This window comes from Lygodium microphyllum, chromosome 15, assembly GCF_053477565.2.
Source record: "Lygodium microphyllum isolate KBCC chromosome 15, Lygodium_microphyllum_v1.1.10, whole genome shotgun sequence".
Taxonomy (NCBI): domain Eukaryota; kingdom Viridiplantae; phylum Streptophyta; class Polypodiopsida; order Schizaeales; family Lygodiaceae; genus Lygodium; species Lygodium microphyllum.
Window position 1 is genome coordinate 59198297 of NC_141149.1, and position 72089 is coordinate 59270385.

The window sequence follows — 72089 nt, forward strand, 5'->3', positions numbered from 1 at the left end:
GGGCTCCAGGATAGAGAGAGGGCTTCCCGTTGCCCGTTCCCGTTGCCCAGGTTCCCGTTGCTGCAGCCCGTTTGGCTCCACCTCCTCTGATGATCTCTCTAGCCGCCATGCTCATCAGAGCTCTATTTTCTGCCCACATGAGTGGGCTCCAGGTAGGTGCACCCTGTGGCAGTTGACACACAGGGAGTCGTTGATACACAGGAGCTTCCTTGTGTTGCCCGTTTCACCACATGCATAAATGTACACATCATGAAGGTTCATCTCTCTCTGTTTTTCTGGATTCATCATCCCTCTCTTCGCATGAAAATGTACACATCGTGAAGGTGGGAAGGCATCTTTAATGATCATGCATCCAGCCAGGTCTCTCTTGCAGAAACCAGTTCAGGGTTTAATCATGGCCAATTGCTTGCATGTAATTTAACCAATTTAGGGTTTAATCATGGCCAATTGCTTGCATGTAATTTGTAGGCTTCACAGGTGATTCACAAGCTTCAACGGAGGGTTTTATCAGGGCTCTGGCTCGGAGGCAGAGGTCTTTATCAGAGCAGAACTTCGCAGCCTTCACAGGTATGCTCTCTCTCTCTCTCTCTCTCTCTCTCTCTCTCTCTCTCTCTCTCTCTCTCTCTCTCTCTCTCTTGATTGACCTGGTAATGTTTTCACAGGTGATTCTATTGACCTTGACTGACCAATTTGCAGCTAACCCATGATTTTCCTTATGAGCAAGTGTTAATCAATCAGAAACATTAATTCAGCTGTGTTTTCATATCGTGTCTTGCCTGTTGTGCATGCAACATTTCAAGCCTGTGTTTCAAGCCTACAACATTTCAGCATGCCTGTGTTTCTACCTCCATGTGCTGGTGCCCCACTGTCTTTGGCTTCTCCCAATTTCTGATACATATGAGATTGCTATTCATCTCTGATAACAATTTCTGATAGCTATTCATCTCTGATAGCAATCATTGTAGGAATCATCAATCAAGCTTCAATTGAGAATAATGTTATGGAGAATTGTATGAACATAAATGAATATCATTTATGTACTCTCTAAAGTAGAGCACTTGGTGACTACCTGCTTTATTATTAGTTGAAATTTAGAATTCCTTGCTGACTGCCTGCTTTATTTATGTTCATACTTTCTACACCAACGCCTTTGGAACACCACAATATCTTGAAACTTTTTGAGTGGACCCTCATTACAACTGTTGTTCTACCAATTAATTTATTTAATTGTATTTGTAGGAATGTATTATTGTAAATTTTGAGTATCCTAAACTCTTGCTAGGTGGTCTAGTTTCAATCTGACTTAGGTTTTATTGGAGGGTTTTTGTTTGCTTAGCAGTATTTCATCGTTGCAATGAATCCTTTCTTAGTTTTGCTATATATGTTTGGCATCTATTACAGGTTGACAATGGCTAAAACTTCTTGTCTATACATACATCCCATCATTTTGTTTGAATCAATGTATCTGTATAACATTTCCTTTTCTTTATTGTTCTTTAACCATATTGTTTGATATATGTTCATCATTGCAATGAATCCTTTCTTAGTTCCGCTATATATGTTTGGCATCTATTACATGTTGACAATGGCTAAAACTTCTTGTCTATACATACATCCCATCATTTCGTTTGAATCAATGTATCTGTATAACATTTCCTTTTCTTTATTGTTCTTTAAACATATTGTTTTCTAATTGTAAGATAAATTGCAATGTAATTGGAGTTATCCTATAGTTGTCAACTTACAATCAATTATTGATATGTAAATAAAAAAAATGGAGTGCATTATGTAAAGAACAATAAACTTATTTGTCCATTCACATATTGTAAATGATGGAACAATTTTCATGCATAAGGTGGACGATTGGAATGGATTCTCAAGAGAGCACTCCCATGGAGGAGTTTCACCAGTTCGTGTCTCAAATGAGCCAAGATGCAATATGCAATAATGACTTCATGTACTTTTCGAGCTAAAGTGTGGGTGTTCCAAACCACATGTCAAGCCACACTGCCGTTGGCAATATCCCTGTAAATGTGTTTCCAAACCGCCCTCCTTTGATCGATCCCCGTCCTCCTCAATGCGTGCCATTCCAACGACCAAGACAATTAGGTATAGAGAGACCCACAACAGTACACAATAATGTAATTCTTCGTCCAGTTGCACATAGTCCTCAACATGGTCCCTCGGCACCACGACAACAAGAACCACAAGCAATAAGTTCTTGTGATGCCAACCAGGACTCATGTGAAGAGGTTGACTTGATTCAGGCTCAAGAACCAATGGTGCCATCTTCCGAGAATGCCACCAAATAATGTCCACGACGAACATCATCGGGGTCTGATGCTCTTAAACCTCCTAAACCAAAGAGGGCGCATAAAGGAAAGAATCAAAATGACGGTCCTGAGACACAAGATCATACAATAGCCACAAAAAAATCGTTTGCGCAATGGAAGGATGCATGGACACTACAACTCATTCACATTCGAGGATCCATGAGTGTGGAGTTCTCAAAGCCACTGAAGCAAGGAGTGGATATATGGTCCAAGGTTGCCACCCAGCTAGCATCTCTATTTCCAGAGTTTGACAAAGATGGTGAGGCATGCAGAAAATGTTGGGGATGCGTTTATGAGTCATATAGAAAGGATAAGGCCCACAATGCCATATCAAACAATGATCGCAGAATCATTTGTCAGTGGTATGATATTGTGGATGAAAATATGTGGAATTGTGCCAATGTTGTTAGCGATGCACATGCCTCGTTTGTTGGTGGGTTGTCTTCGTCAGAAGACAACAATACATTAGTCTCCAATGATCAGGGTGACCACACCCAAGAAGACATTGGCTCCAATGAGCCTTCGAAGATCGTGCATGATCAAACAACCAACTAAGGAGCACACAATAAAAAGGGTAGAAAGATAGAGGAGTCTCTCAATGACATGGCTAGCACCGCCCGATCAATGTTAGCCAACCAAAAATCAAACCTAGAGGAAAAAAAAACATTTGAAGAGCGCAAGCTCGTTATCATGGATACACTTTCCTCCTCGATATCTGGTCTATTAGATGTAATCAAAAGTCTTAAAAAGGAATTATGAATTCAACTGTAGATGAATTTGGAACTTAAAAAAAACAAGTTTTTTATTCTACCTTTACATCTCTCTTCAAGTGTCTCATAAAGTTTCGTCAAATCTTTTGACAAGTGAATGGACGACGAAAGTCTTTTGATATTGTGTGTCATCGGTGTTGTAGTCGCTATCATAGCAATGTTTCAACTATTGTTGAGTGATTTGGATGACGGGGACGATGACAGCATGCTATTGCATACTTTGATGGAGTGCATGGCTCGAGGTTACGTTGCACGTCGAGCCAGGATAGGTCAGCGAAGGCACGATCAATGGTCATGTTGGGCCTATCCAAGACCACAAACTTTTATGGAGCAAGGGCTTCTGGGGAGTTATACAAATTGAATGTTTAAAAGCAGGTTACGAGTTAGTAGGAGTACATTTGAATATCTCGTTGTGAAATTAGCACCACAAATGCGATGCAAGAATATGAACTATAGAAGGGCAGTACTTGTGGAGAAGCGGGTCTGTGTGGCTCTGCATTGCTTGGCGAGCGGCTCAAGTTTGGGACTAATAGCCGATTTGTACGGAGTCTCAACTTCGTTTACACAACTGGCTGTTTTGGACTTTTGCGATGCACTGGGTGCTTCTAGATTGCATAGTATGTATGTAAAGTGGCCTTCCCCACAACAAATGCAAAAATATGCTGGTGCATTTCAAGCCCTTCGAGGCATACCGTATGTTATTGGTGCAGTAGATGGTAGTCATATACCCATCATTGCCCCAAGGGAGAACCACGAAGATTATTTTAATAGGAAGGGCTTCCACTCTATTATTCTACAAATAAGCGTGGCAACCAATTGTGTTGTTTGGGACTATGATGTTGGCTGGGTAGGTTCTATGCACGATTGGAATGTTTTTCAACGTTTAGACCTAGGAAAACGATGCACAAACAAAGCTCTGGGACAATACTGTCTACTAGGTGATTGTGCTTATCCTGCACGCTTTTGGATGCTTCCTCCTTTCAAGGGTAGTAAGGATGGGCTATCTCCGGAACGTTATTATTGGAATTACATACAATCAAGTACTCGTATGCCAGTTGAAAGGGCATTTGGCATCCTTAAAGCACGATTTCGTATATTGTTAAAGAGATGTGACATGCTTTTACAAAATGTCCCAAAGATGGTGGCAGCATGCATTGCTCTACATAATATATGCATTGTGCATGGAGATGGTTTTGATGATGCATGGATACGTGAAGCGACAGCAGAACTTGATAGAGAAAGTAATGCGGCTCATCAAGACATGGACCGGAAGAATAGTTTGAGGAATGGATTAGCAGAGGTTGCTATGCTAACTAACACAGGTACCACACAAGCAATACAAAGAGCTCAAGCAGCGGAGCCAACACAAGAGGCAATCCATCTTGGGGGGGCATCTCGAAGAGATAACATTGCTCGAGCCATGTATCGAGAGAGGGAGAGCGCAAATGTGAGAACAATATTTGGTGTTTCTGACTCTGCGGAGGAGATGGATGACGAAGACAATGGTGAGTAAACACATTCCGACTCTGTCTATTGTTCAGCCCATACTGTTAAGCACAATCACATCCAAGTAAGTAATTTTTGGCCATCCTTGCATGATTTTTTAAAGTTTTCAATCATCCTTGCATCTGCAGCGCAGGTGGAGGTGGAAAGAGGGGTGGTGTGCTAAAAAAATTTCCCTCTTTCCACCTTTTCGCAGAGAGCTCGGTAGAGCCATGCCTCAACAACATGGCGAAGGGGTTCAACTCCCCTGCTCTCTTGGAAGTGAATGAGCTTCCAAAAGCATGAATAGTAGTCACCATAGAAACAAATATATTGGCGCAAAAAGCAACGACGCAATAAGGTCATAATCTTGGAGTTCTTTGGTAGGAAAAACTTCAGATTCATGCTTTTAGTTTTATTGGTGACTTTTTTTAAAGGTTTATTAGTCGGTTTAAAGTGTTTAATCAAGTATTCTAAAAATAATTATTATGAGAATGATGATCAACATCCGTAGCGTCCCTTCATTCACATGCGATTCAGGAAGTGTTCGGTGGTAGGTGGTGGCCGGTGTGTAAACTATTGTGGATGGAAGACACTTATTGATAACGAAAAGTGTCCACTGCCTAGTGTGTAAGCAGGTGGCGGACAAGTGACCGCCCAAGTCAACTTTTCCTGTGCCCACAAATTGGGCATAGATTGGGCGGGCAATGGCGGTGTGTAACCACCCTTACAACAACAACATGAGTTTCTTCGAAGGGACTTCAACTCTATTGTCATCATCACTGTCATTGTCATCGTCTTCTAACTTGGATTTTAAGGGAGGCATTGTGTACCTAGCTAGGTGCCATTGGGGGTAAGGCTAACTACCTATCTACATGCCATTGAGGGTAGGGCCAATGCAATGGCATCACGAGCTTTTAAAAAGCAAGGCACCATGTACTTAGCTAAGTATTGTTGGGGGCAAGGCTGACCACCTACCTAGGTGCCATCGAGAGTAGGGGGTTGTCATTGCCCTACCCCAATAGCCCCTAGATAAGTATGCAATGCCTACTTGGGCCAATAACCCCCTACCCCCAATGGCACCTAGCTAGGTATGTAGTCATAGAAACTCATGACCTTGAACATTATAGGGAAAATTAAGAGAAAAGAATCCCTTTTCCAACATGGAAAAATGTCTATAACATCTTATCTAGGTCTCTTAGCACCAAAATCTCTAAAGTTAATTTCTTAGTTTCACCTTCCTATCAATAAATATGCATGTGTGAAGTATACCACCTAAGCATGTTTTGAGAGCCTATACTACAACTAAAAATTTCTTCCTAAGGTAGACATGGACACATTGCAATTGGCCACTATGGAGTCAAGCAATGATCACAGTGGATGTCTAATGTTGAGTATATGTATGGCTCTCATTTTTGCCTTTTGACAGCCACCCTTACTTGTCTCATGTCATGCAAATCACAAAGCTACATAAGTGGTTAAAACAAAATAGATAAGAGATAGGTAAATCCTAGGCCTCCTCTAAAACTTGTTCATGCACCTCAAGTTGTCAAGGCCTATGCTCTTTCTAGAAATAGGGCTAGCTAGCTCTGAAATTAATATCCTTGTGATGTGATAATTTCATTTTCTTATCTTAGTACTTGATAAGATTGCATTGCATTAGAGAAAAACAATAAAAAGCATGTTAGTTCAACTTTGCCACCTATGTAAGTTGCTCTTAAATGATTGACAAGTTACTAGAATAGTTATTATGCAAAAATGGTGGTTGCCAATAGGTTGCCTTCTCCCAACATGCATGCCATTATATATGGGCTTAACAACCCATCTAGCTCTATCCATCTTTGTTGATAGCATTTAGGCATCAAACTATGCCTATTGAGAAATAGACAAATGATGTATGCTCCAGGAAGAGATGTCTTGAATCCCATATGCATAGTGAGGAGAGTGTAACAACTCAACTTCTATAAAGCATTGTACTTAACTATTGCTTTCATAATGATGAACACAATTTCATGATGTTTTCCTATTTCAATTAGTGTCATTGTCAGTTCAATACACAAGATTGTCTTTATGAGTCCAAGCTTCCATCTTGGAACCCAATTTACCTATGTAACAATTGTCTCTCATTGTCCATGTCAACATGAATTTAGTCTTCATCTTCAACCTCCATAGCTCCTAGCATTCTCTAGATCTAAAATTTTAACATGATATTAGAGCTCAACTAAGCATGGCATAACTCCCCTCTCTGCTCTCTCAGTCAAATCTAGCTCGTGGTTCCATTTCTCACTTCCATCTCCACTTGACCTTGTGGTAGCCATAGCCAAAATAGCACCTACTTGACTTTGAGCTTCTAGATCTCACAAATCAGAGCATATCTCTTCAAGCTCTCTTCTAGAGATCTCTCCCTTGACTCCCTGGGTAACTTTCTATCACTTCAAACATTGATATTGCCCTGGCTACAGCTCAGCATTGACAAAAATTGAGCTTGTTGTTGAACTGCATGTTGACATTCATATGGTTGCCATCATCTCCACACTGCGCGATTTGGGGTTGATCACAATTTGAGAAACCCTAACTATCATCTCTGTGGGCAGCCATAGCCACTGACCTTCAAAGTCATAAAACCTTTCATTTTCTTACTCCTCTTAGTCCACTGAAGACTCTATCACTTTGGTCCTACTGAGCACTTAATTTCTAGCAAAGCATCACACTAAATGCAAGCAAGAAGAATATCAAGCATCAACATTCGACATTAAGCTCCAAGATAGTATATTTTTAATACTCATGCAATGTTGTTAAACACTAATCATCTTGTGTCTCTTGACACATTGAAGTACAACTCTTTTGCTAGTTAATTTGCTGCTGATAAAAAATAGCAAAGCTCGAACAAATATCAAAGTTCAATGGAGAAGGCTTCCATACCTAGAAGGAAAAGACCATGTACCACCTCATGAGGAAAAGAAGGCTTTGAAGATGATGAAGGTGATGCAAATGGCAGAAAAGAAGATTCAGAAAGTAGAATGCTTGTACTAGCTTCACCAAAAACTATAAAATGGAAGAAGATGAATAGCAAGGCACTAGGCATCATTGCCTAGGGACTAAGTGATGATGTGCTACATCATATCTCTGGCATCAGAGATGCTAGAATTGCTTGGGAGGAACTTGACAAGAACTTTGGTACCCAAGCAAATAATTCAAAGGTAAAATTACTCATGCAAATTTGTAAATTAGATATAAAAGATAGTGCTTCTATGACCATACACATCAACAAGTTCAAGAGCCTAAAAACCCAGCTTGCAACTCTTAAGAAGAATATTGATGAAGATGAAGCAATAGCTATACTACTTGCAAGTGTAAATAAGGATCCCTATGAGAATCTTGTGTCCACCTAAGTAATGTTCCAAGTCTCTCACTGAAAGATATTGAGCACTCACTACTTGATGAAGAAAGCAAAGTTAAAAGCAAGGATGCAAAGGAAAACACCACCAACAATAGTCTCTTGTACACCAAGGGCACTTATGGAGCAAGAGGCCGTGGTCAATGACTCGGCACCAACAACAACAAGGATCGAATTATATGTCATTACTATGGCAAGACTGGCCATACACCTAGTGAATGATCACTACCAGAACTAGTTCATGAATGAAGAAGAAGAAGAAGATGCTTCCGTTACCATCAATAACTTTGACAAATTGTTCTAAAGAATTTTCATTGTATCTTTCATATGTTTTTCCCATGGTGGATCTCTATTTTTCCCTTAGTAGATTTTCTTTGTAAAAACCATTGCCAAAGATTTAAAGTTTCAAGCTTTAACTTGACTAGGCTACCTATGAGCTAGTCTCCCGAGCCATGTCACCATGTAGGGGGGGTTAAAAGCTAGCAAGTGTAGGGACTCATCATTTGAGGGGGGCGTTGAGAAATAGACAAATGATGTATGCTCTAGTAAGAGATGTCCTAAATCCCATATGCATAGTGAGGAGAGTGGAACAACCCAACTTCTATAAAGCATTGTACTTGACTATCACTTTCATAATGATGAATACAATATCATGATGCTTTCCTCTTTCAGTTAGTGTCATTGTCAGTCCAATACACAAGATTGTCTTTATGAGTCCAAGCTTCCATCTTGGAACCTAATTTACTTGTGTAACAATTGTCTACTCATTGTCCATGTCAACATGAATTTAATCTTCATCTTCCAACCTACATAGCTCCTACCATGCTCTAGATTCTGACATTTTAACAATGCCTACCTAGTTGCTCACAAATGGAAGGAAGGTATGCAAGTTGGTGGTGATCCTAACTTCACATAATTTACACATGAAACATTAGCTTAAGCTCGTGTTCTTATACATCAAAGGTTGTAACTTGAAAGTTTAATAAAAAAAGGCTTAAAGATACAAATCCACTTGTGATTTGGTGGAGCTAAACACACATAACCTTCCTAGTCATTGCCAACTTAGGGCCATTAAATTGGCTTATTTACAAGTTCCCATGGATGACTTTATAGTATAGTTATTAGAATGGAAGGTATCTTAATCTAGTTTTGGCAAACTATAGAGATAAATAGATAATATTGTAGTAGACAATCTCACCTTTTTAGTAATAGACATTTATCCTCATGACCCATTTTGTTGATTGCTAGAAATCATTGGCAAAGTTTTGCCATGTAGATTCAATAGAACTTTCTACTTATGGGAGACTTCATCATGATTGAGTTAGTGTACAATGAATCCTATGTAAGTATTATTTTATCTCATATGAAATATGACCCTTTGAATCAATCAAAATACAATCATGGACCATAAAATATTTGTAGGTTAGCTGCTAGTCATCGAGAAGACTACCGCTTATAAAAAAACTAAAAATGCAATTCATATCAACCAAAGCCTAACATGATATATGCCTCATTTATAGGCCTTTGTGTTCTTGAGTGAGCTTCCTCTTGTGTGTTTTGTGTATGCTCGACACAATAGCTCAAGCAAGTCTCTCCACCGCACGATTCATGACATAGTATTAGAGTGGCAACACTAAGAGCAACTAGTACTAAAGGCGGAAGAGAAGGAGAAAGAGCAAGGATTCAAGTAAGCAAGCAATCGATAAGAAGCTTTCCCATTCTCTCCTCTTTCCCTTGGATAGTGTGTGTGGAGGCACCGAAAGCAAAGTAGAGCAAAAATATTAGATTCTTGTTAGATATGGTGCACAAATAGAATAATGTATATTCTATAAATAAGCCCTTTAGGGTATGTCTGTTATGTTTTTGGCCATTCGAGGCCATTTCGAGTCCTATTTTAGTTTTGCAAGGTTACAGAAAATAATTTTAAGGCATATAGTAATCTCGATTATATTGGCCATTTTGAGGGGTGCACATGTTATAAATTTCGAATTTGAAAGTTTTGAGGTGTTTGTCAAGAAGCAAACACAGGACTTATTTGCAAATAGGTTGTAGATTATATGTATTGTTGAGCAGTTAATGAAAAATGTAGCTTGGTGAATTATTGTGCATATTCTGTGAAAGGTTGCACAAGACTTGCTTACTTTAGTGCTCAGTTTTGTCATAATGACTGAGAATAGTAGAAATCCTATTATTGAAAAGCTAGACAAGAATAACTATCCATCATGGAAGTTCAGTGTGACAAACTTCCTTATTGAAAAAGGTCTCTACAAGATTGTTTCAAGTAAAGAAAAGGAACCTGAGAGATCGTGCATTGCAAAAGAATTAAATGCATGGAAAGAATGAAATACAAAAGACAAAATGGTGACATGTAGATTTAGAGAGGCTATAGTAATTCTAGAGGTAGGGGGAGCTCTAGAGGAAGACGGTGAATGGTAGAATAGAGATTCTAATAATTATCATATTATTTATTAGTATTGTAAAAGAAAAGGTTATATTGCAACCCATTGTTTTGATAAGAAGGATGACATTCACAATGGCAAGTGACATTAAAAAAAGTGTTCATTGTCTTCAAGATAAAATGAAGACAAAAGTGAGTGTTTGTTTGTCATGCAATATATAATATATAATGTTACATAAAAGGGGGCATGTGATGATGTGTATGGTATGTTGATTTGAGCGCATCTAATCATAGCCATGTTGAATGGTTTTGAGAGATGTAAGATTTACAAAGTCCAGGTTATATAGAGGTAAGTGATGATTCATGTAATCTAATTTCACATATTGAAAAAGTTATATTGTCCTTGCATGATGGACAGGCAAAGTGTTTGTTGGATGTTTTAAATGTGCCATCCATCACAAAGATTTTGGTATCTATTGGTCAAATGGAATAGCAATGGTTGCATGTTAGATTTAATGCAAATGGCTATTTTGTCGAAGATTTTGATCTTAAGTATAAGTTAGTTGCAAAAGAAAGTAGAGTTGGCCACATCTTTACTTTAGATGATTACATCCCTACTATAAATGTTGTTATATACACTAAAGGAAAATGTGTGGTTGCACACATTGAAATATGATACAAACATATTGGACATGCAAATCTATAAATACTAAAATTAATACAATCCAAAGGGTTGGTTACAGGTTTGCCTAGATTCAAAGTTAGATAATGATATAAAGTTTGTGAAGCATGTTAGTTTGGGAAGTAGGCAAGGCAATTGTTCTCACATGTGTTGGGAGGTAAAGGTGCCTATACCTAGTCACTCATGTATTACTATATTGATAGTACTTACACACTTGTATACTATAGGTGGTGGGCACCCATCACTCTCACTTCATTCTTTATTCTTTCAGTGATATTTGAATAGAGGGAAGGTGAGTCAGACATTATAACTATTGGAGCTCCCACATCATCATCATCATCATCATCTCTCTCTCTCTCTCTCTCTCTCTCCACCATAGCTCTTGATTTCGCTCATGTGCTTCCACTCCAGGCTCACTCCCTTCAATTGGTATTAGAGCTAACTATTCGAGGAGCTTCTTTATCCTTTGCTTTAGCCCAGATTCAAAGCTTCAACTCAAGGTTTCATGGCAACCATTGTTTCTTTCTCTTGAGTTATGCATTGAGTCTTTTCTTCTTCCGGCTTATTCTAGCTTGCTCTATGCTTCTTGAGGAGATTCCCAAGGCTTAACTTAGCCTTGTTGAGTGCTTATTGAGCTAAGGAGCAACCATTTTATCCATTTTGAGTGGATACCGAGCATGTTGTAGAAGTCATGAATAGCTATGGTAGCTTGATACCATTGTCATATTTTGGCCGTAAATTTTGCATTCGATATCAAATTTAGGTGTTATATAGCTAGCAACGAAGAGTGCAACAAGAGAGCTACAAATCTAGACACTGAAAAGTTGATTCTATGCAATTTTATTTTATCTGTTTCATATAGAATAGAACTGTCCTGGTTTGGATAACAAGTAATAAATTTCATAATACATGTTTGATACTTCGAGGATGCTATTTCGGTGCTTGGGTGGTATGGTTATGCTTCTGGGACTGATTTGAGCTTGAAATATCTTATATATAACTATCATTTTAGCACTATGATAATAGGGCAACAAGCATTTATAAGTTAAAAGCTTATGCTCAATGCTCATTGATGATTTATGGGATACTTAGTAGATGTGCAATGGCATGCTTTTGAGCTAAGATTTGAGCTTCATTACATTGATATTGGCTATGACTACATGCCTTGGCTACTTCAATGGCTTATGCAGTTACAAGCTTGAAGAATCTATTGGGTTTTATGCTCCCAACTTATGCTTCATGTATCTTGGATACTCGGATGCCATTCATATGATATTTAGAGCTTTGCTTGCTCATTTGGCATTTGATTTTTGCTTCAGTAGAAGCTACTTAGATTTCTGTACTAAATCACATTGACACTTGGATGTACTACAAAGCATTTGGTTTATGCAATTGAGCTTGAGCTTATCACATTGAGACAGTGGGAATCATTGTGACATGTATATACACTCTTGATATTTATTGGGTACAGTTACCCTATTGTGGGTTGATTTGATCTCTCGTCTTGGACCTAGTATTTATATATGTCAAGGTGTTGTTAGTGGTATTTATATGCTTCTAGGTTATGTATTGAGCTTTTTTCTTAGTGGGTTATGCATTTGGCAGTTCTCTTTGTTTCCCCTCAAGACCTACCTTGTGCATGATGTCTATGCCTATTGCATGTATGGTTATTGTTATATTACAGTTGTGTTAGTCTTCATTAGTGCCAATTGATCTTGGCTTCTTCCTTCGCGGTTTCTCACAATTGGTTGTTGACATATTGCTACAATTTATGACAATAATCTATCATTTTAATTTTATACATTCTATTTGAGGGCAATCACCTGGAATTGATAGTATTTTGCTTAAAGTTTGTGGATAGCTCATTATTTTGACAGTATCTTGCTTGATTTAGTAGTGGTTTTGGGATTGATTTGCAGGGTATTACAACAGTTTATCTTTCCCTTCTTTGCACTTGTTTTTTTTTCATTATAGCTAGCAGTTCTTGCGATTGTGCTATCTTCAATATTGAAAAATTAGATGGGACCAATTACAACTATTGGAAGACCCAAATATGTAGGTTTTCGTGTAGAAATTGCAAGTTAGACCACTCAAAAATGGGGTGACAAACACGAAAACATTGCGACTAAGGATCGAAATGAACTAGATGAGCTATACAAGTCCATAATCATTTTATCACTCTATAAGTGAGTTCACTACAATTTTGTAATTGGTGATCGGATTGCATATGAACTTTGGATATAGTTTAAGAATCTTTATGATAAGTAGAGTTTTGCATCTCAAATGTATTAGCTGAAACAGTTAATGGACCTTTGCATGAAGGAAGGGACTTCTATTTCTGCACACTTGAATGAGTTTCACTCCATCATTAGCCATGCTTTACAAGAGATGGAGTTCAATGATACTTTATATAATTTATTTTTGCTTGTTACTCTACTTGAGTCATGGGATAATTTTCGTACAACTCTATGTGCTAAGGATGGGCTAAAATTGTAAGATGTTAAGAGTGCTCTCTTGACAAAAGAGGTGAACAAAAAGAAAGTGGATGCTTCCCTACGTCCCATGCATTGATTGTGAGAGGCCGACACGATGGAAATGGCCATGGTAGAGACTCTAACATGTCTCAGTCTAGGACACGTGGACAATAAACTCACAATAAGTCCCCTGGCCATAAGTCCAGTCTTACTTATCATTATTGTGGAAAAGTAGGTCATATTCTGTCAATGTCATAAAATGTGTGAAGAAAAGTGCAAGGAAAATAGAAAGAGTAAAGTACAAGACAAGAATGATGATTGCACCATTGTGTCTAGCAAGTCTAGTGTCAAGATTGAGGAGATTAATTTTAGTGTAGAGCCTGATGTATCTGATGATCTTATCTTGGTAGCTTCTTCTATGGATGCTTCACAATTGACTGATGCCTTGTTAGGATATATTCAGTGTTGGTTGATAGATTTAGGGGCTTCCTTTCATGTGACCTCTCATAGAGAGTGGTTTCACTCCTATGGTAGTATGACTGGATCTATCTGTTTGGGTGATGACTTGCCATTGGAGATCATTCATATTGGTGATGCGTAGCTATATTTCGGTTCAGGTAGCATATTCACTCTTCATGACGCATATCACGTATCGACTCTCACGAAGAGCCTGATCTCTACTGGCACCTTGGATGATATAGATTATGTTGTCTCTTTTGGTGATTCCTCATGGAAGATTTTCCTTGGAAATCTTGTTATTGCATGTGGTGTTAAGTCTAGTACACGTATCTCTTTAGCATCATCTGTTTGGGCACATGTCTTTGAAAGGAATGAAAATTCTTACGAGTATGCAGTATCTTCCACCCTTAGACTATAAATGTTTTGAGTCTTGTGATAATTGTTTATATGGATAGTAGAAATGTAGTATGCATAAGAAGTTTGGCATGAAGCACATGGGTGAGCCTTTGACTCTTCTTCATTTAGATGCATGTGGTCCCATGCCTTATCAGGTGGTGTGAAATACTTTGTGACATACATTGATGATTACTCACATAAGGTTTGGGCTTTCCATATTAAGCAAAAATCGGATGTCTTAAGAGTATACTTTCAGTGTTGGCTTGTTCTTGTTGACAACTAGTATGGATATAGGTTGAAATGCCTAAGGTTAGAAAATGGGGGTGAGTATGTCTCAAAAGCTTTTGAGAAGTTTTGCGATGAGTGGGTATTAAGCATGATTTGATTGCCCCCTATACCCCTTCTTAGAATGGTATTGCTGAATGCATGAATAGGACGATTCATGAGAGAGTCCGCAATATGGTTTAGTTAGGCAAGCTTACCCCAATACTTTTGGACTGAGGAAATTACTACTGCCATACATTTGATTAATAGGTCCCCTTGCACTACTATTGATTGCCAAGTTGTTGTAAAGAGGGTATGGATTGGAAAACCTCCATCATATGCTCATTTTTGTATCTTTGGTTGTGAGGTATTCTGCCATGTTCCCAAGAACAAGCGCAATAAGATGGATCCTAAGTTCATAAAATGTATCTTTCTTGGTTATGAGGATGCTAGTGAGATGGGCTATCACCTATGGGATTTGCAAGCTCACAAAGTTATCTACAACCATGACATTGTTTTCTATTATCAAAAGATACATAAGTAGCCTAAGTAGGTGGTTGAGATACGGAAGGTGATCTTTCAAAAGGAGCCTCCTACTCCCATATAATATACTAGATAGCATGTAGCAGTAGCTAATACACAATGTGATCTTTTAGAAGGAGCCTCCTACTCCCATAACCAATTAGACAACTTGTGGTGGCAGTTGATTCTCCAATAGCCTACGCCTTGCCTATTATGCAGGATTAGCTTGCTTTGAGACTCTCTCCTAGAGACTAAGCACTTTATGCCCTCCATCGATTATGTTATGGTGATAGATGTAGGTGAGCCTCACTCTTATGAAGAGGCCATGCATAGAGATGATAGCCACTCATGGGATAAGGCTATGTAGTCGAAGTTCGAAACTAACAATATGTGGGATTGGTTCATTTACTTAGTGGCAAGAGGGCATTGCCATGCAAGTGGGTATACAAGTTGAAAAGTATCCCTGGATGCCCTAAGCCTACTTATAAGGCTAGATTTCTATCTAAGGGTTTTAAGTAGAAATATGGTATTGACTTTAATGAAGTTTTTTCTCTTGTGGTCAAAATGACAGTCCTATGTTTGGTAGTAGCATTGGTTGCTCAAGGACCTTTATCAAATGGATGTAAATACGCATTTTTTACATGAGGACTTGCATGATGAGATATAAATGCAAAAATCCAAGGGCTTTGAAGGAAAAGGTAGGGAACACCTAGTGTGCAAGTTGAGAAAGAACCTTTATGGTCTTAAGCAGGCACCTAGGGAATGGTACCATAAGTTTGATTCTTTTATGTATTCATAGGGATATAGTCATAGTGCTATGGATATGTATTTATACACGAAGAAGACTCGTGATGTCAGCCTTATGATTTTGGTGCTCTATGTGGATGATATGCTTATTGTTAGGAGTACTCATGGGATACATCATGTATAGTATATTGCTATGCTAGATCAAGTTTATTCTCTTCAAAAAGTAATACTTTTTACATCTCATTGGGTGTCCATACACGCACACATGCATATTGCATTATGAGTGCCCATGATTGTCACTTCATTCTTTATTCTTTTAGTGATATTTGAAGAAAGGAAAGGTCAGTCACACATTGTGACTATTGGAGTTCCCACATCTTGTGTGTGTCTCTCTCTCTTGCTCTTACTCCTTCCACCGTAGCTCTTGCTTCCATTGTGGGATCACTCCCTTCAACATGACAAAGATATAAGAAAGAATATACTTAATTATGTGCATGCAAATATTTGGGGGTTTACCCAGAATATATCTCTTAGTGGTAGTAAGTATTTTGTTACATTCATTGTGATAATTGCTCTAGGAAACTCTAGGTATATTTTATGAGGGAAAAGAGTGAAGTGTTTGAGCACTTAAAAATTTTTGAGACTACTATCAAAATAAAAATATATTTAAAAGTTGAGTGCTTGAGGTCAAATGGAGGGGGAAAATACCTCTAATGAGTTCATTGATTTTTTGAGGTTTCATGGGTTAAAGCAACAGTTTACATACAAATTTACCCCACAACAAAATGGGGTTGCCGAAAGGAAGAATAGTCATATTGCAAAAGTTACATGGGCATTGATGGCTAAGAAAAATATACCCAAGCATTTTTGTTTGAGGCTATTTTATTATTGTCTATATTATGAATAGGTCCCCCATAACTATAGTTCATGGTATGACTCCTGAAGAAATTTTTACAAAAAAGAAACATGGCATATTGCACTTGAAAGTACTTGGTTGTATTGCATATGTTCATATGCATGATAAGTTAAGGAAGAAGTTAGACCCAAAGGCTGAAAAATATATGTTCATTAGATACTCTATTGAATAGAAAGAGTATCATTGTTATAACACTATTAATGGACGAGTTAAGGAAGAACTTGGACCCAAAGACTGAAAAATGTATTTTCATTAGATACTCTATTGAATAGCAAGAGTATCATTGTTATAACTCTATTAATGGATAGTTTCAAGTGAACATGGATACTATTTTTTATGAGATGAGTAGTTGGTATGCATCGAGTGGAGATGCATTGGATGATATTGATGATCACTATAGTCACGTGTACATAGAAAATCACAAACTCTTAGTGGGCTATAGATATCAGAGATATCATCTAGTACTGAATCTATAGCTAGTCCTTGGTTTGGGAGACTAAGAAGTAGACCCATATCTTCAGGTGCACCTACTAGTGTGGCAAGTAATAACAAAGGGAAGAAGTAAGTGTCATATAGTAATAATGTATCTACTAGTCATGTGGTTCTTGATGGGGACTCTAGTTGTTTAGAGAGTTTGGATGATGAGCTTGGTGTTGCTTTAGTCAAGACACTAGATGTAAAGAGAGCACAAGGTAATGCAAAGGCTTCACTGAGTGATCTAGTGGTACGTAGGTCTAGCAGGGTGACATATCTTGTTAGGAGGTTTGGTTGTGAGAGTTATGCAACTCACCATTATGCTTATGTGGTAAAGGTAGTTGAGGATGTTAAGCCCACTTTTTTTGAGGAGGCTATTGGCCATGCTCATTATTGGGATGCAGCAATGGATGATGAGATGGTTGCATTAGAGGCCAACATGACTTGTGATCTAGTACAAAGGGCAAGAAAGCTATTAGTTGTAAGTGGGTCTATAAAATAAAACATAATGCAAATGGTTCTATTGGTGGATATAAGGCCAAGCTAGTTGCAAAATGCTATGTACAAACATAGGGCATATACTGTGAAGAGTTATTCACTCTACTTACTAGGATGGAAACTATCAAATGTGCGATTGCTTTTGCAACAACCAAAGGTTGGAGCTTATAGCATAGATGATTTTAAGAGCCAATGTATACTTTCATGTTATAGAATATGTGGCGAAACTTGTATTTTAGACTTTCAAAAGTATGGTGATTTGTTCTCTAAACCAAAGATATCCTATAATCGATCGATGAATATTTTTTATGAAAATAATAAAGTAATAAAAATTTTAAAGTGTTATTTTTGAACTCAAGATGGTAAACTATTCTTAATAGTAACATAGAAAAAACATTGAATGAAAGATAATTCAACCAATGTCAGTGTTATTGCAAAGAAAATAGTTACAACTAAAGCAAGGTAAATCAAGTCAATACACATTGATTAAAGCTCAACTTTCTTGTGAGCAAATACCTATAAATAATGTATTGATGAGCCATAGTGCAATATTCACTTGGATTGTCTATATAAAAGCTTCACCATTCAAGTTGATTACACAAAGAGCAACTTGATTATCTTAGCCTTGCCATCCATCAATACTAGGAACTTCATCATTTTCACGTAGTTTTGTTGTTGATGATGATGGTACTAATGTCGACTCTTTGTTGATATCCAATTGATTTCATTGAGTATTGACCAATATTCAATATACCAAAGCTCGGTCATAGGGAAAGCTCTCTACTGAGTATTGATGGGAAACATACAATCTCATGCAAGTATCCAAGTTTGTACTTAACTTGTTGCACACCTTGTTTTTTAAAAAATGCCATAATACTAAATATTCTTTCATCATCCACGGTTCCTAAAATCATTGTTTGAGCCAAGTCAACAAGTAAAAAATATTTAGGCATATAAAATTGGAGAACTTGACTCATGCTCAACCTATTCCATAATCGAGTATGATTTTGTAGGCTCTACAAGTTTTGTAAATTGATGCCACATGGTCTCTCCAAAGTATTGTGATTGTTGCAAAAGTGCATATCCATCTATTACTGAGAAGGTTGCATCAGACCCTTGCAATTGTAACATTTTCCCAAAGTGATATTTAAGAACATGAACTCTTTTCTTGAAATTTACTTAAAGAGCACACATGTCTTGCTGATGGTTCCAAAACTATGGATAAACTATTGACATTGCCTCCAATAGTTCATCTCTTGGAAACCGTTCTCTTATTTCCTATGACATAGACTATGCAACTTGTGCTAATGTGATTTTAACACTCTCCACTACATTATTAAAAGTTTCCATCTTTATAGGCTATCTTCTAACAAGCCATCCTCGAACTCACTTCCTAGATACACAAAGATGTACCAACCTTGAATGTACTTTGATGTATACTGTACCATTTTTTTTAATCTTTAAAAAGTTATTGCTAGGTTCTGATTGAAAGTTCATGATCTCATGCCATCTTTTGAATCTCTCCTCGTGCAAATGATGATTCATATCTGCATAAAAAGAATACAATGCCAAGTATACCATCTTCTGAATATTGCTCTATTCAGTCACATAACTTGTTCTCTTTTTAGCAAGCTTCACAAGGACATTAAACTCCATAAGCAAAGTAACAATTCCTATAAAATAAAGATACAAAATATTAGATATCAAACTTAGAAAACAAAGTATGAGCAATATAATGACTCCAAAAACATTGAAATACCTATCAATGTAAGTAATGTCTCTAAATCTGTCAAAGCTGTTAAAAGCTCTAATGCCTTGTTAGTCTCCTTTGCCTTTTGAGCTACCAATCTATCCATGAGTCCTACTAAAGATGGGTACTCCTTTAATAATCTCCTAGCTGGCAAGTACAAGTTGATCCACCTTGTATTCACATGCTTCAATAATTTTCTACCCTATGTTAAACCCTTCGCCATCTCTTTGAACTTTAAATATCGTTTGGAACTCATACAAAAGAAGCTACTAGATGTACTGACCAACTGCTCCACCTTTGCAACAATATCAAACTCATCAACTATTTTATAGGCCAAGTTCATTGTATGTGCTATTCAATGAATTCCTAACATGAAAGGTGCTATAGAAGTTTGTAGGCGGGCACAAATTCATGAGCGATGGCCTTGCATAACTATTGCTCCACCAACTCCCACACAAATTAGTTTTTTTGCAATCTCAACCCTTGATAATTGCAACATACACATCAAGCTTTCTTCAACTAACAAGAATAGGTTCTCAGTTGTGGCATTTTTTTAATTATAAGAAAATATGCATGACGAACATGATTTTCCACAATATAAATAGTTATGCAAACCCAACTAGTATTATCTCTAGATGCGGCCTAATCTAGCGAGAGAGTAAAAATTTGAGAAGATTTGATTTTTTCTCTCAAATCTTGCTTGACAACCTTATCTAACGCTTCTGCCAAATGCCATCCACTATTGCATGACCAATGCGCACTACAAGGGAATGGGGCAATAGCGACGCCGATTAGCGACGGCGGATGTCGGCATCGCTATAGGCGTCGCTATATGCGTCGCAATATGCGTCGCTATTTGCGTCGCATTTGCGACGCAAATAGCGACGCATATAGCGACGCCGCAGGGAAAAAAAGGGCGGCCGAAACCAGAGCGCAGTTTTCATTTTGTTTTCTTCGCCTTTTGAGAGCGAGAGTGAGGGAGAGAGCGAGGGAGAGAGCCAAGGCTTTGTGGGAGAAGAGGAGGAAGAGACTTGCCGCCGCCGCCGCCGCCACCGTCGTTGTTCGTGAAGGAGAGGAGGAGCCCTCGTTGCAAAGAGAAGCCGCCCACGCTCGCCATATCTCATTGGTGAGTCTCCCTCTCTCTTTCTTTTACTTGTTGAAGGTTTAAATCGTTCTCTTTTGTCTGTTTAGGAGAGGAAATGAAAGAGAAGGAGAGGGAGAGGGAGAGAAAGAGAGGGAGAGGGAGAGAAAGAGAGGGAGAGTGCATTCTCTCTCTCCCTTTTGCTTGTTTAATGTTTAAATTACTTTCTTCTTTGCTTGTTTAGGAGAGGAAACGAGAGAGTAAGAGAGAGGGAGAGGGAGAGGGAGAGGGAGAGGGAAAGAAAGAGAAAGAGAAATAGAGGGAGAGGGAGAGGGAGGGGGAGGAAATAGGAGAGGGAGAGAAAGAGAAAGAGAGGGAGAAGGAGGGAGAGTGCATTCTCTCTCTCCCTCCCTCTCCCTTTTGCTTGTTTAATGTTTGAATCACTTTATTTTTTACTTGTTTAGGAGAGGAAATGAGAGAGAAAGAGAGTGAGAGGGAGAGGAAGGGAAAGGAAATGAGAGAGGGATAGAAAGAGAAAGAGAGGGAGAGTGCATTGTATCTCTCCCTCTCCCTTTTGCTTGGAGGATGTTTAAATCACTTTATTTTTTGCTTGTTTAGGAAATGAGAGAGAAAGAGAGATAGAGAGGGAGAGGGAAAAAAAGAGAAAGAGAGGGAGAGGGAGAGGAAGAGGGAGAGGGAGGGGGAGGGGAAGGAAATGAGGGAGGGAGAGGGAGAGGGAGAGGGAGGGGGAGGGAGGAAATGAGAGAGGGAGAGAAAGAGAACGAGAGGGAGAGGGAGAGGGTGAGGGTGAGAGAAAGAGAGGAAGAGAGGGAGAGGGAGAGAAAGAGAGGGAGAGGGAAGGGAAGAAAATTTAAGATAATATACGTATTGATAATGGTATGCAATGTGCTTTGCATACGGCCACGTACTTCATCAAAATGAACCCAAAATTATTGTTATAGAAAAAGAAACCCTTAAATTGAGTATAGGATAATTTCTCTCAGGTCTTATGACTATGAGTAGAATTGATTGAAATAAATTTTATTACTATAGTTATAAAATTTCATAGATGGAGTGCATTAATTTTAAAATGGATTACTTATACTCAAAGCCGAGACATAACAAAAAATTATCTACCGGGACAAACAAATCGTTGAGCATGATACAAGGCCGAGATATAACATCGGAAAATCTCTCGACTACTATATACAATGCAAGGTTTATGGTCAACTTGCAACTTGACGTACATCTCCATAAAGATATCCATTTAAACCTTGTTTGCTGTAATGTAGATAAGATGGCAAACGAAGAAGGTCCTATTGTTCAAGACCGCGAGTCGTATCTTAATCAGCGTGTCCCATGTCCTTGCTCTCAATGCAAGTTGGCAATTAGACGAAAATGCCGATTGTCGTTAGAACACGTACGACGATTTGGCGAGTTTCAATCTGAGATCATTGATCAGGCGATTGCAGACTTTCAGCAAACGGTAATTTGAAGTTAGCATTTTTCATGCATTGTACTCTCAAGCTAATTGAAACCCATACACAATAAGATTGGGTCTTGTTGGTAAATTTCGTATCCAGGGGGGTGATGTCTCGACCTAAGGGGGAGTGCACCCTTTGCGGCCAATTAGAAGAGTTCGTGGACATGCGATGGATGGATTGCAGGAGCCAATCGACCACTCGCAAGGCCCATCTATACCGTCAATGCCAGAGGAGACAGACAACCTTCCCGACTTGCCTACAATCTTGGAGCCTGAGATGGAGGCAATGATCGATGCATTGATTCCCATGGATGTTGAGACATCTGACCCGCTCAGAGAGGAAGCATCCATACCATTATATGATGGGTGCCGAGTATCTCGGTTGAAGACATTGCTTGCACTCTTAAGTGTGCAAGCAAAATATGGTTGGAGCGATACGAGTGTGACTGAGTTATTCAGGTACCTTGCACACAGACTTCATTTTTTTTTTTAAAAACAGTATTATTGCAAACATGGATAGATTTTTCAAGGTGTTTTATGATTTTTTCAGGTTATTGAAATATCATATATTGCCACCTGCAAACACCATGCCTGAGTCTCGTGATGATGCGCGACATGTTTTACGGAAGCTTGGCATGGACTACAATAACATCCATGCATGTATCAACGACTGCATATTGTTTCAAGATGAATACGAGAGTATGGAGACATGCCCAAAGTGTGGTGCTCACAGGTATCGATAGGACTTGCAAGGGCAAACCATCCCTCAAAAAGTCCTCAGACACTTTCCGCTCATCCCCCGCATAAACCACATGTTTCGCACGTCTGCCATGGCAAGCTTGACAAGGTGGCGTGTGCAGAATAGGTCCACGGATGGAGTTCAACGAATATCAGCAGATTCGCGCGCATGGAGCCACATTGACTCTACCTTCCCAGGCTTTGCGCGAGAGCCAAGGAATCTTCGGCTCGGTCTCGCCATGGATGGTGTGAACCCATTCGGTCTGCGCTCGACTTCTTACAGTGTGTGGCCTATAGTGCTTGTCAACTACAACATTCCTCCATGGCTTTCTACGAAGAAAGGACATCTCATCCTTAGCTTGCTCGTCTCGGGCCGCTACAAAGTAAAAAATATGGACGTGTATCTTCGTCCATTAGTCGATGAGCTTAAGATTTTGTGGGAGGAGGGGGTCACGGTGCAAGATATGAGCAGGCGCGATGGTCGGCGGTCAGCCAACATTCGAGCCATTCTCATGTGGACGATGCATGACTTTCCGGGATTGGGAGAGTGCTCAGGTGAGCAGACCGAATTGTTCTCGCCGGTAATATCTATATTTTATTTCATTCAATCAAGTATTCACTAGGTCGTGGATCGCCTTGCAGGTCTCGTTACCTCACGTTATCATGCATGTCCATTGTGTGGGCCACAGTTAGACTCCCGAAGGTCACGAACCATGAAGAAGATGGTATACCAAGGACACGCCGCTTTCTTGCCGGAGGATCATGAACTCAGGGAAGGTTTTGTTGGACGACCTCCAGCACGTATGAACGCTGCAAGCTGGTACGAGCTGAAAATGGTAAACTCGGATTCACATCCAAATGGAATGCGGCGGTTCTCAGTTTTCTATGAGTTGCCATATTGGACCCACTTACAGGTCAACCACTTGTTGGATCCCATGCATATTTTCAAAAATGTGGGCAGCTTGCTATGGGACCACATCACAGGAAAGAGAGACACTACAGGGGCACGAATGGATTTAAAGGAGGTAGGTAAGATGGAGGCGCCTTGGCCGCAGTCGAGTGTTGAAGGGGGAGTGCAGCTTCCTCGCGCTCCCTGGGTTTTGTCTACCAAAGAAGAGCGCATTGTGAAGCAAGTAATCAAGTCTATCCGCACTCCGACGGGTATGATGCGTTCTCTCAGGTCCGCATTTTCTAAAGATGACCAGATTTCTGGGCTAAAATCCCATGATTGGCATAAGATATGTCAGGTTTGTGAACAGAATGGATTTTAATTAGCGTGGACATTTTGAAATTTGAAAAGTGACCATTATTCTTAATGCTTTCTCATTTTTGGCAGTTTGTCCTACCGATCGCGATCGCGGGATGCCTAACTCCGGAAATTCGCAGGGCCATTTACAAGCTGTCGACTTTGGTGCAATGGATCTCACAGAAAGAGATTAAGATGTCCTCTATTGAATCCGCAAGGCGGGGAGCAGTTGAGACGGTCTATCTCTTTGAGAAATATCTGCCCACTAGCATGCTCACGATACAAGTTCACCTTCTTGTGCATCTTGTGGATGAAGTGGAGATTGCTGGACCTGTCCATACGCGATGGATATTCTTCCTGGAGCGCTTCATGAAAACCCTGAAAGGCTTTGTGCGACAACGAGCTCGTCCGGAAGGTAGCATGGCGGAAGGTTGGCTGGTGTCAGAGGCGTTAGTGCATATCTCACAATGGCTACCAACGGTGGAACCAGACAATGAAATGCTATGGACGCTGAAGGACGATGACAGGCTGACTGGAGATGTGGTGGTTGGAAATGGGGTAGAAAAAAGAATGGATGCCTCAATGGAAGAGAAGGTGAATCGCTTTTGTATGTTGCACCATGCCTCCATGGAGAATTGGCTCGCCAAGTACCAGATTGCAAGGCAAGATCGAGAGGAAGCACGAGCCAAATTCTGACGCAGTACGCGTCACCGACCGATTCGATATCCCGAAGGCATGGAGGAGATGCCGCGGTTTATGTCAACACGATGGTTGCATGGAGGAGATGCCGCGGTTTTTTGAGAATGAGACAGACTCGTTGTTTTGTGGTGACATGTCTATCGACCTTCCAGTGTATGCAGAGTTGTGTCAGGAGATTAACATGGGACCATAGAATACTTCATTCTTGGAGAATTGTATTACTCAATTCGTTGTTTAGATCTTCCATAAAGGTAGATAAGATATGCATTTTAAGAGGGATTTTTCAAAAATGATTTTATTAATGTGCTTTGTATAGTTTAAATTGATTATTCTAACATTATTTTTTATATGTGCAGGTATCGACATTTTCAGGATGAGTCGAGGGATGAGCGATGAGGAGTTTCAGGAGATGATGGCACGTATGTCTCCAGGTCAGCTCGTGAGATTCAGAGAGATAGCAGATCAGGAGCTGTCTCGTTCTTCGTCAGGACGCTCTGCTAGATCAGCTTCGGCGCGATCAGATGCTTCAGCTTCGAGTAGACGATCTCGACGCTCGCGACTTGGGCCAGAGGGAGGGACTGCGATTGCAGGAGGATCAGGGGGGTGCTGCTGTGGAGACACGGACGCGGTGTCTCCGTCTCGTTGTTCAGCTGGAGCTCGGTCACCGCCAGGATTTGTCACACCTGTGGGGACGTCCACTCCAGTTACTCCGGCTTTTGCGCAGGCCTCGGCAGATGTCACGCCTTTTGGTGGCACTCCTTTTGGTGGCACCCCCTCTGGTGGCACTCCTTTTGGTGGCACACCCTCTGGCGGCACCCCTTTGTGTGGCACTCCGGGAGAGGGTACCCCCGTCGGTACACCGGATGTTCAGGGATCTCCTAGATATGCCCAGGAGCGTGGACGGAGATGGGAGAGGGCCCATACACGACACACTCCTAGGGATTATGGATACCTAGTGGATGGCAGGTCAGGAGCCATTATCATGAATGATGAGGGGAGGAGGGTGATGGCTCGCATGAGGGAGTTGTGCCAACAAGTTTTTCAGCACAACGTCCTGGATCATTGGAGGAACATACCGGAGGGGAGCAAGGAGTACATAGTAGCATCCTTGCACGAGGAGTTCCCGGTGCCAGCCGCAGTGGATAGATTCTCTACGGGCTGGATGATGGATTGCATGCGTGCATACATGTCACATAGACGATCCGACGCACGCAAGGCAATCAAGAGTGGGGCTCCAAAGCCCGAGTGGTTAGATGCAGACGACTGGCACCGACTGAGGGAGGAGGCTACAAATTCACCAGGACGTTGGAGTCAGCAGCGGGAGGCGGCGAGGGCACGAATCGAGGCCGGATCGGTACATCATCTTGGGAGTGGCGGCCACAGGACATATTTGGAGGACTTTGTAAGATTCTCTTTTGTTTTGCTTATTTGTTTTTTTGAGATATTCTTTGTACTGACAATCATGTTTCTAACAGTTAGCATTTTGTTTTCTTTGCAGCACTCCATTACAAATCGCTATCCGCAAGGCCTTGAGACTCGATATGCGGAGAGGCACGGTCTCAGATCATTGATCGACCGATTGTATAGACGCGGCGGCCCAGTAAGTCACTCATCTTTCTTGTCCGTAGTTACCATGAGATATTTGAATGCATTATTGTATGGTGGATTGATATGTTGTTTCTTTTTCTGCAGAATCCGTTTGATGCTCCTTTACAGCGGGAAGAGCTTTCGGGGGACGACGATTTGTAGCTCGCCCTTGGATCCTTAGAGCTCACATACCTTTAGTTTTTAGTCGCCCGATCTATGTAGACATTTTCTATGTATTAGTGATATTGTTTTATGATTGTACCAATCGCATTTTATGCGATATCATGTATTTATTTCATCCATCAGTTTTATGATTTCAGTATACATTTTTTTTGTTTGCAAACGCTTTGTATGAAGCAGTGCAGAAACTATTTTGTATGGCTCTCATACAGCACACAGTGCTATATGTGGCAGGGCAGCTTGCTGCCCTGCCACAAAATTTTTTTTTTCTCTGTTACCATCGCTATTTGCGTCGCAAATTTACTACATTCGTCGCTATTGCCGTCGCTATCAGCGTCGCAAATTCTCTGTAACCGTCGCTATATGCGTCGCTATATGCGACGAATATAGCGACGCATATAGCGACGGTTATAGCGACGATTCTATGGCGTCGTCAATAACGACGCTTTTTGCGACGACGGGGGCAAATTTTGTTGTTTGTATTTTCGTCGCTTTAAACGTCGCTATAAGGTCTATATCTTGTAGTGGCGATTGTGGAAAATTATCAATAGGAAATTGTGACAAGAATTCCTTATACTCGGGATAGTCCACCATTGGTCTTCCTCACCTTAATATATAAAAAACAACTTGCATGTAAAAACATCATTACAATTTGATATTATACACAATATAAAACATATTGTGAATATATTAATAATTATAAATGATGAAAAAATACATTCAATTGTAGGATTTTACCTTGCAAGGTCTTATCTTGCATTTGTTTGAACATGTTGTTAATTGATAACTTCTCACATTGTGCTTGCTCAAGCATTGTTTCTCATATAGTCCTACATTCTTTAGATGTAGACACTCCTCACTAGACTTCCATCTTACTTGACTTACTTCTTGCCCAATATAAAACATATTGTGAATATATTAATAATTATAAATGATGAAAAAATACATTCAATTGTAGGATTTTACCTTGCAAGGTCTTATCTTGCATTTGTTTGAACATGTTGTTAATTGATAACTTCTCACATTGTGCTTGCTCAAGCATTGTTTCTCATATAGTCCTACATTCTTTAGATGTAGACACTCCTCACTAGACTTCCATCTTACTTGACTTACTTCTTGCCCATCAACAATGGTTTTTTCATATACCTTGCCTACATGTTTCTCTATAATGTCAGTTTTGAGCTAAAGTGTGTAACCAATTCCCTTTTTCCATGAGCAACTAATACATGGAGCCTTTCTTGGAGTAGAATCATCTACTGCTATAATTGGCTCAATGAATGGAAATTTACTAACCCAATCTAGCTGAAATGTATGCTTTGCAAGGCTCCAAATTCTTTTATTTTTCTTCTCACTAGCTTGTGTGCTTTTCAAGGAACTTGGCATTTCTTCTTCTTTTGTTTGTATAGGTTGACATGGCGCATTTTGTACAGTTGGTGTAACTTGTGTATCAACTACTCCAACACTAGTAGTAGCACAAATTTGTTGATCTCTTGCTATTTGATATGGTGTTTTAGTCTCATTATTTGCTTCATTTCCAAGAATAGATGTATCTAGTTGATTTGTTGATGTCTGTGAATCATTAATAACATTTGTGGTTGCAGGGGTATTTATTGGATGGCCGAAAAATGCTACAATATTTGCCTTTGAAACCTCACAAATTTTTTGTTTCTTTAATCTACACATGCCTGCAGAAAAACACACAAAACTATACCTAAGTTTTTGTTCCTTCAGAATGCTACTACAAAATTATATCAACTTTTAAAGAATATCGACTACACATAAATCCAAATATAACTTGAAAATCAAAGAAACATACAAACTATTACCACTTAACTAGTCACAAAAGATTGGTTTCAATCTTTTAGATCAAAATAACTTGTTTGCAAGAAACAACACACATAGAACACACGCGTGCACACACACACATATGATCACATTTTATACCAATTACACATAAATCCAATATAACTTGGAATTTAAAGAAACATATAAACAATTACCAACTTAACCACTGCCCATTAAAGATTGATTTCAAGCCTTTAGATTAAATCACCTTGTTTGCAACAAGGAACAACACCCTTAAATGTGTGCACATACACATCCTTGCGCATTTTGTACCAGTTGCACATAAAACCAAATATAACTTGAAATTGAAAGAAACATATAGACCATACCAACTTTATTGGTTTCAAGCTTTTAGATTAAAGCATCTTATTTGTAAGGAATAACACACACACACACACACACACACACACACACACACACACACACACACACACACACACACACACACACACACACACACACACACACACACACACACACACACACACACACACACACACACACACACACACACACACACACACACACACACACACACACACACACACACACACACACACACACACACACACACACATCATTGCACATTTTAAAAAATCTTACTAAATAATGATTGGAATGCGATATGGTTTAAAAAACCTTACTATAATGTGATATGGTTAATAATTTGATATCCAAGTTTATCATGGAATTAATCGCAAAGTAGCTATCAAGGGTTCATAAAAATCGCTCAGTGGTTCTAGTGACTATGAAATTTTCTAAATGTTACCTTTATTAAGTGCATTATGATAAGCATTGTGGTCTATGATGTAAATATCAAGATATGATTATTCGCACTCATAAACCTCATGTATGCATTAGAATACTCACCACTGTTTCACATTTGCTAACTAGAAACAATTTATAGATATAAAATCTTCACCATGATATAAAACATGACACAGTGCAAATAGTGAATTTTAAAACTTGAAAAAACTATCAATAATATAAAAAAAATCGTGAATGAGATGGACATGAAATCTTGGAATAATTACTCCTAAAAATTAAAAGTACTTAACTAACTTAATCTATAGGCACAAATTACGAGTCTAGTTCCATGGAGTATAGAGTTTTACAAAGTTGCCAATCTTTTCAAGACATGTTTGGATTCACAAGTCATGGAAACTCCAAAAATTGATAGATTGACCCGACTCAAAAGGGATGATCTAAGATAGGACCAAGCTCTACAAGGGGTCTCTATGCCTTTGCAGGATCAATCCCACACTCTACCCGCAAAAACTCATCAAGGTCTGCAAAGGATATACGTGTAGCCCTATCATCTACCAACATGTGATCATTTGACTTTAACTCTATCAAATGCATGATCACTTCATCTGGGGCATCCCTTGGCTTCCTGCACAACCACAAGTTTTGGCCAAGGTGCCAAAACTCAACCAGACAGATGATGAGATTGCATACACATCTGACTCCTTGCTATAGGCAGACTAGCATAGTGGGTTGTAGATCTCAGGTGCAATCCAAGGTCTTCTTCTCCTTTTTAACTTTCCTTTCCGTCAACGCTCATCTATGAGGTGCATGGGATCATTTGGACCACCACAGTTGATTACTGATATTGCCATGCCAAAAATGAGCATTAGACCCCAATCTATGATGCCAATCCTAGGGATGTTCTTTTTGGTAAAGTCTAGTACCATGTTCTTAGAATGCAAGTTTGAATGGATGATGCTGGCACTATGCACAACCTTCATCCCATCTAGTAGTGCATGAATAATATTCGGCATATTATTGATAACACCCATAATCCTAGCTTTGTCCTTTGCATTGGGCACCTTGTTAGAATTAGGGTTGAATCCCATTGATGGCTTGTGCAAGTGCTCATTTCTTCTATATCTACATTCCGTGAAAGGACCCCATATCAATACATCATTCAATGTACCACCATTGAATAAGGGAAAGACCATAACCTAGGGGGGGACTCAAAAGTGAAGGCAATGCATCGCACAATCGATGCATTGACCTTTTGCATCCCACGCTCCACTTGAAACTATTGTAACTTGGCATTATTAGAGCGCTTGTACATTTTGAGGTAAATATTTCTTGCACTAAGGAACACACTTCCTCAATAGTCTCAATGAATAAGTCCAACTCTGCTTTAGTCGTATTATCTATCTCCTTCCCCTTGGTCTTCATGATGCCATTCTTTTCATCTATCTACTTAACACGACAGTCTGCAATTAAATGTCCTTTCTTCTTCATGTCCTTTCTTCTTTCAATAGAAGCACTCTTCTTGAAAATTTTTATTACCACTCTTCTTCTTCTTGTCACCATTGGTAGGGAAACCACCTTTTTCTTTCACATTGGCAAAGAACGTAGCATCTCCATTGTTGCTACCTTCTTAGGCTTTAAGTAGCAACTCCTCCTCCATTAGTAGTGCACAAAATTTCTCAAACATCAAAACTTGGGTTCTCACCTAAGTGTTTAGGGTGGTTACTAGTCCATCAAATTTTGGTGAACAAATTCGAAGATACTTTCGAGCTAGCTCCTCACTAGTCTTTGTATCCTAGTGCTAGCCATCTAGTCATGCAAATTCTTGATTACAACAATAAATGCTTTAGTTATCTCTCCTTCAACAAACTTCTCTTTGCTGCTAGTTCATTCTCCAAGTTCTCAATCCTTGTTTGATTTCACATTTCATACCAACTCCTCAGTATGTTCCAAGCCTCTGATGCTTTAGTTGTATGTTGAATAGGGATCTTTTGTACTAACGCATCAATACATTCCAAGCCTCACTAGTCTTTTATATCTTAATGGTGCTAGCCATCTGGTTGTGCATATTCTCGATCTAAATGATAAATTCTTTAGCCATCTTCACTTAGCAAGCTTCTACGTTGCTAGTTCATTCTCCAAGTTCTCAATCCTTGTTTGATTTTGCATTTCCTACTAACTCCTCAATAGGTTCCAAGCTTTTGATTCCTCAGTTATATGCTTTCACAATCCCCAAACCCTAAAGTAGGGATCCCTGATAACTCCCACATTGCACAACCTAATGCATTGTGCCTTGAGTTACTACCAATCTAACTACTCTATCTAACCCAAAGGCTAGATCCACAAATGTCACCTTTTTGTCATCTTGTCACATAGAACTCATCTAATATACAAGTCAAGACCCAACCAATGTCTGTGCTCACATATGGCTTCTCCTCATAATGGGGGCCTTACAACTTAGAGCATCATTGGTGGCACCTTATGAGGGTGGGGCATTGAGCAAATCTAACATGCTTATGTCTCTTACCTAAAATGATCTCAGCAAGAAGATAACAACAAGAGTTAGATTTGACATTAAACCTTATTTAAAAATTAAGAGAAAAGAGAAAATCTAAGGAAATCTGGGCACCTATGTTTTACCCAAATTTTATATCTACAAGGAGAAAATTTTGCAAAGATACGTGGAGTGATCAAAGCTCTAAATACTTTCATTACAAAGCTTCAATGGCAATGAGAATTCACAAAAATAGAAAAAAATAGGGAAAGGAGTTTACTGCTCAAATTTTGAATCAAAATGATTTCGTGAGAGAAAAAAAAGAAAAATGACAAAAAGAGAGAGGGGAGAATATGAGGATAGAGATACTCAAAATTTATACACTATTTATTCTCCCTTTTTTTAAATCTCCCACTATCCTATTTTTAAATAAAAAATATAAGAGAGAGAATATTCACCCTCCATGGATATCAACATATTGCCTTCTTATTGGATAATTCAAAAGGTCCAACTCTTAAACTATAGCATTTTTAAGGGCCTATTTTTGCATCAATTACATAATCAAGAGATTATGAAGATATTTAGGATGACTAAGTCTAAGTTAGAGGTCTCATCAATGAAATTGAATGCAAATTTCTCATTAGGTGGCACATCTTCACTTGTATGAGCTAGTATATGAAGCTCATGGGACGTCTTATATTTTTATATAAGATCAAGATATATCTTAGTTACTAGAGTAGGTACTCAAAGGAGTCTCATGATGGAGAGCAATAATATGAGTGCTAAAGTACTTCAAGGATATGATCAACTATGGCATCACTTTAAATTGTGCATGAAATTTGTCAAACATTACGAATTGAATTAGGTAGGAGACAGTGACACTATGAAATTGATGCCAGGAGGTATATTCCACGGTGGATTCTATGAGGTTTTGCGGTGGATTTCGTAAAATTATATTTATTGCTGGGGCTCATACACAAGGTGGATTCCTTATGCGAAAAGTCAATGGGGACGCTTGTCCTTTTCGGGCATCTTGTTAATTTAATGTGCAAGTGGGTGATTCCATAGTGAGTGATTCCATAAAATACATATTTAAATTAATGGACTTTTATGAGTTTAGAGTGCGCACTTGTAATAAATTAAGGTTAGGATTGAGTTCTAACCAATTTATTTATTTTGTAGTTGAAGACTGCTATTCACTTTTGTCGATTTTTTGCGATGGATTCCATAAAATTATATTTATTGCCAGGGCTCATACACAAGGTGAATTCCTTGTGTGAAAAGTCGATGGGGACGCATGTCCTTTTCGAGCATCTTATTAATTTAATGTGCAAGTGGGTGATTTCATAGCGGGTGATTCCGCAAAATACATATTTAAATTAATGGATGTTTATGAGTTTAGAGTACGCACTCGTAATAAAATAAGGTTAGGATTGAGTTCTAACCAATTTATTTATTTTGTAGCTGAAGACTGCTAAGTATTCACTTTTTTCGGTTTAATTTTATTATTTTCTAACAATTGTGAATGCTTCAGTTGATGTGTAGAGCAGGTAGCGGTGGTGTTGGGAAGCACTAGGCGATAGCGTATATTCAATTTATTTAGAAGAAATTATCATTTTGATGGGCGCGCATCTTAGGCGTAGCACCAATATTTATTTTGACGCGCTTATTTATTGAAGCGCCTGACATTTATTTATTATTTTGTATGCACAATATGGGTGCACAATTTAAATATTTATTATTGGACATTGTGTTTGGGCACAGCCTGACTCTTTGGGCGCCCAATCGCTTTAATTCTTTAGTGGGACAAAAGCAAACACAAAAACTAAAGCCCACTAATTGTAAATTGGGCTATTTTTTGAGCTTGAAGATGAATAATATATCAAATACATGCTTTGTAGAGCGCTCATACAAGGCATGTGGAGAGATTGTACCCAATTAGTCTTTTGATTCATGTCGTGCAAGTCTTCTCTCTTATTTTTTGTGCAAAAGTAGAGTTCTTTTGTTTTTGGGGACCTTCCGACGCTCGCTACGTACGCATACAACATCTGATCTATGCACCACAAATCGATAACTAGATAGCTCATTTCTGATGGAGTTGTTGAGTTGGACAATTTTTTCCCATAAGAACATTGCACCAAAATCTTAACTAAGGAACTTGGGATTGATTAACTTACTCGACATTTTCATTGACTTGACATTGGGCCAAATAAGTAGACATTGAGGATCCATTCGTAGGGGAGTTGGATGCTAATTATATGCCCACCACCCTATTTTCCTCCTATGTTCCATGTGCCAAATATTGTAAGGTCCCCAAATAAAAAGAAACCATTAAGGGCTTTGGACATTATTGGGGCTCCCAATCTAGACATGGGAAGGGTTCTAACCTTGTAGACCATGTGGTCATGAGATGGCTTATGTGGACTCGATTATTGGGTCAACTATAAAAGAGGCATTGAAGGTAGTGCAATATATGATTGAGGAACCTTGCATTAGAGATTTGAATGGCAAGTTATTAGGGGCACCCCATTCATGTGGTTCTTTGGGGTTGGTGTAATGGTACATTAAATATTTATCGGATTACCACAATATTCCATATAGGTGGGCAATAGGTCAAGGTGAGCTACTCACACTTGTCTATGATTGGTTGACCTCCAACATGATATACATGTGCAATGCTACCCTCCATTATCAATGTTATATTGGGCAATCACATCTCCTATACTCGTTGTCCTCGATCCAACATTTGTTATGAGGTACCATCAAAGCTCCTTGGAACACATGTGTGGACAAGCTTTCATGCATTAGTTGTATTTGTTTAGTAAACTAGGAGGTTTTTGTTATCCTTTTTTTAGTGCCATATTGTCTTTCAATTTTCCCTAATCTAACGTGTTTCTTAATATCATTTATATAGGGGGCTACTTTTGCATGAGGGTCTTCCATAGCATTATTAAAATTGGAGATTATTTCTATATTAAGGTGTTTTGAACCATCGATTTCATTTGGAAGTTCTCAATCTCAATGGCACTTCTTAACACTATCTCTTTACATAGATTATTTGTTTTTCCATACATAGTTTATTCTTATATTGATATTTTCCATTGCAAGGCTTAATGAGTATCTTTTTTAATTCAAGTTTAAAACTTAAGCCTAAAGGCAACATAGTGTGATATTCATGAAGAAGTTCCTTTCCAAAAGAACACAATTCTACTAGTAGGATTTTGATTCTCCTAAACATATTAATAGAATATATCATTATATTTTGGAGTTTAGTTTGAGCGCCCGACCGACGGGGACATAGGTGTTGGTGGCATGGTGTTGAACACTTGCTGCTTAGATTTCTAAGAATTGTTCATGTACATAGTTGTGAAATCTCATAGAATATAGAAAAAATCTTGCTTTGGGATGGAGACTCGAGAGTCGAGACTGTGCACATGAATTCTCATTCTATTTTATTTTATTAATCATGACAGCCAGCGCGCCATCTTCGTTGACGACAACATTAGCCTTTAACAATGCTCGAAGTGGGATTATGGATCAGTCATGGCCTGATATAATACAAGGCTGTCTCGTATACAAAGCAAGCGGTTTCTCTCTCTCTCTCCGTCTCCACACACAGAAAGAAGACCTCTCTCTCTGTCTCTGTCTCTCTCTCAGAACAAGGGAAAGCTAGAAGGAATCAAGTTCTCTCTCTCTCTCTCTGTCTGTCTCTGAACAAATTGGGACTGTAAGCTCTCTCTCTCTCTCTCTCTCTCTCTCTCTCTCTCTCTCTCTCGCACGCACGCACGCGCGCACAGCAAGAAAATGTAAACAAGTCAGAACACAGCAATCGCTCTCTCTCTCTCTCTCTCTCTCTCTCTCAGAACAAGGGAATGCGAGCAAGCCAGAACGAATCAAGCTGTCTCTCTCTCTCTCTCTCTGAGAGAACAAGGGAATGTATGCAAGCTAGAAGCAATCAATCTCTCTCTCTCTCTCTCTCTCTGAACAAGGGACTGTAAGCAAGCCAGAACTGCTTCTCTCTCTCTCTCTCTCTCTCTCTCTCTCTCTCTCTCCGTCTCTCTGACTGATTATAAGTATCGTAAATAAGATGGCGCCAGCTCCCCCTCCAGTCCACGCCGTCATGTTCCCCTTCCCGGCCCAGGGCCACGTGAATCCCATGATGGAGCTGGCCAAGCGCCTGCTGGAGCGCGGCGTCCATGTCACCTTCGTCAACACCCACTACAACCACCTCCACATCCTCCGCAACGGCGCCTCCCACCGCCACCTGCTGACCTGGCGCCACCTCCGCTTCGAGACTCTCCCGGACGGCCTGCCAGCTGACCATCCCCGCCTCAATGGCAACGTGCTGGAGTTCGGCGAGGCCGTCGAGACGCGCATGCGGCGGCCCCTGCAGGAACTGCTGACGCGGCTCATGCAGGAGCGCCACGTCACCTGCATTATTGCCGACTGCCTCGCTGCGTGGGTCCAGGACGTGGCGGAAGACGTGGGCCTGCCACGCGCCGCCCTGTGGACCACACCGGTCCACGCCAACCTCGCTTACTGCTCGATGCCCCAGCTCATCTCCGACGGTATCATACCCTTCCCTCTAGGTGCGTTTATATGCTCATCTCTTCGTTTTTACCATGACTGCACGCTACACATTCGAGACACTACATCCTCAAGAAGGAACCTTTGGGTTTTAGACAAGTTCCCACTATAATCCCCACATTGTGACCTTCAACAACCTATTCTCCAAGATAGGGAACCCCATACCTACGTAGGTGCAAGTGGCAGCAAGGTGTTCTCAGCTCACACCCCTACCTCCAACCACACCTAACTAGGTATCCTGTCCCTTGCAAAAAGCTTGTGATGTTGAACACTCTAGGGAAAAACAAGGGAAAATAACCCTTTTTTCTACAAGGGAAAATGTCAAAAACCACTTACAAGCTAATACCTTAGTTCAATAGAAATAGTCAAACACTTGTGGGTATTCTCGAAAAGCTCAGTTTTAATGTAAAGTAAATTACAAATTTTCTACAATGTCATTTGGAATTCAAAGTAGAAGGTGTGAAGCTTTCTAATGGATAACTTTTTACATATAATAATGGCTAATATATGGAGTTTCATTTACAATACCCTCCTTTTTTATTGGAGCGTCTTCCTCTTGAACCACATTGATTTAGTAGGAAGAGTCTTTCAATTTTAACATTTACATTTCCTGAACCAATGCTTGTACTCTCTACCTTTAAATGCTACATCAATTCATAGAATAACAGAAGCCTCCATCCTATAGTCATGTTGTGTACTGCACTATGTTAGCAATATATGTTTTTAGAATTGTTCAAGCAATTGAGTATTGGATCCTAATAGCCACTTAGTGATCCAAGATTAAGTTAATAAGCAAAGATTGATTTACTATCAAAAGTTTTTCTCTTCGTATTTTGCAACTCAATTATATCTAAACTAAAAACAACTTGATCTTATAACTAATACTTCTTTTGTATGCATGAATAATGATGATTATGTAATTGAACTATCCTTACATTCATCCTAACATACAGGTGATCATGAGCGAGGATCCAAAATTGTGACATGCATTCCAGGTTTAAAGTTTTCAAAGTTACTTGCTAATGACCTTCCCTCATTCTTGCAATCATATAATGGAACATCTACCTTTGACTTGTTTGATTGGATTGAGGCACAATTTAAGGAAAGACCAAGAAGACAAGCAGAATGGAACTTAGGGAACAATATATATGAGTTGGAGAAGGAGGCTATAGATTTGTTTCGTGAGAGATTTGTGAATTCCTTCATTACTATTGGTCCTTTGCTTCCTCCTTCATTCTTCATGGATAATCCCACTACTCCTTTCTCTTTTGGGACTAGCCTATGGGAAGAAGACCAACAATGTGTTGAATGGCTCAACATGCAAAAGCCAAGGTCGGTCTTATATATCTCCTTTGGTAGCATTGTTCACATGTCATTACAACAAGTTGAGGAGATAGCCATGGGTATTGAGTCTAGTCAACAACCCTTTCTTTGGGTGCTTAGATCTAATGTTGATCATGCCACTCTTTCAATGCTACAAACCTTTAAAGAAAGGACTCAAGGAAGAGGACTTATCGTGTCATGGTCACCTCAACTCTTGGTTATTTCTCATCCTAGTGTTGGTGGTTTTCTAACTCATTGTGGGTGGAATTCTATAATGGAAAGTTTGAGTGCAGGTGTGCCCATCCTTGCTTGGCCAGGTGGATTTGCAGAACAAAACATGAATGCTAGATATGTAGTCGATGTGTGGAGAGTTGGTATTGAATTCAAAATAAAAGACAAACCTATCGTGCCAAGGGATGAAGTGGACATATTGATTAGGTCCATTATGATTGGGGAGGAAGGGAAAGAACTTAGAGAAAGAGCTCAAGCTATAAAAAAGCTAGCAAGGGTAGCAATTTCCAAGGGCCAATCTTCAGAACAAGGTCTTAATGCATTTGTAGAAGCTATGACCATCAAAGCAAGAGTGGCATCTTCATCATGGCAATGTTCAAAAAAGCCATAGACATTCTCTTAAGATCTTATGAGATCTATATCAATTCATAAAAAACATTATTGTCATAGCAATCTGTACATTTGCCATGACTAGCTTTCTTGTAAACAAGTTTTACATGTTTTAAAATTTGTAGCATTCTTTTCCTTGTTAAATTTTGATTTTTATGTCCCACGTACTATTAAAACACTATAAGCGTCTAGTTGCTATACATGGATGTCCCCTGCTTCATGTGAAGGTCCATTAACTGCTTCAGCCAATACATCTATGACATAAGACTCTACTACGCATAAAGCTCCTGAATCTTCTCCCATAAATCTCATGCACTCTGATTTTCATCTTCAATAACATTATGATGGACCTCTTCTGAGAATGACAAGATAATGGTAGACTTGCATAGCTCATCAACTTCCATCCAAACATCATCATCCATATCCTTGAGTTTAACACCCTTGAAATGCAAGGGTTTAATCTGCAATTTCTGCACCAAAACTTGCAATATCTGGGACTTCCAATACCCGTAGTTGGTACCATCCAACTTGGCAATGTTAAAGAGAGCTATGTCTTTCAGATGACCAATCATGCTGTCCCAAATCAAAGCAAAAAGGCAAAATTGCAGGTTGCTGTAATTAGCAAAAAATGCACTTAAACCACTGCTAAAACTGGTTGAAAGAGTGGATATCACCAAGAGAAGCACATGTCCACCAAATATGACCAAGATAACATCAAATAGTAAGCATTGGCCTCATAGAAGTGCTCTAAATCTACAGATTTCAGCTTGATGTAATAAATGACAGCAGTATGTAAAACTGTCCCAAAGTGAAGCAATCATTGATACATATGTCACTGCAACTGCCAAGTAGCAAGATACATCCAACAGTGAGTGTCAAGGGGCAAGAAGGTACCAATAACTGTCAAACCAATAACCTATCAAGCAAGAGACATCTCATAGGTCTAGAAGTCATGCATGTAATGGGTCTCGAGGTAAGAGAAGAGACCAAGCACAAGCATAACTGATAGAGAAAGAGTTGCTAATGGCTCGTCGAGGAGGCCTACCATTGATAGCTCTTGGCTAGCATGGTGAATGTGGTGTCCAAGCATCTAATATAGGTGATGAGGTAATCTGTCGTATTTGTGGCGAGGTCTAAGGCCAAGGCAAGGATGGATTTCTACTTATAGGAGGGTCTAACGCTTGCAAAGGTTGGGTTTTGGATGGGGGCTGGATAACTTCTCTATTGATGCCTACCTCATGGGTGGTTTAATAGGGTGTTTATCAATCCCTTGTGTTATTGATGTACCACTTGCTACTTGTGGAGATGTGGGAACACTGGAAGTGTTAGGTTGAGTTGGTCTAGGGGTGGCTAGTTATGGTTTTGGTTGATAGAATTGTTAGGGCTCAATGGGTTTGGTTCCTTTTGGGTCAATTGGTTTCTTAGTCCTTGCTAGCTCACTGTTTTGTTGAGATGGGATGGAGGGCTTGAATTGAGGGGAACACATGCCACTCACGTAGTCTTGGGCAACCAAATCCAGTTGTTGCCTTTGTACTAGCCTTGAGCATACTATAGGTCTTTGGGCACCCATTGTAGCTTGACCATTCATCTATTTTTGTATTGTCATCTTTGCCCTTTAGGCCTAGGGAAAAATGTTTTATGGTTACAAGTTTGTGTGGTTTGGCTTCTAGGTGACTATGTTGGCATTTGGGCACCCATTTGAGCTGTTACTCAATGGTCTTGGGTGTGTGGCTCCTTTAGGTTGTTGCAGGTGGTTTTCCTTAGCAGGGTGGGACAAGTTATGAACCCCCTCCTTATACCTTGCACTTGGTTCCTCTACCAATGGCACTACAAGCTGTGATGGAGCCACGCTACCCTTGCTAAAAGCCGTCACTCTGAACATTACCAATGGTGAGGTGAATGCATTGCAAGTCATAGTTGGCATTGCAATGTGCTTGTTTCTTGAATGCACATCCTAGCAGCCATTCCTTATCAATGGCCTAACACTTCTGCCTTGAATAGAGGCCTTTTATGATGAAATGTTCCAACTATAAGTCAGTGGGACATGTTAGGCATCACATAGAAGATCATAGGTAGGCTTTCAGTCTCCATAAAGACCGCTATTTTGCACTTTCTCAATAGTAAGTAGAACTATTCCACAAATGGATTGAGTTTAGCATTGGTTACAGTTGGGGCTGACCAATGAGGGTCCAATGATTATGCGCAAGGATATTACAATCAACTCCCTCATCAATGAGCACATCAAATATGTGTGTCTTCTAAGCAATCACTAATATGCATAGGTAGGCAAGTTCTACCATTTCCTCATTCTCATCCTCTATCTCAATGATGGTGGCAACTCTCACATTTACAAGGGGTTATAGCATTGGAGACTTGTGAGGTGGGTGTGTTGGTGTTGGTTGTTTGCTAGAACTCCTACCCATCATGCAGAGTGGTACTGATAGTGGGATCCTACTCTTCAATAGCTGAGATGGTGTGACTTTGTGGTGACTCACCGGCTATCCTGGTAGCCTATTTGTAATCCTCCTCTTCATATGAGAACAATAGATCAATGGTGGCTAGAACATGCATCCAATCCCCTCATCCTCAAGGCAAGGGGGAATATACTTCATTAGTGGCCCGTAAGAATTCTTAACTTGTGAGTCTCCTTTCAAGATAGCAGAGATGGCATCTAAGTTCATCAGAGTGCTCTTCCAAGTATCCATCTCGACTCTTATAGCCTTCGATTTGTCTCGTAAGAATAAGAGACCGCTACCCCAATCTTCTATCACTCGTGCATTTTGTATCCAAGGTCAGCCTAGCAAGTTGTCATAGTCCACTCCCTTCATAACTATGAAGTTCACTGAGAATTGAACTCCCACTATCTTCAAGGGCCACTCTTTTAGTCCTCCAAATGGTCTAATCTTCATTCCGTTAGCCAGTGTGATATTAAACCTTGCGGTCTCCATAGGTGGATAACCCCAGTCCTGCAAGACTGCATGGTTGAGCACACTAACTCTTGTTATTATGTGTATGATTCTCTTCCTTGTGTCATCCCCTAATGCTATGACAAGCAAGATTGTGTGTACCTTTGTGCCTTCCCAAAATGCATTTGCATGTAAAGACTTAGGCACTAAGTTCAAGGTTAAGCTTGGTATGTGTGTTACTGCATCATGGTTAGGCAAGTCAATCACTCCAAGCTCGTCATGTCATTCTACCCACTATTTCAACCCTTGCCATAGTGTCGAGTTCTACCTAAGTAGTTCTCCCAAAGACTGAGTCATAGGAGCCAATATCAATGTCGTAAGCAAGTTTCCAACTGCCTACTTTTTGTTAGGCTCTACACTCTTTTGCTAATGATCTTAGGTATTCTGTGCACATGTGGCATCTAGGCTCTGTCTATGTGGTGTTACATAGGGTATAGATGCATCTCTTGATTTGAACTGATGAGTAGGTGAGACCGGTCTGCTCATGCTAGAGAGCTCATCGATCTCTTCTTCCATTATGGGTTCTACATCCTTTAAGTGTGCTTAGGCTTCTCTCACCCACTTCTTGACCTTATCAACCACTTCTAATTGGTGCCTCCGATCGGGATATTCTCCAACCTTGGCACTTCTCTTTTTTGTTGTCTTAGAAGCATATATCTTTGCTTCCACATCTGTGACTTGCTTTCCCCTTGATAATGTGGTGGCACTATCTATTTTAAGTGTAATCTTTGTCTCAGCCCTTTTTTTTCTTCTTCCTACGACTTCTCTCCCCTATTGAAGTTGCATCAAGGTTGCTAGGTCCCTCGGGGGGTTCACTATATATATATATTCTCTATATAACGTGCGTTCATGGCCTATTTATAAATATCCCCATCTGTGAGTTTTTCTTGAATAAAACACAACCCTTTTATATTGAATCTGTAAGTAACCGCTTTATATGACACCCTTTTGTATGTAAAAAATGTATAAAAATGTTGTTTTAAAAACCCCTTATTTTGAACTCACATTATATATACATATATTCATGAGTGACCCCCCTGAGCTAGGTCCTAGTAATGAAATACCAGCTTGTTTTTCCTATGCTTGGGTCATGGCATTCAATGGAAACGGTGTGGCTTTTCCATCAAGTGTTTCAACTCCAAATAGTCCCAATGATACAAATTGCATAATAGCAAAATTGGTGAAAGGTTTTTGCCTAGGACACTCATTGTACAAGTGTATGATCCTACACTTAGGGTATCTTAGGTTGGCCTTTTCTTGATTGGCATGCTCCCCTTTTGGGGCATCAAGATGAGATGTGTCCTCAGTGAATGCAAGTCCAGCATGCGATGGGTTCTTGGTTATGTCCTCCCAGACCTCTACCTCTTCCCGTGCCCAACACCATCACTAGCACTGGTCTAAAATCCATCAAGATGGGACTGTCCTCTTTATCATACGAGATGTAAGGGTTTACATATGCTTTGTCCTTGTTTGGCTCCTCTATGTAATGTGTCGGCAGAGTGCCGCATGGTAGATGGGTCACGATGGGTCCATGTGGTCTAGATATCTTTGTGGGATTGATATCCATCGTAAGGAGAGCTAGCTTTGAATCATTGGGTGCTGGGAGAGCTAGTGGAGCTTTCCTTTAGTAATGTGGTAGTCTATTCCCTAGATAGTAAGGTTGATTGTATGGCTATGTGTATGGTAACCACCTCGGTAATCAACAATGCATTGCACCATGGCCAAACCTATCGCAATTGGCACAATGTTTGGATCTAGGATTCATGCACTCAGCCAAAAGATGGTTTCCTTTGCAATGCATGCATTGCATGTGAGGTCGTACTGGCCTTCTCATCATCTCTTATAGCTTAACCAAATCTAGCTTCATGTCCACTAACTCTGTCTCTAGTCGACACTCTTTCCCTTGTCTTGGGTGCTCTGGTTAGATCTGTCACCAATGGTCATGGCCCTTTCTAAGATGCAGAGGCAGTGCTATCTCAATTTATGGGTCTCAATCTCCTCTCCTTGAGTAGGTCATCCACTCATATGGATTCTTCGAAGACCCTAGCTAGCACATCCCTTTGTAGGGTTGAGTTTCTCACCAAGGTCTTGTAAAGCTCTTCACTTCGGATCCCACTTATGAACACAATGGAGACCGCTTATTTACTAGGTCATTCTGTGGCGGCTAGGATTCTCTTAAAGAGACTCTGTATGTGGGTGATGTAGCCTTGAATATCCTCCTTGTCCTTTTGACTGACATTCATCAATCTAATGATGAGGTTGTCAAAGTATCCAACCTCATAGAATCTCTTGATGAAGAGACTCTTGAGGATATTAAAGTCATTGTGTCTAGACTAGTGTACCACGCCCACTGTCCTTTGTCTCCTAGGCAAAGTTTGAAAGCTTATGTGGATCGAGTAAGGTCTATGAGGCCATTAGCCTCGCATAGTTGCTCCAACTACTCCAAAAAGCTATACGGGTCATTGTTAGGATGATCCTTGTCGAGTTTCTTAGCAATCACAAATATCTTGGTTTGGCTCCTAAAATTCAGGGTGATTCCTAGTTCTGCTAGCAATGTATCATTAGAGTTGCTCTACTGTACTCTGTAGCTATGTTATCTAAGAGTCACTTTGTGAGAAGCTTGCTTAGCATAAGATTAGCCTCTAAGGCTCTTTCCCTCTCAACATTTGGTCTTGTCCTAGTTCTATTGGTGAGAGTTAAGGCATGTTGGACCTCGCACATTTCTATGTCTTGTCTCATCTTTTGAGCTCATTGCTCTTGGTTGTAGGTGACTATGCTTAGCAATGCCTTCCTTGCTAACCTTCTCTCCTCCTCTAGATCAACTATGTTTTCATCCTCGATTGGTCTATCGTGATGCTCCATTTTGGTTTGCAAGTCATACTACTGGGTCATCAATTGCTAGATGTCAACTGCATATTCTTCCAAGTCAAGCTCGTCATTTTCTAGGTTGGTGCTAGCTCCTAACATATTGCTGAGTTCTTAGGCAACTAGGGTGTCAATCAAATTGATAAAGTTGGGTAGAGCTACATCCCTAATTGTGTATGTTATTGTTGCTCCTCAAGTGGCTTGACAATTCAAGTCTCTCAACATTCAGTGATTGAGCTAAGACATGTTGGACCTCGCACATTTCTATGTCTTGTCTCATCTTTTGAGATCGTTGCTCTTGGTTGTAGGTGACTATGCTCAGTAACGCCTTCCTTACTGACCTTCTTTCCTCCTCTAGATCGACTATGTTGTCCTCCTCGATTGGCCTACCGTGATGCTCCATTTTGGTTTGTAGGTCATACTATTGGGTCATCAATTGCTAGATGTCAATTGGGAATTCTTCCAAGTCAAGCTCATCATTTTCTAGGTTGGTGCTAGCTCCTAACATATTGCTGAGTTCTTAGGCAACTAGGGTGTCAATCAAATTGATAAAGTTGGGTAGAGCTACATCCCTAATTGTGTATGTTATTGTTGCTCCTCAAGTGGCTTAACAATTCAAGTCTCTCAACATTTGGTGATTGAGCTAAGACATGTTGGACCTAGCACATTTCTATGTCTTGTCTCATCTTTTGAGCTCATTGCTCTTGGTTGTAGGTGACTATGCTCAACAATGCCTTCCTTGCTAACCTTCTTTCCTCCTCTAGATCGACTATGTTGTCCTCCTCGATTGGCCTACCGTGATGCTCCATTTTGGTTTGCAGGTCATACTACCGGGTCATCAATTGCTAGATGCCAATTGGGAATTCTTCCAAGTCAAGCCCATCATTTTCTAGGTTGGTGCTAGCTCCTAACATATTGCTGAGTTTTTAGGCAACTAGGGTTTCAATCAAATTGATAAAGTTGGGTACAGCCACATCCCTAATTGTGTATGTTATTGTTGCTCCTCAAGTGGCTTGACAATTCAAGTCTCTCAACATTCGATGATTGGGATCCTTTGCCACTATTCAATGTCTAGGGGTCTCCTTCTACTAGTGGATTCATTCAGCTTATCTTATCTTGCGTGAATTCTTTGTTATTTAAAAAATTCTCAATGTTACAGGCACTCAAATTCTAGTGGTGTGCTCCTCAAAGTACAGTGTGAAAAATAAGGCTATCAGCTTTTCTATGCATGTCAAGTGTTTCATTGTTGTAGTGTGTGAATCCAATTAAAACAATACAATCCAGCTTACACTTCTCTCCCTCAACTCAAAAATGACAAATGAGCTCTCCTCCTACCCTCTTAGCTTCTTAAACTCTTTCTCTCCTTCCCTTCCCCCTTCTCTCTCTTTGCTATTATAATGGCTTGAAGCTCTCTTTTCCCTGTTTTTTCTGTGTATCAGGCCCGCTATTAAAGCAAAAATCCTATTATGTATTTCTCTGTTTATCCTGATTTTTCCTTATCTAAATGCATCCAAATCACAAGCAACCACTTACACTAATCTAATCTACTTGCATAAATCCAAAAAACCAGAGAAACTTGCAAAGAATATTGAATATCTCTTCAACTCCCTTGCTTCCTACCTATCTCAAGACTGGTTTGAGGCAAACCCTACTTCAATGCTTGATTCAAAGTGCACAAGCACTCAAAGATTGAATCTATTGGTCCCCACAATGGAACCAAAATGTGGGAGCTTCTTGCTTGACTGCCAAGATCCATGGACTGCTTATTATTTCAATTATTTCAAGCTAAGTGCAATGGCTACCTCTCACATAGCCATATGTGATCTCACACCTACGAGTGTAGTAAGCTTACCTCCATGCTCAATCGAGTGCAATGGCTACCTCTCACGTTGCCATACGTTCTCTCACACCTATGAGTATAGTGAGCTTACCTCCATGCTTGATCAAGTTGCCTCCTCCCTCAAGCACTCCGATAGCTCCATGATCCAAGGTACAAGCTCAAGCAATCTCAATCTTCAAGCAAGCTTGATCCTCAAGCTCCAAGCTCCATGCTCCATTGCTGCATGCAAGACAAGAGAAGAGAAGAAAGAGAAGAAGAAGAGAGGAGAAGATGGAGAGCTTCTCCACCCACAGTCCCTCACCCTCACCCTCACACACTCACTCCCTCTCTCAAGCACAAGCTCAAGCAAGCAAGAATAGGGAGAAGAAAAGGAAGAGGAGAGCTAGTATTAGCCACACAAAAGAAGGAGCTTCTTTATTCACTTTTTGCATTTTATATAAAACCCTAACCATAATCCCCTTTGGGCATCCATCCCTTTTTTACATGCTTGGCCATTTTAGCCTAGGTTCTCTTTTTCTATTTCCTTCTTATTTGCATTGTGCCTTCAACCCATGCCCATCTACATTTACAAATTGCATAGGAGGGAGACTGGCGCTCTTTTACAAGGATTTAGAGTTCACTTTTATATTTAAAATGCGCCCTTTCTCTTTTGCACTTGATGTCACTAAATTGGTTACTTATTACATATTTTCTATTTAAAATTTTTATTTCTATAAATTAATGACTCACTTTTCTTTAAGTATTGATGATGATCTAGCATGGACATGAGACCATTTAGAGACCAGTATTCCTAGTGCATCACTTAATGGGGTGATCAGAGCATTGTGATGGGGGTATCTGGTACAGGCAGTACAAGTTATGAAGGGGGAAAGAAGTTTCTACTAAGTGTACAAGTGTACATAAAAACCAAGGAGTTACACTTAAATGAAGATGGATTAAGTTCTAAGAAGAGGAAGTGCATTAGCATTGTGTATATTATTTTTGTGTGTATCCCGGGATGCCTGGAAACATTTTCTTGTGTGTAATGAGCATTGCATTCATTTGGGGTCATCCTCTCCCTTACAAGTCAAGGTTTAAGGTCTTTTCTTTCATTAAGAAAGACGAGAGAGGTAATTCTCTCACTAAGAAAGACGAGAGATGTTATCCTCTAGAAGTGAAGAGAGAAGTGATTTTCTCTTTCTAAGGTCTAAAATGACACAAGCTTTTGTGTGGAAGTCAATGTTAAGATTGAGGCCCAAGGCAATTTAATGAACTCTCCTTAAGGTGGTTGCATGGACCACAAGTTAAGAGTATAAGTTTGATAAGCAAATTTTTTTAAAAGACATGATAAATCCATTTTTAAAATATCTCGTGAAGAAGATCTCTAAAAATTACATGCACAGGTTATTGGAAACAATGACATCTACAACTTTTGTGTTGGACATTTTTTCATCCGAGCATTACACAAAGAGATATCTCGAAATTGGTGCTGCAAAGTAGGTCCTGGAATAGCCACATCTTACATGAAGATCAACTCAAGTCTCTCTCCAAGAAGAGAATCTCTTGAAAGCCTATAAAAGAGGAGGCTCTCCTTGGGTGTGAGGGAGATGAAGGAAGCATCCCTTTGCATGCATCCAAGAGGAGAAGAGAAGGTGCAAGTGCTGTGGAAGCTCTACTAAAGTCAAGGCTACGGAAGTTTAGCTGAAATCAAGTGTTGCGAAAGCTCCATTGAAATCCAATTCCAAGATGAGAAGAGAAGGTGTAAGTGCTGCGGAAGCTCTACTAAAATCAAGTTCCAAGAGGAGAAGAGAAGGTGCAAGTGCTGGAGAAACTCTGCTGAAATCAAGCACCAAGAGGAGAGCCCTACACATATTGTGTAGGAGATAAGGAGACTCAAGAAGGATCAAAAGGTGCCAACTCCCAAGTTGTACAAGTGTTAGCCGATTGTATACCGTGCAAGGAATCGTGATCTTGTCTCCAAGATCTACAAGTAAGAATTGGTTTATGTGTGACGGAGGAGCTTGCTCCTTATCAATAATATAACTCCACAAAAGGGGGGACTAGCCCATCTTCCAGTCCATAGTGTGTTGTCGATTTCTCTCTCTCTCTCTCTCTCTCTCTCTCTCTCTACATCTTTCGTTTCTCTCATATGTTCTCTCTCTGTGCCAGTATAATATTCACCATATATATTTTAAGTATATAAGAAAGTTGAGCATGTATCTCGGATATTATAACACTTGCCCTGAACTTTTAAGGCTGTCCTTTCACTTTTAGCCTTTTTTCCTCCTATTTCTTCAACTGAGTTTCCTTTTTTCACTTGACCTTGTGTCTTTTTAATTTTTCTTTTTTCTTTCTTTGCACAAGGGTTAAAAGTTTTAGTTGTAAAATTTTTTATAAGTTCTTCTTAGGTTAGATCATCACCTACTATAGGAAAATGTATTAGCATTATTGTGTATTTTGTACAATGATGGGCTACATGAGAAAATGATCAAGTGAACTAAAGCACCTTTTCAATTCTAATTTATCATTGAAGAGCAAGAATAACATAGATAGAATCCCCAAAGTATGAAGTAGAAAGAACTCAAGTTCTACCAAAGAACTCAAGTTCTAATAGTTTTGAAAACTTGAGTCTAGTGATGGAAAGCAACCCAACTATCAAAAATGGGTCTAGTGATGGAAAGTAACCCAACTATTAAAAATAACTTGTTGAGTAGTGTAGCTTATACACTACAACATATAGACCCAGTACCAACATTTAAAGAAAATGAATTAATTATTTAAAAGTATTCTTCCATCATCAGATTGGCATCGCTAGAAAACCATTGGTATTTATATCAGTGTTTGCATCAATATTTTGTCAAGACCTAAAAGACTCTATGTCTTGGTACTCTCTTTGGTTGTTCTCATTACTAAAAAGATTATTTGTACTACCTGATGCTCTTTTCAAGATATTTTGGTGGTTCTTATACTTTTTGGTATATTTTAAGCTCTCTAGTACTTGAAGCATTTGGTATCAAGGAAGATGGGAAGACTATAGATAATGTGAAATATGACGGGCCAGGACCAACAAAATTTGGTGCCATAGGAGTCCTATAGTATGGAAGATGAGAGATGTCCCATTGGACCTAAACCCCGGAATTGGTGCTATTGAACCTAAGAACATCAAGGATGACATGCCAAATGTGGAGTATACTAGGACTGAGAAAGACTCTTCGATTGATGAAGTGGTGTCACATGTCATTGGGGTAGGGGGATCTAGATGTTATTGATGCGAAAAGTGGGGAGGGGACTATTGATGGGTTGAAGGGGGTGGCAAAGGGGCTGACAAGAAGGCAAAAGACACCAAGGAGGGCATGGTTTCTAACAATTGCAAAAATCTAGTGGATGAGGCTATGGGCTAGAGATTTGTGAAGAGACTACCAAGGGAGCAAGTATAGACATAGGGACACTCTACATGGTGATGTTAGAGGAGTTGACAAGGCAAATGTTGATTTGGAGACAACTGGTACAACAACAAAATTTCCAAGTGATTGCACCTTGTTGAAGCTCTTTTATTAGGTAGGGAAGAAGCACCTTCATGATCATTGTAACAATACTCATACTTACAAACTATAGCTTGTGTTGCAACACTATCACTAATATAATGTATATGGGTTTTTTAATCTCCTTTCATCACCTTCTATTTTAAAACTTGGAAGTTGTTCCCTATTTTCCTTGTGTACTCTTCTTGATCCTAGAATAGACATTCAATTTCAAAATATTGTACCAAAGTTATGCTAGGTTCTATGATAGAGGGCTACCGTCTAATACTGTGATGGAACATTTTTATAGCCACACTTATAGCATTGTGTGGTTCTCACCCTCGCTACCCATGAGGGTCACCAACAAGCAATAGGAGGGAACTCCACTATTGGGATGGGACTCTCTCGCTTGGTGGTGACCCATGCAAGGTTCACGCCACATGTAGGACACCACCAAGTGATAATGGGCCATAACACCCTTGGGAGGCATCTCCCTAGCTTGGTGGTGACCCATTCAGTGTGAAGAATCAAGGTTTGTGGATGTACCAACTCTCTCCAGCTGTAGGTTAGCCAGATGACAAGTGTGTTGTAAAAATATCGATCAAAACTAGCCATATTAGTTAGTTAGTGATAACTAAGCCCCTTTCACACTATGATGTAGACTTAGGTCTTACTTGATATTGTGTGTAAGTTAGGAGAAAAATGAAGATTGAATAATAAAGAAAAATTAAAGATAACTACTCTATGTGGTAGCTTCTCTCCATCTCTCTTTCTCTCCCTCTACATCCTAAACATGGTATCAGAGTAGCAGTGAGACCCTAAGGACCTATGAGCCTGGTATTGTGGGAGCTAGAGTGTGAATCTCCGTAGGAGGACATTAGTAGCCATAACTAATACCTAAAGCATATGTATCAATCTTTTTGAAGTCTATATTTTCTTGAGCCTATTGAAGCATGATAGGAAGGATCAACGACATGTATTGGAGCCTTGGGACCATGCCTTAGTGGCCAACATGATGAGCAATCATTCAACATGACCACCACAAAACTTTTCCTACTATTGACTACGTGGAGGACAACACAAGAGTTGTCATGCTAATGAAGCTGAAAATGTGGTTGTTGTAGTTGGAATGATAGTTGGCATTATGGACATCATATGAAGCTTACTATCCAACTAGTATGTCATTGATAAATGCTTGGTAATGAGCTCTGGAACAGCAATAAGAGTCAATGTGATTTTCCCAAAATTGTGTCTGCATACTGGGTGATTTGAAGCATCATAGTCCACCATAGTAGCTATGATATGTCTTGCAAAACAATGAGTATGATGCCTATTTAGTGGTGCTTATCTAGCACTAGTGAGGTCTCAATGTTATCAGCCAAAGAAACCAACATTCCATATGATTTAGGAGAACGTGATAGACAAGAGTGTGTCAATTTGTTGTAGACAAATCTCTAATATATTGGTCATGCTTCTACTTGATCAATGGATGGTTTAAACATTGAAGATTGAGTAGGCATCATCCTTGATTGGTTGGGAAACTTGAGAAGTTTCTTGGTGTCAATTATATGAAAAACATAGCATACATAATGCTATGATTAAATTTGGATAGCATGTATTACATTGTATAGCACTCATTGGAGTTTATACAGACATCTAGTGAGGCCACCATGGTGATCGAGAACTGTGAAAGGATTTATGAATTGTTTTGAGTATTTTTTGCTCAGGTTAGAGTGGATTTATTGCTAATTATAGTAAGGCATTGGCTGGTTATTATCTAGACAAAGGTTTCTCTTCATGCTTGTTTGATGTGTATGCAATATATGGTGTTTGTAGCAACATGTATCAACTACCATATGATGTGGCAAATATCTGAGATGCATTGAGGTATTGTTGGGTTGAGAATACTCCACCTACTATAGAGTGTTTCACTGCTATTCATAATAGGCTTCCTGCCTATCATAAACTATAGAGTGTTTCACTGCTGGTCATAATAGGCTACCTGCCTATCATAAACTGTGGGAAACTTTAGTATATGTTAGCATCAGTTTCATGCATTCATTGATGCCTGTATGAACATAGTTTGATATTGGGATGGTTCATTACTACCCTATAATATTTTTGAGTTGATTTGAGATTGGTTTATGCTTAGTTTGATTGTGTTTTTTCCACTATTAGAATATAGTTTATAGGAATCACTTAGTCAGTGTGAAAGAATTTCTCTTGGACTACAGGGAGTCAAGCACTAACAGTTGAGGATTGGAGTAATACATAGAGTTGTAATCATGGAAAATACTAACAAGACTAACAATATCACTTAGATAGTGGGTAAAAAACTAGACAATAATAATTATTCTATCTGGAAATTCCACATGGAGAACTTTCTCATCAGGAAAGGCTATTGGGATCTTTGACAAGTGATGCTGTTGAACCTAAGCTTCTAGATAGACATCCAACTCCTAAATAGCAGAGGGGACACTATACTTGGCTTGGACCTCGTAGAGTCTTGCACTGGCTCTCGATGTGCATTATGGATGCAATGGTCATGCAAATAATGAATTGCAAGTCTCCTAAAGATGCTTGGGAAATCTTGATGAAGTACTATGGCACTACCACTACTACATGCAAAATTCAACTAAAGCAAAAGTTCAACACCATGTAGAGGAAAGGATGATTCATATGAGATGTAATGGAGATAAAGAATCTTGCGAATTAGTTGGCAACTACTAGAACTAAAGTAGAGGATGAGGATTTGGTTGCAATGACCTTGAATGGACTTGGACCTGAATACAAGTCATTTGACACATTTATCTTAGTGAGATCTGAAATGCCTAACTTTAATGAGCTAGTTCCATTTCTTATTCATGAAGAGGTGAGACTAGGTTTAGCTACTAGCTCCAATAGCATGAAAGGCAAAGATGTAGTGTTTTACTCAAATCAAAGAGGTCATGGCAGTCGTGGTAGGGGGGTCCTTCCATGGTAGAGGGACTTAGCAACATGCATCTCAAAATATGAAAAATCAACAAGTACATCATGCTAGGGGTGGTGGATACTCCCAAGAAAGGGGGAGATCTAATTCCATAGGCAAATAATCTTGGCAGTTGCAAACGATGCATGATAATGCCCACAAGGACAAGGACTATCAATACTGTGGAAAAATATGGACACATTGCTAAAGAGTGCTAGAAGAAGCAAGCGAATCAAAGAGGCAAGCAGCAGTAGGGACATTATACATTGTCTAGTCATGTAGAGCATGAGAGTGGTCATAGGTTATTTGCTATTACATATGTATAGAATAAGGCTGCTATAAGCAAGAAAAATTGGAAGACACATGGTATATTAATTCAAGAGTATCAAATCTTATGACACCACATGGCAAGTGGTTTGAAAAAATGAAAGCAAGTACAAAATGATTATGTATGCATTAGAGATGGCATCTAGCATGACATAACTCATATAAGAGTTGTTCCATCGGTTATGCCTAATGGCAAGAAGAAGAAATTGTATGATGTTTTGCATGTTCCTTCCATCACAAAGAATTTTCTATCGGTTGGCCAAATGTTTGGACAAAACTTGTAGCTACAGTTTAACAAAGATGGTTGTTTTATTAAGGAATATGATAGAGGTTGCAAGATGATTGCAAAGGGAAAAAGACATGGCAGAATGCTTACATTGGATGCAAATAATCCTGAACTAAAAGGTGCAATGTTTGCTCATGATGATGAAGTGTTAGAGACATAAACATCTAGCATAAATGCATTGGACACATAAATGTTCGAAGGTTGAAAAATATGAAACAAAAGAATATTATTTTAGGGTTGGCCAAAGTTTAAATATGCTGATTTGGGACACATATGTTCAACTTGTCAATTTGGCAAACAAGTCTACTTTCCATTTGTCAAACATACACGGAACATAAGTAGACCCTTGCAAATTATTCATTCAGATGTATGGGAACCTACACATAATATATCTCTTGGAGGGTGCAAGTATTATGTGACTTTTGTGGATGCTTTCAATAGGTACATTTGGTTATACATTCTGAAACATAAAGATGAGGATTTGGATAGCTTTATGGATTTCAAATCTCATGCAAAGAAAGAGTTCAATTGTTATCTCTCATGCCTATGGTCTGATGGTAGTGGTGAATATGTGTCAAAGGAACTTGACATGTACATGACTAAGCATGGGATTAGGAGACAATTGACGTGCACTTATACTCCACAACAAAATGGAGTGACGGAAAAACATGGTAATTATGGAAGTAGCTAGGGCAATGTTAAATGAGACAGATATGTCTCTCTATTACTGGGTATAGAATCTTAGATTTCAGATGGGTAAAGTTCATTATATCTTGTTTACAAAAAAGACAGAGAATGTGCTATAGGAAGAGTTTCATATAAAAGATTTGGAAGAGCTGAAAATTTTCCTTAGTATTGAGGTCATATAGATACCTCAAGGAATTTGGATGTTACAAAAGTAGTATACATATAATATACTAGAAAATTATGGTATGCTGGAATGCAAGCCCATGGATACTCCACTAGAGCAGAATGTCAAGTTGACAGTTGATACAAAAAATGAGATTAAGAATGTGACTATGTATAGATAGATGGTTGGTAGCTTGATTTATCTTATCATCACTAGATCGAATCTCAATTATGCAGTTGGGTTGATTAGCCAATTCATGCAATAGCCAAGGAAACCTCATTTAGTACAGTGAGAAGGATTATGAGGTATGTGAAGGCTACATTACACTATGGGTTGTTCTATGAGCATGGTAAGACTCTTAAACTGACAAGCTACACTGATGCAGATTGGTGGGCTGGATGTACCTATGATAGAAGATTGACAAGTGGATATGCATTTGGTCTTGGCAATAGCATGATTGGCTAGAGTAGTAAAAAGAAACCCACTATGGCTCTCTTGAGCATTGAAGTAGAATATAGAGGTACCGTCTTAGTTGCATGCAAACCTATATGGCTAGTTAAGATGTTGGATGACTTGGGCATATGTGTGGATAAACTAGTCACGCTATATTGTGACAACATGAGCAGTATACTTATTGCCAATAATCTTGTTTATCATGCAAGCTCAAAGCACATAGAAGTGGATTACCATTTCATCAGGAAACTGGTACTTGGAGGTAAGATAGATCTTATCCATGTGAAGACAAAAGAACCACGTAGCAGACATCTTTACCAAATCACTTAATAAGGATAAGTTTACTCACTTCAAATTACTACTTGGGACACATGCTATGACTTGAGCTTGAGGGGGAGTGTGAAGAATCAAGCTCTGTGGATGTGCCAACTCTCTCCAGCTATAGGTTAGTTGGATGACAAGTGTGCCATAATATTGTCGGCCGTCAAACCTAGCCATACTATTTCCATCCTTTATCTAGAATAGGATCTTCCAATGCCACAGACATTGGGGCCATGACAGTCTTCAACTCTATTCCGGACTTAGCAAGGGGTGCCTAGAGCTCCACCCGACCCGCAAGTTTCCTAGGAGTGAAACACCATTCCTGTGGTTGGCCTTTTCACCACTCGACCTTTGATCCATGAATCGAGCAGTGCCCTTCTTGGGTTAAAAATCTGTGGTGCGATCTTGGAGATGATCCACCCGTGCAAAATATCCTTTCCTTAATTAATTCATTTAAGAATCAAGCACAGTCAAGGCTATCAACCCTAATATCATCTTTCAAGAAAACATTCCTTTATCCTCATGGCAATTTGTCATCACAGACCCCCGCCATGAATTTACCATCAATCACAAGCATTTAGAATAATCATCCAAACCACAATCCAACAATCGATTGATTATTAAAGCATTTAGGGTGTTGTTTGATCAACAAGCAAAACCAATTGCATTTTTCCAAACAATGCAAGAATAGATGCAATAAAATTTTCATCTACCACTTTGATGTAGATGCGTTTACCATAATATTTTTGGACCATCCATACTATACACATTAACACTAGTGATTAATATGGCTCATAACTCTCATTCATGTTGTAACTTCCATGAAGGGTGGCTACGATCCTTGTCAATCCAAGAAAAATGTCAGATTATGACTCTTGATTTTTTAATATTTTGAATTAAATAAAAATTATTAGTTATTAATATTAGTTAGTTTTTACTTTAGTTAGTCTTTAGTTAGTAATCTTACTAACTTATTAATTGGCTAACCAACTTTTAAACTAACCAACTAACTTTTAATTGTGTGGAAATATTACAACCTTATGGAATAGATCACATTTTCAATTTGTAGGGTATTGCTGAGAGGGTTTTAACAAGTTACATGCAAAAGTTGAGTAGGATAAACAAGGGATTTTCTCCAATGAAAGAAGAAGAGTTTATTGAGGGTTGAGATCTTGAGTGATGTAGTTAATAGAATTAAGGATAACATTAGCATGTTTGAGCAATGCTTAGAGGAGCTATACCAACAAGGTTCACTTGATGATGAAGAGCCAAATGAAGTGGAGGCCAATTTGAATGCATCAAAGCGTGTGCACTATCAACTTGGAATCATTGAGGATTTGTAGCTTCTTGCCCAAGAGATGGAAGCTCAACAAGTGCTTTTGCCTTACCTTTTTGCATTATCCTTTTCTTTTGGAGGCTAATGTACTTTGTTGGCCTAGCGTTGTATTTATTTTGGTGCCTTTTAAAAAATCTAGATCATTTTAGAAAATTTTGGTACCTTTTTGCCAAAATAGTTTTGCACATTTTGAACCTTTTGGTAGATTTTGGTATATTAGGCTCGCTATTGACCCTTGTGTGCATTGAATATTGTATGGGTCACCATCACAAGAGGGAGGCCCTTCAGTGCAGCAGAGGGCACCCACATTGCTTGGTGGTGACCCTCATGTGCATCAAACGCCCTATGGGTCATCACCATGCAAGGGAGGCTCCTCATTGAAGTGGAGGCTCTCACATTATTGCTTGGTGGTGACCTCATGTATACCAATGATCATATGGATCACCACCAAGTGAGGGAGACTCCTAATTGTGGTGGAGGGTCCCCTATCACTTGATGGTGACCCTCATGTGAACTTTTTCGAAGGACTCCCCATCTTTTGGTGGAGGAACCCCCATCGCTTGGTATGTTTTTAGTATTTTCGATACTATTGGTACTTTTTATTTTTGAATATCAAATATTTTTTGCTGCTCCCCATCCCTTGGTGGAGGACCCTCCATCACTTATTGGGGAGGACCCCCATTGCTTGATACTTTTTGGGTATTTTTAGTCTTGTTTGATACTTTTTTATATTATTTGAATATCAAATATTATTTGGTACTCTCCATCGCTTAGTGGAGGACCCCCCATCCCTTGGTAGAGGGCCCTCCATTGCTTGGTGGTAACCCTTAGGTGAACTTTTTCAGAGGGCCCTCCATCGCTTGGTGGAGGAACCCCCATAGATTGGTACTTTTCAATATTTTTGGTACTCTTTGGTCTTTTTATTTTTGAAAATCAAATATTGATTAGTACTCCCATGTAATATTTGGTACTTTTGCACACTTTTAGTGTATACATTATAATGAAATTTGCACCTAACTATTTGTGCATTTTGATACTCTTTACTGATGACATTTTCATGTTTTTCGTGCAGATGAAATGTGATTTTCTCATAGTGAAGAGTTAAAAGGCTCAAGCCTAATAGAGTGATTTTCTTAAAATGTTGGTTGTAGAATTGGAGGGAGGTAGAAGGCTCACATTGTTTTCTAGACTCCAAGTTGATCGTTAGACTAGGTTGTCACATTGTATGATACCACATTATGTACTTATTTTTGTATCAAATTATCAATATCAATGCCTTTATTAGATAGTTACATAGTGATATTGTAGGGGGTAATATATGGTTATATTAGGGATTTTAAATATCTCAGTGGTAATTTTGTTGTGATTATGAGGTGATATGATGTGGGTGGCAATAGGTAGTGATCTCTAGGCTTTTAAAAATGTCAATGTTGATTATGATATCTTAGGGAATTATGTTGAGGAGGTGACCATCATATTAATATGGCTTGTTATTGCTTTATGGTGGCCTTTGTGTGTTGTAAGCCCTGTATGGGTTACCATAAATCAAGAGGGCCCCATCATAGAATGGAGTTCCTTTTTATTGCTTGGTGATGCTCTTGGGTGTGGCAAGGGTGAGAACCACAAGTACCAAGTGTGATATGATGTTGGGGGTGGTGATTATGGTATCTTGGGGAACTATGTTGACGAGGTGACCATTGTGTTGATATAGCCCATTATTGCTTGGTGGTAACCTTCATGTGTTGTGAACCCCACATGGATTACTAAGTGAAAGAGCCTCATCACAGTAGTATTTCCTCCCTATAGCTTGGTAGTGAGCCTTGTGGGTGGCGAGGGTGAGAACCACAAGTGCCAAGTGTGACATGATGTTGCGAGTGACAATTTGCAGTGATGTCTGAAATTTAAAAAATATCAATGTTGATTATGGTATATTGGGAAATTATATTGAGCAGGTGAACATTGTTGAATGTTCAAGATGTAGAGGGAGAGAAAGAGAGATGGAGAGAAGCTAGCAGATAGAGTAGACAACTCAAATGTTTCTTCATTATTCATTATTCATTTTTCTCTTAACTTACACACACAATATCAAGTAAGACCTAAGTCTACATTAGGAACCCTAGATATCTTTCTAACATGTAATACATTCAGTATTGAGAATACCCCAATAAATCCTACTCTTATACCTACAATTAATTTGCATAATATGAGGTGCACTAGTTTTGAAGCCAATTACTTGTGTGACTAGAGTAGCACAGTGGCAGCATGGTGGGCCCATAACCCATAGGTTCCACATTGAAACCCATGGTTCTCTCGAGATGAGGACATCTCGATTTCTGTAAGGGGAGGAGGATGTAATATTTTCACGTAATTAAAACTTTGTTGGTTAGTTCAAAAGTTGGTTAGTCAATTAATAAGTTAGTAAGATTACTAACTAAAGACTAAATGAAGTAAAAACTAACTAACATTAATAACTAACAATTTTTATATAATCAAAAATATTTAAAAAACTCGAGAGTCATAATTTGATATTTTTCTCGGATTGATGTTAACCCCAATACAAATAAAGCAAAAGAAAATAAAAAAGACGCAGGGCAAAGGTGGAAAAAAGGTAGCTCGACTGAAGAAAGAAGAGGAGAAAAGGCCAAAAGCGCAAGGGCAACCTTGAAAAGTCCAAGGCAAATGCAAAAGGGGAAATGTGCATTTTAAAATACAAAGGCACACCCTGAAATCTTGTAAAAGAGTGCCACACGGTGGAAAATCCGGAAAGCTAAAACAGAAGACAAAGACAAAGGCCAAGGCAAAGAGAAATGGAAGACAAAGGCGCACAAGGAAAAGCGTAAGTTAAAACTTTTGTAAAAGAGCGCAAGTGCATCATGGTTTAATTCAAGGAGCACTGGGCTCTCACCCGTGCAATTTGTAAACGTAGACGGGCGGTGGAAAGGAAGCTAGGAAGATAGAAGGACAATGGGAAAAAGGGCCTAGGCTACGGCCGGCCATGTAAAAAGGGGAAAAAGGGGATGATTGCCCAAAAAGGGATTTAGGGTTTTGTATATAAAGTTGAAAAGTGAATGAGAAGCTCATTCTTGTGTGTGGCCAAAAGTAGCTCTCCTCCTCTTCTTCTTCTTCTTGTTCTTGCTTGCTTGAGCTTGTGCTTGAGAGAGGGAGTGTGAGAGTGTGAGGGAGTGAGTGTGTGAGGGTGAGGGACCGGGGAGGAGAAGCTCTCCATCTTCTCCTCTCTTCTTCTCTTCTCTTCTCTTCTCTTGCTCACAGCAATGGAGCTTGGAGCGTGGAGCTTGGGGATGGAGCTTGCTTGAAGCTTGCACTTGGATCGTGGAGCTACCAGAGTGCGCGAGAGAGGAGGTAACTCAATCGGCATGGAGGTAAGCTCACTGCACCCGTAGATATGGATGACGTGTCGGCTATGTGAGAGGTAGCCATTAGTGCTCGGCTTGGAATGCTTGAAACAAAAAGTGGTCCGGGGGTCTTGGCGGTTGAGCGAAAGCTCCCACATTTTGGTTCCGTTGCCGGGACCAACGGATTCAAGCCTTGAGCACTTGCACGCTTTGAATCGAGCATTGGAGTAGGGTTTTACCCGAACCGATGCTTGAGGTAGACAGGTAGGAAGTGAGGGAGTTTGAAGAGGTATTTGATCTCCTTAGCAAGTAGATTTTTGGTTTTTTGGATTTGAAAAAGCATATTGGAGTAGTGTTGGTGATTGCTTTGTGATTTGTATGCATTTAGGATAGGAAAAAACAAAGAAAAAGAAGCAAACATTAGGGTTTTCTGTTGCTGTATAACAAGCTAAAACAGGGAAATAGGGGCACAGATCCTCGGAGTGCCGTTTGATTCGAGCACCATAGTGATTCCAGGCATGTGTGGCATTTCCTTGTAGTGTTTTGTACCTATTTGGAAGGCGCTAGATGATTTGGTGGAGTAGACGTTGACCTAGAGGCATCGCGCACAACTCGCGGGCCGCCGTCCGCACCGTCGGACTAGGCCGTCCGAGTCCCAGAATCGGACCACACCGAAAATCAGACCACCCTCCCGATCCGATTCCCAGAATCGAACCAGTCCATAATTGGACCAGTCCATAATCGGACCACCCACAGTCCAGAATCAGACCACCCAGAATCGGACCGGTCCAGAATCGGACCATTGCACCGATCGGACCACTCTGAAAATCAGACCACTTTTCTGATCCGATTCCTAGAATCGGACCAGTCCCAGGCCGTCCGACTACTAGAATCGGACCACCCTGTCTGATCCGATTCCCAGAATCGGACCACTTCAAAAATCGGACCACTTTTTCGATCCGACTCCCAGAATCGGACATGACCAAAATCGGACCACTGGGCCGATCGGACCAACCCAAAATGTCCGATTTTGATAATCGGACTCCTGAAAATCGAACATCTGAGAATCGGACAAAAAACTGTCAAAATCGGACAAGTATCTAGAACACAAATTTTGACACATCTAAACCCCGAAATTGACCCCAAAGGCTACATAGAGCTAAAGGCACATCACAGATCCATCACTGGGCTGAAACTTAGAGCAAGTAATTCAAAATTTGGCTATAAACGGTCCTCCAAATTGTGCATGGTGTTTACCGTAACGGCCTTGCGGGCCGGGGGGACTACCCCCCTGGATCCCCACAGAGAGGGCTCTGTCCCCTCCGCACCTCCTCCAACTAGGTTGGAGGGAAAAGGCGCGTCGTGATAGGTCCTCCAAATTAGACCCTAGTGTAGTAATAGCTCTACACGAGCATGGATCCTCACTTGTAAAAGAGAAACCAAAAGAACATACCCAAATAGAGAGAAACACAGACCCTAGAACCTCAACGGGCCAATCTAGCCATCCAGGGCAAAAAGGCCACACCACAAGAACACATGTACATTGTGTTCAAACTGCATCTAGTCGAAGCAGAATGCAACATCATCAAGCTATCAAAGCGAGGATGACTAGACATGATAGTCCTGATGATAGATGTACCTTGAGCAGCGCTGCACAAATGACCCAATACGTCAGTAGAGAATCCACGTCTGACTGTGCAGTTAGGGACTCAAAGGCATCTGTCAGAAGGCTTAAATTTACAAGCCAAGACCCGGAAGATGAAGACATAGTACCACCTGCTTATCTTAAGGTCAAACTCATCGCGAAAAGAGAGCATACTATCAATGCTCTGATTGATGAAGGAGCAAATTTTAACATCTTGACCTATGAATCATGGACCCTACTAGGCCAACCAGAGCTCACACCGACTAGTGCAACTCTTAACCCTTATGGGGGACACCCACAAGCACTCATAGGGAAGTGCAAAATCCTTACGACAATTGAAACGGAAAGCTTTCCTATCCTATTTCATGTTCCTCCAAATAGTGCTAGCTACGGGAAAGAGACTCTCCTAGGAAGACCCTTCAAAAGGGTGACCAAGTGTGAGGCCGACTATGTAGCACAGAGGATACACCTGACACTACCGGGTGTGAGGATAGTCACAACCTTTAGCAAGGGTGACCTTAGCAAACCTCGAGGGAAAGGCAAGCAAGGTGCTGACATAACAGTCAAGCTTGCTGATGAGAGCAAGGACTTGTTGGAAGAGTTAATACAAGCACAGGTCGAACAACGAGAACTAGTGAGTGAGGCCATGCCTGAAACAAGAAGGTCAAGAGACAATGCCAAGGACAGGCTTTGAAACAACGAGAACCAATGAGTGAGGCCATGCCTGAAACAAGAAGGTCAAGAGACAATGCCAAGGACGGGCTTTGGACTTACAAATATTGTAGAAGACCCCAAAAGAAGCCCAAACCTTATAGACGAAGGCATTGATGGAAGGTCAACACAATGCCGCGATGGATATCCAAAGCGTTGCTACGTGCTCAAGGGTATTAAGCAGGTAACCGATGGATTTGGGTACCAAAATCCCTTGCTAAACCATCTCCAGCAGGCTGAAGGCAAGATTGCATTAAAATCAACGAAGCACAGGAGGAAATCTAAGAGAAACTCTAGGTCTCGAGGCAAGAAACCAGACATGAGTGTTCAAAAGAAAGAGCCTCAATCTAGCATGCTTAATAAGCAGATGTCATATGTAGCCATTGATCATGCACAAAAATCATTAGTGCCCAAAGAGCCTTTGATTTCCCAAGGGGAGAACAAGCATCATAGGCACAACATTGCTCATGGCAAGGCTGCTCGCTCAACAAAGAAAATGGCACAATCGTCTAATAGCCTTGAGCAAATCATTCAGCTAGTGCCACGCCCACCTATGAGTCCTAGATCTCCTATGCCCTCTTTTCCCAAACAGACATAGGAAGCACTACAGCAGTTGTCAAGGGCGACTGCTCAATTCCAATCTCTATCTCCATCTAAGCTTCAAAATTTCCAAGAGGAGGGACATGACGCCATCTGTAGCTCTCGACCCAAGGATATGCTTGAGCAACCTAATGTGAATCAATCAAGTCATGCTTGATCTACACAGATGAGTGCTCAAAGGGCAACAAAAGACACGACCACTTCCGATCTCCCCAGGGACTTGACACCGCAATCCACCAAGGGTAGCCAGCCCACTAAACTCGCTGCTACTACTTCCAATCAGGGATCACAACAGTCACAGCCCTTGGCCATGACAATGCCCCTTGCAGAACGTATCCTTAGCAGTTTACCTATGGAGGAGGTGTCGCAACCAACTTCATGGACGACTCCAACACTTCCAAAGCGCCTAAAGCCTAGGCTAGAGGAGTTAAACAGAAGGGAAGAGCTAGACTCTCCAAAAAGGGAGGTAGTTATATCCTCACAACCTAGCGAGGCTATTCAGGTGGCCGCGGCTATGTCCCATAAGGACACACTAGAGAAAGAGAATGCTGAGGCCAAACCAAGCACATCAACGGTTGACCGAGTCCAGTGTCCTGAGTCGTTGAGAGATGCACCTTCACTGACCAAGAAAAAGAAGAGAAAATAGAGAAAACAACAACAGTTGCAGGTGGTTGTGGACCCCGAGAACATTGAGACAAAGAGCGCTGGAGAGTTGATGAATAAAGCATCGAGTCCATACACCAATGAACCTATTGATGCCTCTCCTAATAGCAGTGAAACCTCAGACACATCTGTGTGCTCTGAAAAATCAAAGCAACTGTTGCCATCAATAGTTGCTTTCAACACTCAATCCACCGACAATAGAACTCGCATCGACCAATCAAGAGTGGATACAACACTGTCACAACAGGACGCTAAGATCACGCTGGTCACATCTGAGGAGAACCATGACACAACTACCATAAAGCCTCAGGAGAAACATGAAAACCTCGAAGGCATAAGCAATCCTGGCATTGATCAATCTTGCTCATCTAGGCCTGAGCCCCCAGCTATGCTAAAGCCTAAGGAAACCCTTAGAACTTTGCATGAGATAGCAACCGAGCAAGCCCTCATAGAACATAGAGATGTCACAGAGTGCTTGATCGAGTGGGACACTAAACTAAAATTATTCGCACGTGTCTATGTTCATGCAGGCATGGGCACATTCCCTAGGGAGCAGCTTGAGGAATATTTTCATTATCCGCTATTGTGGGAAGAGCAAGAATATCTTGACGGACATTATGACAAGATCTTACATGAACGCATGCGACTCATCTCTGACGAGGAGGCTGACAAACTATGCTTAACCGTGACATTTAATGAAATGCTCTGCCAACCAAATCTCTTAAAGATAGAGCAACTAAAGTGACAATCAGAGGGTGAAAGCCAATTTGAAAAACGTTGATTTGAAAACCGCGCTACAATTGCCGAACTTGGAGCCCAAATCATGACAGTCTCAGAGGAGCGACTGGCCAAATGGCAGTCCCAAAGAGACCCGACCTATGTGGCACCAACTTCATTTTGAGTTCTAGCTACAGTTCGAGGTATGGACCTAGTTGGAACTAGCCTAGAGAGCCCTTTGATTGATAAAGTTCTCACTGAGGAGGAGCTACATGTTTCCAGTAGACTTGGACAAGGCACCATGCTACTCGATGTTGCCAAATATTTATTATTGCTGAGTAGGCTACCACAGAAACTAGATATGTGTGCCACACTCAAGTACAATCCTGAGTTCTACAATTGGTTTTTATCCTCACGGAGTGACATGGTTTCATGAACATGTATATAAATAAACAACGTGTTTTGTGACTGTGTAAATAATACCAAAAGAAGCAAATGCCAACACACCCCATGAGCAATGATGACCAAGTGCAGGTGATACGCATCAAGTCAAAACTAAGGGATCCAGGTTGGCGATGTCTTGTTTAGCTGGACATTTTCATTAATGTTGAAGCATGTGACTTGTATGTGCTCTCACGACTTTCCAAGTAAATGCAGAATGACACAGGTCAATGTCTAGAAGTGTTTAATATCCAAGTCACCACAAGATCACCAACCAAACAAAGAACCATTATGGAGGAAGTGACAGGAATACCAAGAAACAAAAGCCATGACGGAAGCGCCACTGGATGAGAACCCAAAGACACCTCTGCAGAAAGCACATATTGCAACTAAGCATAGCCAAAGCATAATCATCGATTACCTCCTCCTTCTTGGCCAAACTCTATGTTCAGGCAGGAGCCACGCTCTCAACAAGGGCGAACATCTCTTCATCATCCAGGATTCAATTCACAAGATGCTCTGCCCTTGTCCTACACAGCTCACTCCAAGTGCTACCTCAATTGTTTGATGTCTCACATGTTACAAAGAGGTTTGCAAAATCTCAAGTGTATATCTTTATCTCAACAACAGTTCCTCTAGCATCAAGGCTGGTGACACAATCATCTCTATAATCTCCATTCTTCATAGCCTTTGGATCCCAACAATTCTCAATCCAAATGAAAGGCTAATAGCCTTAATGTATGGCATTGATTGTATTCCACCAAAAAAAAAAAAGCACACACGATCACAGCACCGCACCTAGGGGTCCTCAAATTAGGTACGTCCAGTGACCTTGGTCGGCTGGCTCCGTCCCTAATCCCCTAGCCCTTTGTACATCCCCCACAATTGTTCAGGGCACATTAAGGGTAGGATATACCTAGGGAGCTCGCCTCGTTAGACCTGTCACCCTAAACCACTTGCACAATTATTTTGCACTTCATCTCAATGCCATTACAATCAACAGTGGTAAGCAAGGCATGAAGGACAATGGAAAAGTGCACCATACTTTTCAAGCACTACAAGTAGCCACTAGCTACCAAAAGCTAAGACGTCAAGTAGGTCAATTATGCTACATTGCCTTGACAAGACCATAATGATGTCTCAAGCAATCTTCAAGTGTACTCCCCCTCTTCATCGGAAAAATTTTCCATCACCTTAGCCCCTCGCTTCACTGACCCATTGCTATACAAGGAACTAGGTCGACAGTCTTCTAACTAAGTAATACCTAAATACACACGTGTACTCACTTAATATTCACACTATAACCTATACACGGTTTGGGTCCTCAAGTGCGGGACAATACTCCAGGCTTGCTTAGAGTTCAACCTGTCTCCCAAACTAATCAAAATATGTCTTGTGCACGATAAAGAAGACTAGCACTACCCTTAGGAAGAGACCACATGGGAGGTTTTTCAATTGCAGGTATTGATTACTCCAACGAAGGTGCCGTTCACTCTTCATCAACACTCAACTCTGAATTCCTATCCTTATCACCCTGTAAGCCTGCCAATAATCATCATACACTGAATCTCCAATAAACCACACCTTGTACTCCATCAGTGCAACCCCCCTCAAAAGAACAGCCCTACCACCAACTCCCATTGCCCTCCCACCTACCACTTAACCCACCAACGTGCCCCCAACGACCTTCCTTCCCACCACTACCAACACTCCGTCATGGCAACCACAAACGTTCTTGCCACCCACGTCTTCGGTGCATGCTAACACTTGCTACCTACGATGGTGAGTGCCATGGGACTGGCACTCATCTAGGAGGGGAGTAATGTTAACCCCAACACGAAGAAAGCAAAATGAAATAAAAAAGACACAGTGCAAAGGCAGAAAAAAGGTAGCTCGACTAAAAAAAGAAGAGGAGAAAAGGCCAAAAGCGCAAGGGCAACCTTAAAAAGTCCAAGGCAAATTCAAAAGGGAAAATGTGCATTTTAAAATACAAAGGCACACCCTGAAATCTTGTAAAAGAGTGCCACACGGTGGAAAATTCGGAAAGCTAAAACAGAAGACAAAGACAAAGGCCAAGGCAAAGAGAAACGGAAGACAAAGGCGCACAAGGAAAAGCGCAAGTCAAAACTTTTGTAAAAGAGCGCAAGCGCATCATGGTTTAATTCGAGGAGCGTCGGGCTCTCACCCGCCGTGCAATTTGTAAATGTAGACGGGCGGTGGAAAGGAAGCTAGGAAGATAAAAGGACAATGGGAAAAAGGGCCTAGGCTATGCTCAACCATGTAAAAAAGGGAAAAAGAGGATGACCGCCCAAAAAGGGATTTAGGGTTTTGTATATAAAGTTGAAAAGTGAATGAGAAGCTCATTCTTGTGTGTGGCCAAAAGTAGCTCTCCTCTTCTTCTTCTTCTTCTTCTTCTTGCTTGCTTGAGCTTGTGCTTGAGAGAAGGAGTGTGAGAGTGTGAGGGAGTGAGTGTGTGAGGGTGAGGGACCGGGGAGGAGAAGCTCTCCATCTTCTCCTCTCTTCTTCTCTTCTCCTCTTCTCTTCTCTTGCTCGCAGCAATGGAGCTTGGAGCGTGGAGCTTCGGGATGGAGCTTGCTTGAAGCTTGCACTTGGATCGTGGAGCTACCGGAGTGCGCAAGAGAGGAGGTAACTCAATCGGCATGGAGGTAAGCTCACTACACCCGTAGATATGGATGGCGCGTCGGCTATGTGAGAGGTAGCCATTAGTGCTCGGCTTGGAACGCTTGAAACAAAAAGTGGTCTGGGGGTCTTGGTGGTTGAGCGAAAGCTCCCACAATTGACAGGGACTATAGCCACCCTTCACGGAAGTTACAACGTGAACGAGAGTTATGAGCCATACTAATCACTAGTGTTACTGTGTATAGTATGGATGGTCCAAAAATATTAGATTTTTTAGCAAAACTAGCATATTTTAGAGAAGCACAAGGAGACCCCGAGAGGCTACGAGAGAGAGAGGTAGAAGGATACCCCTCCAAGAGGCTGTGAGAAGGGGCTTGAGAGAGAGAGAGAGAGAGAGAGAGAGAGAGAGAGAGAGAGAGAGAGAGAGGAGTTATCCTGAGAGGCTGCAAGGGAGAGAGTTAGCTCAATTCCCCCTATCTCAGTCTTCGGCTAAGCCATCTTCTCTTATGCTCTTCCATCTCAAATTCATTCCTCCTTTTTTAATCTCTCGAATCCACTTGCGAAAGATGGCCCCCAAGCGAAGAATGTCACATGTGAATGGAATTCCCACAACCAGCAACAACGAAGCTTCGACCGAGGGTATCACTGTCAATACAACTATGGTACCGGATATAAGTAATACATTTCCAAATTGCTAGATGCTTGCTTTGATTCTTGCATGAGATACATTAGGTCCCGTACTATGCCGCATGAGAATAGGTCATTGAAAGGGATAAATTCCATATTTGTAATTGTAGGATTCATATTCAAGTGCAAGAGTTAAAACTATGAAAAAGAAAATTGCACTCGTCCATATATGGTAAACGCATCTACACCGAAGTGGCAAATGAAAATGTTATTGCATCTATTCTTGGATTGTTTGGAAAAATGCAATTGGTTTTGTTGGTTGATCAAACAACACCCTAAATGCTTTTACAATCAACTAATTGTTGGATTATGGTTTGGATGTGTAAGAGCTTAAGGAGACAATATGAGATCTTGTAAGGAAAAATGAAAATTTTATGCTTATTAGTTCTTTAACATATTACTATTATGTGTAAAATATAAATCTAATATGCACATAGATTACAATTATTCCTACAATGGATTGACTTATTCGTGCATTATAAGTTTAATCTTGTTTAGTGTTGATTTGGCCAATTTTTTTATGGGTAAAATATAAATCTAATATGCACATAGATTACAATTAGTCATGCAATGGATTGTGACTTATTCATGCATTATAAATTTAATCTTGTTTAGTGTTGATTTGGCCAAATTTTTTATATTCATTAACATTAATTTATTTGGCTAAATTTTTAACTTAAAATTATATTAAAATAATACATTTAAGATAAGTGTTACTTTAAATTGAAATACTTTTTTGATTTTCGAAAAGAAGAAACTAACTACAAATTAATATTTAAGGTTACCTAGGTAACCCTAAGTGCAACATACTCCTAGGAGTAATTTACCTAAAGTAAAAAATATATAACCATTAATTGCAACACTTAAATATTGCTAACTACCACATTGTTAAACACAAATCACTAAAGAAGTTACTCTTGGGGAACTAGTGAAGCACTAGGGTTTCAATTAAAGAGCCCAAGTAATAAACCCTCCCCAATAAAATCACCCAACAATTCAATTGTAGCCACACTAGACCTAAGATACATTGACTTAACCTTACTATTGGTCTCTTTTTATTATATACATGTTGTATCTGGTTCTCTTCTACCTCCATGAACGTCCCTTATCCACTATGGTGATCAAGTGACCCCATATTGGTCCCTAATGCTGCACCCACCTTGGTGACTAGACATGATGAACTTTTTAATTGCAAGATTCATCCTTTAAAACATGGCCATTGTAGTAACTAGCCACCATAAGAGGATCTTTTTCATTTTAAGATATACTCTTACAATGTCCATTTCCAAGGATATGGATGCCTAATCACTATATAAGAGAATGGAACATAGTTACATGACTTTCTAGTGACATCAAATAGACACAACAACATTGTGAGCTCTGTGAGTAGGCACAACAATGGTATGATGATCAATAGCGCGTTAGTTATTCAATGATTGGAAGATTGATAGGTCAATGATTACTTCACAACTAAGTGGTGCATTTTTTTTGTCTTTTCCATCAACTAGTTGAGCATGTTGACTCCAAATACTAGACAAGGGTAGCACCTCCAACACTACTTGATTTATAAGTTGATGGATCTATGAGGAATGTTCTATGCCTTAGGAAATATCCAACATGCCTTTCAAGTAGAGGGCTCCATTCAAAACATGCCACCTACCAAGCAATGGAGAATGCGGCCCTTCTAACTTCTCTTACTCCAAATTTATGTTTTCTTTTTTCTCAATTTTCCCCATATATATTTTCTCATCTTAGTGTATTTTCTTTACCCCTTCACCATATTTTTTCTCTTCTCCTTCTTCCTTACAAGCATGATTCCAGGAGCTTATGGCCACCACACAAACAACTTACTCTTCCTAGGATTGGTCAAATGTAAGCAAGTAGTGAATATTCTCATCAATGCACTCAAAACAATATTGCTTCTCCTTACTTTATTTTCCCCAAATGTAATCACAATCCACAAGACCATAAAGTGTGTAGTGAGAAAAATTCTCAAATCAAGATAATACCTCAACATTGACAACCTAAGAAGTATTTAGTTTTGCTTGTTTTGAGTTTTAAATAGTTTTGTTCTTTCTATACACACACAACAATCATTGATGATGACTAGCAAGTTGCACCCAAGATGTCTGATAAGAAGAGCCTAGAGTTTTGTATTTTACATCTTTTTGGGCGCTTTAACTTGAATACCATATTGGGGAATATGGGAATTTCCCATAAGTTTGGGACACGTGGTCAAATCTTTGGATTTGTCATAACCTGAACACTATAACTCCAAATCGAGTGCTCTATAGCTCAATAGATTCCATTTTTCAAGCACTTTCCAATGATAGCTCACATCATATGGTTTTGAGAAATTTATGGGCATGTTATCCGAGTGCCACCTTTTTAGCATTCAAAAAATGGGAATTGGGAGATTCCCAAACTCACTAATATTGTGTTCTTGCTCGATTTTGACTTTTGTTTTTATTTTCCTCCAGTATTTCACAGTTTTTCTTTCATTTGCTTCTTGTCCTCCCTTCCAAAAATCAATCCTTCCCTAAGCTAGTTGTGCACATATTGGAGCATGTGAGGTGTGAGTGTGGACAAGCAATCCACTAATCAATCTAGTCCACCCTCCAACACCAAGCTTCCTAGACCGTCTCATGGTAAGAGCATGAGAGCCTTGGCCATTGCACCATCCTTTGTCCTTGAAACGGAACCAAATTGTTGGGCTAAATGCAAAATAGTTGAAACTTTGGATGAACTTCTATTCTTTCAAACGCTACAACTTGCTTTAGCAACAATCTCTTACCTTGTCTTCTCAATACTCTACTCTAACTAGACACACATCCTCCTCTCTATTCCCAAAGACTAAGAACACAAGACTAGCTTTGAGTTGTAGCAAAGACATCTATCTTTTCTTCTTGTGTTTGAGTTGTAGTCCAATGGCTTAAAGGTGTTGGGGCTTAAAGGCCATTTGTGCCTAGATGCCTACATTTACTTGTACTTACTATCCACACACCTATACATTGCAAGTGGTACTTGCCCATCACTATCACTATATTCTTTACATGAAAATAAAATAAAGATAGATAGATCACACATTATGACTATTGGAGTTCCCATATACATCTTGCTCTCTCTTGGTTGAACCTCTAGAGCTCTTGCTTTCGTTTATGCTTCCACTCCTGCTCCACCTTTTAGTTGATATCAAAGCAATGTTTGGTGTTTGTGGGAGCTCATACTTGGAATGAGGAGCATCAAGAGTGAAGCCTTGTTTGCAAAGGTTAAGGATTCAAGCTTCTTCTTTGACATTGATAATTGTTGTCTACATATTGATAGAGGTATTATTCTCATATAGCTGGGATCTATATTTAAGCCAATCAAGTGCTTGAGCCATTAAGGCTTGATTTGGGGGTGCAATAGACAATTTTGGTATTGATTTATGCAGCCATTAGTGGCTATAAATTATGCATAATAGCTTGACTTTGGATGCTTAAAAATCAGTTTTCAATACTCAAAGAGATTGAGGAACATTGAAGCCTTTCAAGCGAAGAAAAAACAACATTCCGTACATTTTCTTCCTCTCAAATGTATACTTGGTAGAGCAGAAAGTAAAAATAACTTTTAGGAATTTATTTTGGAGCCATTCTATCTATTTTGAGTGGATATAGAGTATGATGCAAAAGTTGTGGATAGCTATGGATCTTGACAACACTTTCGTATTTTGCCCATAACTTTTGCGCATGATATTACTCAAGTGTTCTATAGCTCAAAACAAAGAGCTAACAAGAGATACACATCTTAGTAATTACAAAGTTACTCTTGTGTAGTTTTCAATTCTTTGTTTACACAAAATAGAATAACTTTGGTTTAGATAGTAATCATTCGCAGTTAATGTCTAAGTATTGAATGCCTACATGCTATTCAAATATGCTACATGGTTATATTGATGCTTGGCATTGTTGTTTATACTCGATTATACTTATGTTGAGCTCTATATCTTAGATTTGAGCAATTGGTTACATTTGGGTAGTTGCTATTTGCTTCGATGGTTTCCACTTGCGAGCTTGAAAACTTATTGAACGTATATACTCCCAAATGTATACATGGTATATTTTGGGCACCCAAATGCCATGAGCTTCTTCATTAAGATTCCTTTGCTAATTTGGATACTCTAGATTTTCTCTAGTGGGAGTACTTGGTATTTTCATCACAAAGCTTTGTTCATTTGAGTTAATGGGACACTCTCTTATGCTCTCTTGGCTTATGTATATATTGTCATTGTAGAGATTTATGAATGTGGGATGATTTGCCTTTGGACACCTTGTACCACTTATTGACAATGGCTTGTTAGTGGAGGATACATGCTTGGCATGTATTATGGTATATATCTATGTGCTTGAAACCTTGGATGCTTTGACAATCTTTGGTACTTTGTGATTTATGCTACACTACTAATTGCATTGTTCATCCAAGTTGAAACCCAGATTTTCCTAACAGTGGGAGCTTATTGTTTTGTATGTTTGCCTATAGCTACATACTAATTTACTGTAGTTTTATGAAAAAGTGTGATGAAAATAAGTTTTGGGCAATTCTTTTAAGAGAAATTACTTTATTTAGTACTCTAGTGCTCCCTACTTGTGGACAACCGTGTATCAACTCAGTCTTCCTCTTGCTTGTTGGGGGTAAAGGTGCCTCTGCCTAGCCGCCTGTGTATTACTACA

The 72089-nt window shown here is 39.9% G+C and overlaps 1 protein-coding gene across 1 annotated transcript; it reads left to right on the plus strand.

The window, feature by feature from the left end:
* The first annotated feature begins 35235 nt into the window (after nucleotides 1-35235).
* On the plus strand, nucleotides 35236-38260 carry LOC148024583 ((R)-mandelonitrile beta-glucosyltransferase-like). The gene is made up of 2 exons (XM_087694207.1): nucleotides 35236-36269; nucleotides 37221-38260. The coding sequence occupies exons 1-2, from the start codon at nucleotides 35768-35770 to the stop codon at nucleotides 38210-38212; spliced, it is 1494 nt and encodes a 497-aa protein (XP_087550333.1). The 5' UTR covers nucleotides 35236-35767; the 3' UTR covers nucleotides 38213-38260.
* Nucleotides 38261-72089: the final 33829 nt, after the last annotated feature.

Excerpts from the sequence above, each read along its gene's own strand:
- LOC148024583 (XM_087694207.1), top strand. The coding sequence starts at position 35,768 with ATGGCGCCAGCTCCCCCTCCAGTCCACGCCGTCATGTTCCCCTTCCCG. Across the intron at positions 36,270-37,220 it reads TATCATACCCTTCCCTCTAG|GTGATCATGAGCGAGGATCC; the intron begins GTGCGTTTATAT and ends CCTAACATACAG.